The following is a 72,089-nucleotide window of genomic DNA, read 5'->3' as shown; positions in this document are numbered from 1 at the left end:
AAAAATCTTCATGCTAAGTACCAAGAACTTGAAGGTCGTCATGAATCGCTCTCAACTACTTATGAAAGGCTCTCCTATGATTATCTTCAAAGGAAACAAGAGCTTGAGAAATTGAGAGCGGCTCATGAAGATCTTCAAAAAGTGAATGAGTCACTTTGCGCTCAACAGATCAGTTCCGCTCAGGATGGATTTGAACCACCATGTCTAAAATGCATTGAGCGTGATAACGCTACATCTGTTGCTGAATGTTCCACTGTTGCTACTGTTTCATTGTCTTCACCTACTAATGTGGTTACTAACCCCTCTGCGGAGGATACCACCGCTGTTGCTGATGAAAATGCTATGTTGAAGACATTGCTTGAAACAGGGATGTACAAAAGTTTGAAGGGACATCAGACTCTCTGCGATGTCCTCAAAAACAGATTCTGAACCGAAACCCTAGGAAAGAGGGTGTTGGGTTCGAAAGGAAAATGAATGTTGATGGCTCGTACTGGAAGCCTGAGCAGTACCCTAAAACCACATGGGTTGCTGCAAAGGAACCTTCAGTAGATCCATCCACTTTATCTGGCTTTACCTGTGCTAATCCTATTATCATTGATGAATCCTTTGATGCAAACTATAAGCTGTTCAAAAATCAGAATGGTGAAGTGTTTGCCAGGTACATTGGTACTAACTGCAGGAATGGACCACCTATGAAGAAGATCTGGGTACCTAAGCGGTACATTGAGAATCTTCCTGTGAATGTCGTCATGACACCACCAAGGAAGAAGACAAAGCCCAGACCTATAGCTTCATGTGGCCCAAAGGCTTCATACAGATACAGGACTCACATGAGTCACCCTAACGCCAATGTTTTGCAGGGAAATCATGCTCAGACTTATGAATATGAGCGTGTATCTTCGAACCGCTATGTTCATAAGACTAAGAACTTTTTTGCTTATTCATATGAGTATCATTCATCTCCTGCAAGGCTATTTGCTAGGGCTTCAAAGCCAAAATTCTCAGATGCTGCACTTAGACTCATTGCTTCTAAGCCCCCACTGAAGATGTGGGTGGCAAAGAAGAACTAACTCTCTTTTGCAGAAAACGGTCTCCAGCCAGCAATCAATGGCGTCCGATACTATTGCTGGGGACCTAAAACTCATTTAGGACGCACGTTAAAATGTCATTCTATATTCTTCGCATCTGAATCTCTTATCAGTCATACTATGTCCTAACCTTGACATAAGCTGTGACTATCCCTATATGTATCAAATGCATATGCTTCACAACACTCATGTGAAGCCTATCCTCCTAACTGCATTGTAGGGTACATCACCAAAAGCTTCAGAATGGATTATGGACAGTGGATGCACAAATCATATGACTGGTGATCGAAGTCTTCTCATGGACTCAACCTTACGTCCATCCGACAAGAGTCACATTACATTTGCTGACACTGGTAAAAGCAAGGTATTGGGTCTAGGTAGAGTTGCAATCTCAAAGGATCAACACATGGATAAAGTGATGCTTGTTGAATCCCTTGGTTTCAACTTAATGTCTGTCTCAATGCTTTGTGACTTGAACATGATTGTGATATTTGGCAAATATCGTTGCCTTGTACTAATGGAATCTGACAAATCTCTAGTCTTTGAAGGGTATCAAAAAGATGATCTATACATGGTAGATTTCTCAGCAGGTCCATAGCTTGCCGTATGTCTTCTCACAAAAGCTTCAGAATGCTGGCTCTGGCATCGAAGGCTGGGACATGCTGGCATGAGGAACTTACACTCACTCGTCAAGAAGAAGCATGTCATTGGCATCGAGGATGTCAAGTTCAAGAAGGATCATCTGTGTGGTGCATGTGAAGCTGGAAAGATGACAAGGGCAAAGCACCCCTCGAAGACAATCATGACAACATCTCAACCCTTTGAGCTGTTACACATGGACTTATTTGGACCTACTCACTACTCCACCCTCACAACAACTGCCTGTCTCTATGGCTTCGTCATTGTTGATGACTACTCAAGATACACATGGGTTCATATAATTCTTTACAAGACTGAAGTGCAAGATGTCTTCAGGCGCTTCACAAATTGAGCAATGAACAATTATGGCATGAAGATCAAGCACATCAGAAGTGACAATGGCACTGAATTCAAGGACACTGGACTTGATTTGTATCTGGATACAATGGGAATCACTCATGAGTTCTCTGCTCCGTACACACCTCAGCAAAACGGCATTGTTGAGCGCAAAAACAGAACCCTCATTGAGATGGCTCGAACAATGCTAAATGAGTACAAGACACCAAGAAAGTTCTGGCCTGAAGCTATTGATACAACATGTCACATCATCAACCGTGTGTACATTCACAAGCTTCTGAACAAAACATCGTATGAGCTGCTTACTGGCAAGAAGCCGAACGTCAGTTACTTCAGAGTATTTGGAGCAAGATGCTGGATAAAGAATCCCCATCACAAGTCAAAATTTGCACCTAAGGCTCACGAAGGCTTCATGCTTGGCTATGGAAAGGATTCAAACTCCTACAGAGTCTTCAACCTTTATCTCTACAAGATCGTTGAAACTGTGGATGTGAAATTTGATGAAACCAATGGTTCACAGAGAGAGATTCTACCAAGTACACTTGATGAAGCTCCTTCAAACGAGTCTATCAAGCTGATGGGAACTGGTGAAATCATGCCCTCTGAAGCACAGCCTGAAGAGGAACTTATCATCTCTGCACCAAATCAACCTGAAGACAATGCTCAGACCGAAGACAATCCTCCCAATGATGACAATGATCAGCCAGAGCAAAATCTTCATCCTGTTCATCCTCGTGTTGCAAATGAAGTTCAAATAGAGAAGATAATTGACAGCATGCACCTGGTCCGCTCACTCGATCAAGAGCAACACAGCTAGCAAACTTCTGCGGGCACTTTTCATTTGTGTCAATATCAGAACCCAAGAAAGTTGCTAAAGCTTTTATGGAACCTGAATGGATTCAAGCCATGCAAGAAGAACTTCAACAGTTCAAACTGAATAATGTCTGGGAACTTGTCAAGCGACCTGATCCTCGCAAGCATAACATTATTGGAACAAAATGGATATATCGAAACAAGCAAGATGAGCATGGTCAAGTCGTCGGAAACAAAGCACGTCTTGTGGCTCAAGGATACACTCAAGTTGAAGGAATTGACTTCGATGAAACATTTGCTCCTGTTGCTAGGCTTGAAGCTATTCGTATACTGCTAGCCTACGCTAATCATCACAATATCTTGCTATATCAAATGGATGTAAAGAGTGCATTTCTCAATGCAAGATTGAAGAAGAAGTATATGTCGCAAAACCCCCTGGCTTTGAAGATCCAAAACATCCTGATATGGTGTACAAGCTAAACAAAGCATTGTATGGACTCAAACAAGCCCCTCGTGCCTGGTATGATACAATCAAAGACTTCCTGAAGAGCAAAGGCTTCAAACCTGGATCCCTCGATCCCACTCTCTTCACGAAGACATATGATGGTGAACTGTTTGTGTACCAAATATATGTGGATGACATAATCTTCGGATGCACCAACCAGAAGTATAGTGATGAGTTTGGGTACATGATGCAAGAGGAATATCAAATGTCCATGATGGGTGAGCTGAAGTTCTTCCTTGGTCTTCAAATTCGTCACCAAAGGAATGGAATCTTCATATCTCAAGAGAAATACCTCAAAGATTGTCTGAAGAAGTTTGGAATGGAAGATTGCAAAGGCTACACGACGCCAATGCCAGCCAAACACCATCTTGGTCCCGACGACAATGGTAAAGAGTTCGATCAAAAGGTATACCACTCCATGATTGGTTCTTTGCTTTATTTATGTGCATCTAGGCCAGATATTATGCTTAGTGTTTGCATGTGTGCTCAATTCCAAGCGGCACCAAAGGAATCACATCACTTAGCTGTGAAGCGAATTCTTCGATATTTGGCTTACACCCCAACACTCGGATTATGATATCCCAAGGGCTCAAAATTTGATTTGGTTGGATTCTCGGATGCTGATTATGCTGGTGACAAGGTGGATCGCAAGTCTACATATGGCACATGTCATTTTCTTGGTCGATCACTTGTCTGTTGGTCTTCGAAGAAGCAGAACTGTGTATCTCTCTCAACTGCTGAATCTGAATACATTGCTGCTGGATCCTGTTGTGCTCAGCTTCTATGGATGAAGCAAACTCTCAAGGATTATGGCATCAACCTGAAACAAGTACCTCTCTTCTGTGACAACGAAAGTGCCATCAAAATAGCCAACAATCCAGTCCAACACTCGAAGACAAAGCACATTGAAATTCGTCATCACTTTCTCAGAGATCATGTTATGAAGAAAGATATCGATATCATTCACGTCAACACTGAAGAGCAACTGGCAGATATCTTCACAAAGCCCTTCGATGAGAAAAGGTTTTGCAAGTTACGTGTGAGCTAAATATCTTGGAATCCTCTAATGTCCTGTGATCGGGCACACATCCTAACACTTATGCATGATGATGACTTAGATGTGCAACACACAAAGTAATGTATATCTTCAATCAATGAAGATTTACACTCTAAGTGTGAATATATTAACATGGAATTTGACTTCGGAGCGCCACGATAATTGTGCGCCGTGTCTGGGTCCAATACTTCCTATACGGTGAGTAACGCCACCACCAACTTTCTTTGTTTGAAATGTTTCACTCGAGGCGTTATATTGCAATGACTTCGCATTTGGTTTGTCTTCAGTTTCAATTTGTCTTCATGATTTTTTTTGCACTATGATGATTTGATTGCTTTCTGATATATATATATACTAGTGTTCTGTCCTCTACAGCATTCACTTATAGCTATGTCTTCAAGATTGGATCTTTTGAACTAAGTGAATGTGATCGGACCCTAACCTCTCTATGCTTCCTATCTCAAAATCTATCTGTCCAAATCATATGCATTCTATTGAAACTGTCGAATGTCTTCTCTGCGTCCTAGTCAGCAGAAGGCAAAGAGACAAACATTAAATCTGTTTTAAATGGCTTATCTTTATTGTTGAAATCCGGAGAAGCCGGAACAACTCTCCGACATGTCTGGCGGGCGTGGGAACGTGGGACAACTCTGAGTATGTAGCATGCTTGCCACATGCCCCTCAGATGTGAACCGCCAGGGGCACCAGTGTAATACTTGTCCCCTGTGGTAAAGAAATCCTTCTTCCACCTCTCCACCTCCGTCAAAACCCTAGCGCCACCGCTAGCTCGCGACGACGCCGGCGACGAAGCGCTTAGCTGCCGCGACTTCTCCGACGCCGTCCTCACGCCGACCGCAGACATCGTCCTCTCCGCCGTCGCCGTAGGTCTCCTCCGTCGCCAAGTTAGGGCACGGTGGGCTGAACTGCTCGGTTCCTATTCTTCCATCTAGCAGTTCTTCGTGCGGTAATTATAACTCTATTTTTACCACCTTTTTGATCTTCAAGATTCATCCTATTTACCGAAAGTGGTTTCTGTCTATTCAACTTAGATCTATTTTGTCTGCATCTCATACTGCCTAGTCGATTCACTTAGATTTCCTGTCTAGTTTGATTCCTCACTTGTACTTATTCATGGATTGGTACAAATCTGGAACCAACTCACCTATATAAGTGACTGTCTTCGCATCATGAGGTCAATGTCTTCAAACTGATTTATCTTCAAAATCTTCTGAGAATGCATATGACCTCTTCCCCTTCCCTCGCATCTCTAATGCTGTCACAGGTACATGTCCGTGGGAGAATCCCTTGGTTCTCATAGTCTGCATTCGTTTGCAGAATACTTACAGCATCATATAAATTCTCCTGAAGCCAGTTCCTGCTTGACCAGCAAACGTAAATCTCTGAAGCCTTTGAACGTATTGAAGCCTTTCAGCTTGAAGTTCATGGCTGCAGAAAAATCAGCAAGGAAGGGTGGCAGACAGCGCAGAGAAGGAACATCCAAAGATCTGCCTGATGACTTAGCAGAACTATACAAGACAAATCCTGAAGAGAATTATCATCAGAGAAAGACGCGAATCCAATGGATTCGACGCTATTGGGCTGAGGAGTGGTTCAAGTACAAGTTTGTGACGAAGGAATATGCAGAGAAGAATGCCATCAAGAGACCTTGGGGTGATATCCTCTATCGAGGCCTTCAACCCAAGAGCCGAACTGAAGCCATTGACCAAGGCTTCTATCCTTGCATGGTTCGTGGACCACAGCCTGAGAACGCAGATCCCACCTCACTACTATGGTGTCATGACGACTCTCTCTTCAAGCGCAACTACCAGTTTGCTGTGGCTTCGGCCAAGAAGAACAAGAAGTCTTTGGGTTTGGACTTCAACCCAGGTCCCTCTGCTCCCCGTGCTGACGGCTCCCGTGATGCTAATCCCAATGTCATCGGCCCCTTCTCCAACCTTGATGGCCTCATCACCTACATCATGGTCCAAGGTGCCAGAGTAGATCATTCTGACAATGGTGATGACTCCGATGAAGCCCCTGCTCCTCCTCCAAAGCCGCAGAAGCAAAAGAAGTCAAAGGCTTCAACCTCAGTTGCACCTCCAAAGACTTCTCGTGCGAAGCCACTGGCCACTGCACCTCCTGAAGCCAGTGTGCAGTCTGAAGATCAATCCCGTGTCTCCAAGAGAACGGAGAAGAAAAAGCAACTTGTCAGACCATCTGATCAAAGAGCCTTGACTCCTACTACCATTCTGCGTGAAGAACCCATTGATCTGTCAAGTGATGAAGATCTTGCTGATGATGCCCTTGAGCAGCTGATCAAGAGCAAGGAAGAAGCAGAAATCTTCAGCAACTTGCCTCTCTTTGATGTGGCCATCATTCACAATTTCATTGATGAGTGGTTCGACACCCCCAACGTCAGCTTTGAAGATTTACAGCTCCCCATCGGCCTCAGTGTCTCCTTCAGTGGAGCCATTGCTTCTGAGCTAGCTCTGGCTCAGCGCATCGTTGAGCTCAAAAACAAGATTGATTATGAGAAGGCTCAATTCAAGAAGCATGTGGCCAAGCTAAGTGTTCAAGACGTCAGAAACTTCAAGGTCATGCTGCATGAGCTTAAAGAAGCTTTTCTCAAGAAACGCCAAGAAGCTCAGGGCTCTCGAGAGCGCATGAAGATTTTGGCTGACAAGTGTGTGCTCGCCTAGAATGAGGCTGAAAAGCGCAAGTCCCTTGGCCGTCCTGGCATTGACCCCAGGATGGCTGCAAAGAAGAAGAAGAAACACCCTGCTGATCAGCCTGAACCTTCAAGCCAAGAAGGCCCTCGCATTATCTTCCCAAGCAGCATGACTGGCTCGAAGCCAAAGGTCACCACAACCGCTTCAGAACAGAAGAAGACGAGGGTTGCCGAGGCTGAAGCCAGAAAAAGAAAGAACACTGACGCCTCTGATGCCGCTCCCTCCAAGAAGAAGTGCAAGACCAAGAAGACTAGGGCTGCTTCCACAGAGCCCTTAGTCGTTGAACCCATTTCCGTGGTTCGCCCAGCGTCAGAACATCAAGAACGACGAATGGTAGTCCATGAGCTTGCTCCCACAGAGGCTCATGAAGCTGAAGATATTCCAGCAGCAGAACCCACCGCTGCTGAAGACATTGGTCATGATGACAATGTAGCTGATGATGAAGTTCTTCCTCAGATTGAACATGACGTGGTACCATCGCCTGTTCATACGAACAGCGAACTCATCAGTATTGGTCGTCCTTTGACGCCAATTACTCAGGATGCATCGTGGGCTAATCACCCACAACACCAAGACTCCCCCAGTACTCCCCAACAACACAACAACAAGCTACACCCCCCGTGCAAGAAGAGGATGAAGACTTTCAGGCCTAGCCAACTCCATTCGTAAGGCGAAGCCAGCACTTCGCAGGCTTCGCAGAGGACAAAGGCCTCAAGTCCCTCTGTCAAGCGTTCCAGAAGGAGAAGTGCAACGTTCACCTGTTGCACGTCAAGTATTTTCTGAGCCTGCTCCAACAGTGAATGTCTCTGAGTCTGAAGCACATGCTGCTGAAGACATTCCGGCTGCATCAGCCGAGGAAAATGAAGAAGTACGTATACCTACTCCCCCAATAATTGAAGAAGAAGAAGTTCCTGATGTGAACGTGCCTGTGCCCGATCCTCCTGTTCATCACGAGGAGGTTGACAATGTTGAGGCTGCCACCACCAACGCCAATGAAGCCAGTGACGTAGTCATGGCTGACGCTAATGTGGAGCCTGCGCCAACTAGTGTGCCTGAAGCAAATGTGGCCACTGAACCTGAAACCAATGAGGATGCTGCACCTGAAGCAAATATGACAACTGCTCCCGAAGCACCTGTTGTGCAGCCTGACGCCTCAGCTGTTGCCCCTGCTCCTGTTCCGCCACCAAGGCCTCACACCATTGAGCAAGCATACAACCACGGTCAGCTTACCACTGTCCGATGGCCCATTCTGGTGCCTCCGCCCTCTGCCTCAGGACCTCAATTTGACTATCATGTTGAGCATAGGCCTCAGGTCCAGAAGCCAAAGCCCAGGTTGCCAAGGTTTCCAGGTACTGCCAACTCACCAGGGTCCTTCCATGCTAATGGCTTCAAAAGCCACAATACCTTCTTTGATAGCGCCAAGAACCCCTACTCCAAGCCAAGGATATCATCAGATCGGTTCTGGAGCTATCAGCAGAGAAGCTATTACTCCTGCGTACTATATGATCAAGGGCGCATTTTCCCTCATATTCGCCTCGACATTGAAGCTATTGCTGGACTGCCATGCTTAGAAGAAGCACTTGATTGCTTTCGTGATGCTGGTCTGCTCCACTTTGTGACAGACAAAGAACATTGGAATGAAGAGCTATTGCTTCAATTCTATGCCACTCTGCACATTCGCGGCTACTACAGGGACATCAAGACATGGGTTCTCGAGTGGATGACTGGAAATGTTCATCATGAAGCCAAAGCTATGGATATCATTGAGCTTATAGGGCTAGCCACTCCTGGAGAACTATATGAACCTGACTGTCAGCTACACCGCAATGTTGTGGAAAGCATCTTTCATAAGCCAGAACCCAATATGAGCTAGATGTTGAGCATGATGAAGCCTTTGCCATCTAACGCTGAGTATCCCACACATTTCTTTGTTGAAGACCTTGAGTATCTGCCTCGCACCATATATCATATCATCAGGCGAACTCTATGGCCAGTCAAAGGACACTCATCAGCGGCCAAGCTTGAAGGAGCTATGAAGACTTTGGTCTTCTATATTCTCAATGGCATCAGCTTCAACACTCAGGAATTCTTCATCAGGTGACTTGCTGCTTCCGGCTCTGACCTATTTGGTCTGAAGTTTTATGCTCCATGGGTCATGCGCCTCATCAAGTGACACTCATCTATCAATTATCAGCCCTCTGCTCGCAATCATATAATCTTTCTGCCAGAGGTTGATATGTCAGTTGATGCTATATACTCTGACCCTGCCAAGACGCCGCTTTATCTTCAGAATATTGAGCACCAAAGCTTCACTCAGCCTATTGAAGGTGTTCAAGCAGCGACACGAATCTATCCACTGGCTGGTAACACTCGTCTGCCTCACAGAGCGCCCACTGAAGCCACTGAAAGCACCATTGCACAAAGGCCTCGGAAGCGTTCTCGCGTTCTCAATGACCGAGAACTTCTCGTGGCCCTTCATCAGAAACAGGATAAGCATCATTTCTGGCTCAAGAGACAGATGCAAAGCCTCTTGGTGGATGTCAATCGCATTCGCAACCTTGCCACCAAGAATGCCTTTGTTGCTCATGAAACTTGCCGGCGATCATGGAAGAGTTTGACCCTGCTCAGTGTTGAAGCTGATCTTCAAGACGATGGCTTCAATGAAAGATTCCAGTTTGACTCCACTCCTCCATGGACTGATGTCTTACGTCGCACCCCATCTCTTGAAGACTCTGAATATTCTTCTTCCGCGGCAACAGTTAATGCCAGAGTGATCGATGATGAAGATGATGCTACTTCACCACCTCCTACTACTGCGCGCATCGACACTGCACCAAGTTCATCTGCACCGCCAACCAACGACAAAAACCCTGCTGCTTCACCTACTCATGATGACGAGTAGATGCTCTATGTCGTCAAACCTTTTTGGTCCTTACTGACAAAAGGGTGAGAAGCGTATGAGTTGATAGTCTTCAAGCGGGTTCATATGGGTGGTTGCATTATATTTTGCTGCGTGCTTACAACACTTGCGTTTTGAAACATTTGGTTCTTTGAATTGTAACACCTAAACTTGATGGTCGTTTGCTACTTCTGCTACTTATTTGCTCTACCATGATGCGATGATAAATTCCGCATGTGCGATGATAACTTCCGCACTTAGATCATTCTGCAGACGTCCATTTTTCATTATGAATGTCATTCTACTTGCTATATCATTTCATGCATGATGAATTATCTTCATAAGTTGAAGTGGATCTCCACAAGTACAACCTGCCATGTGCATTTGCATTCCAAAAGCAAATTACTTATATGCACATCTTCAGGGGGAGCCCTTGCAACTTATGAAGACAATTCCCTATCCCTACAATTTCACATACTTTATCCCCGTTGAAAACTTCAACCAGTTTGTCATCAATCACCAAAAAGGGGGAGATTGTAAGTGCATCTAGTGCCACCCCTAGTTGGTTTTGGAGTATTGACGACAAAGTTGGTTGAGGGACTAATGCGTTTGTGAGAATTGCAGGATAATGCAGGTAGTGTCCCTCATTGATTCGGTTTACCTACCGGAGATGACCCCTAAAAATGTATGAAGACATTGAAGACAATGGTGGTATGAGAAGATATTCATATTGAAGACTATGACATGAGAAGACATTGCGTGAAGACTATGGAGCGTGAAGACTGTGTGGTTTCGTTGTTTCATTTTCTTCTTTCTTGATTCATAGGAACCACCGTACTGTTAAGTGGGGTCCAAGTGAACTAAGTCAGAGTGACTGATGTGATGCTCAACTCAAATCCTATATCTTCGAGCGAAGACAATGAGAGCAAATCTTATCCAGAGCTAGATGAGTCAGCTTTGCTTGTAGCCCAAGTAAAGTTGCCGTGTGTGTTTGAAATCTGACCGTTGGAACACGTGTCAGTTCCTTAGTGACCCAGAGTCATTTTGGACAAATCGGGTCGGGTTGCCTAGTGGCTATAAATAGCCCACCCCCTACACCATAAACTGGTGGCTGCTCAGAGTTTGTGCACGGCTTTTGTCGTTTGAGAGCAACCCACCTCGAAGCATTTGAGAGAGAGAAATCCTTGCGAGGACAAAGCCCAAACACCCAGAGCCAAATAGTGTTAGGCATCACTGAAGTCTCTCTGTCTGTGTGACCTGAAGACTTATTACACTTGAGGACTGTGAATCCTCCAGCCGGTTAGGCGTCGCGTTCTGAGCATCCAAGAGTCATTGTGGATTGCCGGTGAACGAAGTCTGTGAAGGTTTGGAAGTCTCCCTTGAAGACTTACCAGAGTGATTGGGCGAGGACTGGGTGTCCTTAGCTCAAGGGGAATAAGGTGAAGACACGGTCTTCTGAGTTAAATCTCAGTCTCCCTAACCAGACGTACAGTTGTCACAGCAACTGGAACTGGTCCAACAAATCCTATGTCTTCAACAAGCAACTGGTTCTATCCCTTCCCAACTTTACTTTAGTTTGTCTTTGTGAAGTCATTGCCTATCTGTTTATCTGTTTGACTTCATTGCTTGACTACTATTGTTGATTGGCTTCACACTATCTTCCATCTTGATCCTTTCTACCTAACTGCTATTAGTCATGTACTTTCACATCATTACATACTTGACTATGGCTTGTTTAGGGTAGTTTATCTTCCGCTGCATATCAATTAAGTTATTTATGTTGTTTGTCTTCGAAACTTCCAAGTTTTGAAGACTTTCATAAAAATCGCCTATTCACCCCCCCCCCTCTAGTTGATACTAGCACTTTCAATAGCTAATCTGATCATAAATCCATAATTCATCGAACCTCAACAAACGAACCGCAAAAAAGTATTACATCGAATAGATATCCAAGAACATCGAGGAGAACATTGTATTGAAGATCAAAGGGAGAGAAGAAGCCATCTAGCTACTAGCTATGGACCCATAGGTCTGTGGTAAACTACTCACGTATCATTGGAAGGGCAGCAAGGTTGATGTAGAGGCCCTCCATGATCGAATCCCCCTCCGGCAGGGTGCCGGAAAAGGCCCCAAGATGGGATCTCATGGGAACAGAGGCTTGCGGCAGTGGAAAAGTATTTTGGTGGATTCCTCTGATGGTTATGGAATATTTGGGAATTTATAGTGCAAAGATTAGGGTTGGGGGACTCCCGAGGGGTCCACAAGCCAGGGGGCTCCCCCCTAGGGCGTGCCCTAAGGGCTTGTGGGCTCCTCGGGACTCCTTTGGCCCCCTCTCCAAGTCCCTCTGGATGTCTTCTGGTCCAAGAAAAATCAACACAAAAGTTTTATTCCGTTTGGACTTCGTTTGATATTCCTTTTCTGTAAAACTCAAAAACAAGGAAAAGATAAAAACTGGCACTGGCACTGCGCTCTAGGTTAATAGGTTAGTCCCAAAAATAATATAAAGTAGCATATTAATGCATATAAAACATCCAAAACATTTAATATGATAGCATGGAACAATAAAAATTTATGGATACGTTGGAGACGTATCAAGCATCCCCAAGCTTAATTTCTCCTCGTCCTCGAGTAGGTAAATGAAAAAAACAGAATTTTTAATGTGGAATGCTACCTAACATATTTATCAATTTAATATTATTTATTGTGGCATGAATATTTAGATCCATAAGATTCAAAACAAAAGTTTAATATTGACATAAAAACAATAATACTTCAAGCATACTAATAAAGCAATCATGTCTTCTCAAAACAACATGGCCAAAGAAAGTTATCCCTACAAAATCATATAGTCTGGCTATGCTCCATCTTCATCACACAAAGTATTAAATTATGCACAACCCTGATGACAAGCCAAGCAATTGTTTCATACTTTTGATGTTTTCAAACCTTTTCAACTTTCATGCAATGCATGAGCGTGATCCATGGATATAGCAATATAGGTGGAATAGAATATGGTGGTTGTGGAGAAGACAAAAAGAAGGAGAAAGTCTCACATCAACTAGGAAAATTAATGGGCTATGGAGATGTCCATCAATTGATATCCATGCAAGTGAGTAGGGATTACCATGCAACGGATGCACTAGAGCTATAAGTGTATGAAAGCTCAAAAAGAAACTAAGTGGGTGTGTGTCGGTGTCAAAACCGGCGGATCTCGGGTAGGGGGTCCCGAACTGTGCATCTAGGCGGATGGTAACAGGAGACAAGGGACACAATGTTTTTACCCAGGTTCGGGCCCTCTCGACGGAGGTAAAACCCTACGTCCTGCTTGATTAATATTGATGATATGGGCAGTACAAGAGTAGATCTACCACGAGATCAAGGAGGCTAAACCCTAGAAGCTAGCCTATGGTATGATTGTTGAGATGTATGTTGTCCTACGGACTAAAGCCCTCCGGTTTATATAGACACCGGAGAGGGCTAGGGTTACACAGAGTCGGTTACAATGGTAGGAGATCTACATATCCGTATTGCCAAGCTTGCCTTCCACGCCAAGGAAAGTACCATCCGGACACGAGCCAGAGTCTTCAATCTTGTATCTTCGTAGTCTTGGAGTCCGGCGGATATTGATAGTCCGGCTGTCCGGACACCCCCTAGTCCAGGACTCCCTCAGTAGCCCCCGAACCAGGCTTCAATGACGATAAGTCCAGCGTGTTTATAGTCTTCAGCGTTGCAAGGCGGATTCTCCCTTCAAATTCCATGTACCTGCCGAATAGTGTCCGGCTTCATCTTGAGTACTGTGTTCCTCGGCTTCTACGCCAAATAATGGCCCTCTTCCACGCATCGCACGAATGCGAAAAGCCAGGGTGTTTTTTGCATTTCACCCCCTAACTGTGCGAGTCGCCCGCCTATAAAAGAGGCAAGAATCCAGATCCAAACCGCACCGTCTTCCTCCCGCGTATACTCCATCGAAGCGCTTCTGACTTAGAGATCCATTCCACCATGAATCGTCAACGCGGCTCTTCTTCACGCGCTCCCAGCCCACCGCCGGGGAATTGGAGGAGGTGCTCTGTTTCGCACAATGAGCTAGTTAAGCTCCAAACGGAGGGGTTCCTCCCTCCGGCCTTCATGGTCCCAGTCCGGGCCGGACTGGTTACTTATCAAGGTGGGAGGCAGGCGGAGGACACTCCAAGCCCCAATAAGGGGGAGCGAGTGTGCTTTGTCCCCTATCTGATAAGGGGGCTCGGATTTCCAATACATCCGTTCCTCCGCGGGCTCCTGAAGTTCTACGGACTCCAGCTCCACCACCTCACGCCTGCCTCTGTGCTGCATATCGCGGGCTACGTAGCTCTTTGCGAGCTATTCCTGGGCGTCGAGCCCCATTTTGCATTGTGGAAGAGGTTGTTTTGCCTCGTACCCCATTCTCACCAGGGGTCCATATATCAAGTGGGCGGCGCCGAAATATGGTGCATCGCCGGGACCGGATACCTATCCGGCACTCCCAAGAAGGTGTCCGAAGACTGGCCCTCGGAGTGGTTTTATATAGGAGACGCTCCGCTGCCCGACCCAGTCCGGATCGGCCTCCTGGAGTTTGATGCTGCTCCCTTGAAGAAACGCCTTAGCTGGTGCGCCCGCGGAGCCCCCGTTTGGAGGAAGACAAGAGCGTCCATTACTTGATGGGTCGGATAAGATTAATGGCTCATTCCGGTTTGACCATGATCGGAGTCATGGCGACATGCATCAAGCGAGGGGTGTAGCCACTGCAATACAGAGGCCACCCCATGTGGGATTTCAACGGGGAAGACGATGCTACCCGGCACGGCCGCAAAGGGCCGGATTCGACCGAGGATCTGGTTAAGATCCTATCCGGCCTGTACAAGGGGGAGAAGGAGGATTTCCTTCGAACAAACCCTTTGAATGGGTTTTCCATGATCAACCCCCGAGGATGGGTAAGTGAACACCTTAAAGGGCTCAACCCATGCTTTCGAAGTTGAAGCTTCTTACATTATGTCTTCGGCGCAGGGTCTACGCCGGATTGTGGAGGACATGGTGAGTCCTGCTCCGCAACCCGAGGATCCAGAAGGATCCCTGGGTCCGGCCTCCGAAGAGGACCCGGACATCGAGGTGGAGCTGATCGACAGGGTGTATCACCAGCTCAGCATAGACAATGTTCTGGTCGCCATTACGGCAGACTACCCCGGACTAAGTCCGGCTTCCCAGGTGACCGCGACCGAAGTTCGGACACCGGTATCTCTTCCCTGTTCATTTCTGACCTTCGCGAATGATGGTATTTTGCAGGAAGTCGAGCCTGCGGCGGCCGACCAACAGAGGTCAGTCCGAACCAGCAGGCGGAAAAGGAGCGCAGTGCGGACGGAAACGTCGCCGCAAAGGTATAGTTCGTATTTGAACTTTTAGAGCAACGTTCTGAGGAAACGTCTAAGTGCTCATGATCTTTGTAGGAGAAAAAGTGCTCGCCGGACTGCGAGCGCAGGAATTGCCAATCCGACCAACACCGGCCAGGCTCCAGCGCCCGGCCTGGAGGGGGAGGCAAGCGCAAGGCGCGAGCCGGATCCTTCTCCAACGGAGGATACTGACAGACTGTCCGCCACCAAGTCTGAGGTGGAGAGCGCCATGAACCATAGGCGCCGCCGGACAGTATTTCAAGAAGCGTGCTTTCCCCTAAGGCATTGGATGCCTTTAACGCAGGGGACGCGCATCTCCGTGCTGCTCAAAATGGTTTTACCAGAGCCACGAAGCAGTATGTGAAAGACATACGGGTAAGGGAATTTTAATGGTTGTATATACCAGTAGCCACCGAGACTTAAAGTAGTTATGCTAACTGATTTAAGGATCATTGGAAATTTCAGGCACTTAACGAGAAGAACGCCCAACTGTCTCGGGAGTTGCAAGATTGCAAGGCCCAACTTGAGGCCGCACTTGCTGCCGCAGGAGGAGACGGCAAGACCCCTCCTGGTAACACATTTTTATTGATAAATATAAGCGCTGTGCGGCGTGCGAGCGAGTCTAATAATGACATTGCAGGTACTGCCAGACAAGATCCGGACAGGCAAGCATTGCTACGCCAGCTAAAGGCCGGCAAGAGTGTGCTGAATAGGGTTCAGTAGGAAAGGAACAAGCTCCAGGATGCCAACGCCAAGCTCGGAGAAGAGTTGAAAGGCGCTCAGGCAGAGCTGTCCGGCTCCGTTAAGGAGAATCAGCGGCTTCGTCGCGGCATTTATAGTAAGTGCTTGAGCGAACTCTTTTGAAAGGAAGAGTTCAGCGAGGAAGTATTTTGACATGATGTGTCTTGTAGGTATACTCACGGGTCGTCCTGCAGAGGAGATGCCCATATCAATGGGTGATCCACTTCCCGAACTGTTGCAACTACACGAACGAGTTCGGCAGGCAATGAGCGGCGTCGTTCGGGCTTTATGGCCAGCCCTCACCCTACCCGAGGGCCTCGGGGACCTTGCGGAGAAGCTGCAGGGAGTGCGGCAGCGCTTCCGTTTGTGGAAGATTTCGGCTTGCCGTCAAGGAGCCAGGGAGGCTTGGGCCATGGTGAAGACGCGGTACAAGAAGGCGGACCCCAACCACATGGCCGAAGTTGGACCGGTGGGGCCCGATGGGAAGGAGATCCCTGTGAGTTTAGTGTACAGCCAAGTAGAGTTGGCTGCTAAATTTTCCCAACGGGACTGTAAACTAGACAGCCTGTTAGACGGGATTGAGGAGGAATACAATCAATAAATTTGACAATGTATGTTATCCTTTAAAGTGACATGTGAAATGCCTTCTAGCCGGATTGTAGATCGTTTGTCTTTGCCGACCTTTTTGCTTCGACCTCGGGACCCTAGAGTCCGGAGTGTGTCCGAATACCTTTTTGGTTAGGAAACAACCGTGGTATGCATGGAGACCAGGCGTAGGGGTCATTAGTGCTTTATCAGACAAGTGCCCAACTAGTTATGTTATATTACATGGTTAGTAAGAAACATCTTCCAGGGAGAATAGTTCCGTTAAGGGTTCCTTTCGCTGGGAGGCATGCCCTAAAGTGCATGTCCGGACTGCAAAGAAAGCAGTAAAACATCTGGGGGCAAATAGATAAATAGGTAAAAAGTCATCTTTTAAGTCACCGACCGAATATTCCCTTAAGAACGCTAGCTTTCGGCTTCACCCAGTCTGAGGTACACATCCGGCTGACCCGGCAGTAACAATCGCAGAGGTGCTCCCTTTACCTCCTAGCCGAACAATCGGGAACGTAGGGGTAAGCACAGGAGCCAGGCAACCCAGCTTGGCCAAAACTTAAGTCATATCGATGCATATAATGGCGAGTAAAAGGTGCATGTGGAAGCTTGACACATGTGTTGGGTATGAAACCCGTAGAATTGAGCTTCTGTAAAAGAAGCCCCCAGGAATAATGAGTGCGGATGGCACATCATGCGTATGAAGAGAATGCAAAAATAGGCCCGGAAGGGCTTTTAAGTGAAAAGGATAAAAAGAGAAACAAAAGACAGCCGAAGTATAAAAGTTTGGACGGGGGAAGGGGATGAACTCTTAGTCCGGCGCTAGGCATAGAATCGTCGGAGGCGGGCTGCGTTCCATGGGTTCGGCTCGAGTCGGTTATCCGACGCATTTCGTAGACGGTATGCTCCGCCGGTCAGTACTTGATCGATAATGAAGGGGCCCTCCCATCTGGGCTACATCTTGAGGCTCAAAGGCCAAGGGGCTTCCGAATTCGGAAGTTCGGTTGGCTAGGCACAATCCAGCGAGTCCGGGGCGATGCATGATTTTAAGTTCAATGCTCGATCAAAGTCTGTCCCTCCGTGGGAATCCGGCATGGAGGGTTCGGGAATCCGGACATGAATTGTTTTCAACACTGGCAAAGAGTTGCCGTGTTGCTCCTCTACCACTACGACGTGGTGGGTGGCCTGGGGAGAGTTAATCTCTCTCAGATCGGTTTTAAGCCCAATCTGGTTGTAGTCCGTGGCGACTCCCAGGGCGGCGATGCGATCCAAGAGCTCGTTAACAGACGAGAGCTCTATTGGATCTAACTGTTCGGCAGCTTTAGGGCTGACGCGAAGATTGCTTTCGACGACTCGAGAAGTCATTGCTGAAGCGACGGTCGGACAGGCGGTCATGAGAAAACCACCAAGTCGGATAGTTTGGCCGGCGGCCAAGGCCCCTCCAGCGAAAACACCGTCTTTAAAGACGGGTGGAGGCATCCGCTCTATCGGTGACGACACAGAGGAACTCTCAATGAAAGCACCAATGTCGGTGTCAAAACCGGCGGATCTCGGGTAGGGGGTCCCGAACTGTGCGTCTAGGCGGATGGTAACAGGAGACAAGGGACACAATGTTTTTACCCAGGTTCGGGCCCTCTCGACGGAGGTAAAACCCTACGTCCTGCTTGATTAATATTGATGATATGGGTAGTACAAGAGTAGATCTACCACGAGATCAAGGAGGCTAAACCCTAGAAGCTAGCCTATGGTATGATTGTTGAGATGTATGTTGTCCTACAGACTAAAGCCCTCCGGTTTATATAGACACCGGAGAGGGCTAGGGTTACATAGAGTCGGTTACAATGGTAGGAGATCTACATATCCGTATTGCCAAGCTTGCCTTCCACGCCAAGGAAAGTACCATCCGGACACGAGCCGGAGTCTTCAATCTTGTATCTTCGTAGTCTTGGAGTCCGGCGGATATTGATAGTCCGGCTGTCCGGACACCCCCTAGTCCAGGACTCCCTCAGTGTGCATCCAACTTGCTTGCTCACGAAGACCTAGGGCAATTTGACGAAGCCCACCATTAGAATATACAAGCCAGGTTCTATAATGAAAATTTTCCACTAGTATATGAAAGTGAAAAAATAGGAGACTCTCTATCATGAAGATCATGGTGCTACTTTGAAGCACAAGTGTGGAAAAAGGATAGTAACATTGTCCCTTCTCTCTTTTCTCTCATTTTTTATTTGGGCTTCTTTGGCCTCTTTTATTTTCTGTGAAGTCAAGAGACTCATCCCAACTTTTGAGCGAATCATAGCTTCCATCATCATTTCCTCACATGGGGACAATGCTCTAACAATGATGATCATCACACTTTTATTTACTTACAACTCAAAAATTACAACTCGATACTAGAACAAGATATGACTCTATATGAATGCATCTGGTGGTGTAACGGGATGTGCTATGATCAAGAGTGACATGTATAAAAAGTATGAACGGTGGCCTTGCCACAAATACTATGCCAACTACATGATCATGCAAAGTAATATGAAAATGATGGTGCATGTTAGAATAAACAGAACGGTGGAAGTTGCATGGCAATATATCTCGGAATGGCTATGGAAATGCCATAATAGGTAGGTATGGTGGCTTCTTTGAGGATGGTATATGGTGGGTTTAATGCACCGGCGAAAGTTGCGCGGTACTAGAGAGGCTAGCAAAGGTGGAAGGGTGAGAGTGCATATAATCCATGGACTCAATATTAGTCATAAAGAACTCACATACTTATTGCAAAAAATTATTAGCCATCGGAAAAAAAGTACTACACGCATGCTCCTAGGGGGATAGATTGGTAGGGAAAGACCATCGCTCGTCCCCAACCGCCACTCATAAAGAAGACAGACAAAAAATAAATCATGCTCCGACTTCATCACATAACGGTTCACCATATGTGCATGCTACGGGAATCACAAACTTTAACACGAGTATTTCCACCAATCCACAATTACTCACTAGCATGACCCTAGTATCACCATCTTTATATCTCAAAACAAATGCAAGGAATCAAACTTCTCATCTATTCAATGCTCTTTATATGAAAGTTTTTATTATATCCCTCTTGGATGCCGATCATATTAGGACTAATTTCATAACCTAAGAAAATCACCATGTTTTTTACGACTCTCAAAATAATATAAGTGAAGCATGAGAGTTCAACAATTTCTATAAAATAAAGTCACCGCCGTGCTCTAAAAAGATATAAGTGAAGCACTAGAGCAAACTGCCTAGCTCAAAAGATATAAGTGAAGCACATAGAGTATTCTAATAAATTACGATTAATTCATGTCCCTCTCAAAAGGTGTGTACGGCAAGGATGATTGCGGCAAACTAAACAGCAAAGACTCATATCATTAAAGACGCTCCAAGCAAAACACATATCATGTGGTGAATAAAAATATAGCCTCAAGTAAATTTACCGATGGATTGAAGCCAAAAGAGGGGATGCCATCCGGGGCATCCCCAAGCTTAGATGATTGGTTGTCCTTGAATATTACCTTGGGGTGCCTTGGGCATCCCCAAGCTTAGGCTCTTTCCACTCCTTATTCTGTTGTCCATCAAATCTTTACCCGAAACTTGAAAACTTCACAACAGAAAACTCATACGATCCGTTAGTATAATAAAATAAATCACCACTTTTGGTACTGCTGTGAACTCATTCTTAATTTATATTGGTGTTATATCTACTGTATTCCAACTTCTCCATGGTTCATACCCCCCCCCCCCCGGATACTACCCATAGATTCATCAAAATAAGCAAACAACACATAGAAAACAGAATCTGTCAAAAACAGAACAATCTATAGTAATTTGGAAATTTCTATACTTTTGTAACTCCCAAACTCTGAAAACTTAGGACAGCCTGGGAAAGTCATATATCAATCTTGTGTAAAAAATTCAGATCTATGATTTTTTTTTAAATTCTGGCAATGAGCGCAAAAGTTTCTGTTTTTTAGCAAGATCAAATCAACTATCACCGTAGACCATCCCAAAGGTCTTACTTGGCTCAAACACTAATTAAAACACCAAAACACAATTACTACAGAGATAATAATGTGTATACTCATAAAAACAGAAAATAAAAATACTGGGTTGTCTCCCAACAAGCGCTTTTCTTTAAAGCCTTTTAGCTAGGCGTTGATAATTTTGATGATGCTCACATGAAATATAGCAATTGAAACACGAAGAGAGCATCATGTAGCATGTGAAAAACAAGTTTAAGTCTAACATACTTCCTATGCATAGGAATTTTATAAGCTAAAGATTTATCAGACAAGCAAAAACTAGCACATGCAAGGAAGAAAGAAACAATAGCAATCTCAACGTAATGAGAGGTAATTTAATAACATGAAAATTTCTACAACCATATTTTTCCTCTCTCATAATAATTACATGTAGGATCATAATCAAATTCAACAGTATAGCTATCACATAACATATTCTCTACATGATCCAAATGAGTGCAAAGTTGACACTCTTCCAAAATAGTGGGATCATCAAATAAAGTCATGACCTCTCCAAGCCCACTTTTTATCAAAAAATTCATAAGATTGATCATTCTCCAAAGTAGTGTGATCATTATTTCGTAAAGTTGACACTCTTCCAAACCCACTTTCAGTATTATTGCTAACATTATTATCAATATCATATTCATCATGAGGCTTAAATAAATTTTCAAGATCAAAAGAAGAATCACCTCAATCATGATCATTACAATAAGTAGTGGACATAGCAAAATTAGCATCCCCAAGCTTTGAGTTTTGCATACTATTAGCACAATTGTCATTAATAGAATTTATAATAACATCATTGCAATCATGCTTTTCATTCAAAGAGCTATCGTGAATCACTTCGTAAATTTCTTCTTTTAACACTTCATCATAATTTTCAGATTCACGAATTTCAAGCAAAACTTTATAAAGATAATCTATTGCACTCAACTCACTAGAAATTGGTTCATGGATATTTTAAAAAGATTAGAAACTGGATGAGGATCCATAAACTTTTTTCTTTCTGATTTTCAATAAATGCACAATTATTCTGAGCGAACAAGCAAACAAACCAAGTAAGACATAAAGGCAAATGGAAAGAAGGCAACAATTTTTTTTACTTTTCTGAGAACATTTTAGAAGTGAGGGAGAGGAAAACGAGAGGCAAATGGAAAATAATGTAGTGCAAGAGATGAGAGTTTATGATAGGTACTTGGTAGGCTTGATGTAGAACCTCCCCGGCAAAGGCACCAAGAATTCTTCCTGCTACTTCTTGAGCTTGCTTTGATTTTTCCCTTGAAGATGAAAGGGTGATGCAGCAAAGTAGAGATAAGTATTTCCCTCAGTTAAGAACCAAGGTATCAATCCAGTAGGAGGCACAAGCAAGTCTCCAATCTATGCACCTGCACAAACTAACAAACACTTGCACTTAACGCGAAAAAGGGGTTGTCAATCCCTTCACGGTGTCGAACAAGACTGGGATCTAATAGAGATAGGTATAAAAGATAAATAAAAATGCAAACTAAAGTAAATATAAATAAATTGCAGCAAGGTATTTTTGAGTTTTTTGGTTTATAGATCTGAAAATATATGATGAAAATTAGACCCGGGGGCCTTAGGTTTCACTAGAGGCTTCTCTCTTGAAGATAGCATACGGTAAACAAATTACTGTTAAGCAATTGATAGAAAAGCGCAAAGTTATGACATCTAATGCAATGATCATGAATATAGGCATCACGTCTGTGACAAGTAGACCGACTCCTGTCTGCATCTACTACTATTACTCCACACACCGACCGCTATCCAGCATGCGTCTAGAGTATTAAGTTCATCAGAACGGAGTAACGCCTTAAGTAAGATAACATGATATAGAGGGGTAAACTCAAGAAATATGATATAAACCCCATCTTTTTATCCTTGATGGCAATAATACAATACGTGCCTCGCTACCCCTTCTGTCACTAGGCGAGGACACCGCAAGATTGAACCCAAAACTAAGCACCTCCCCATTGCAAGAAAAACCAATCTAGTTGGCCAAACCGAACCGATAGTTCGAAGAGAAGTACAAAGATATATTAATCATGCATAAAAGAGTTCAGAGAAGACTCAAATAATATTCATAGATAATTTTATCATAAATCCAAAATACATCGAATATATCTCCAAGAACATCGAGGAGAACATTGTATTGAAGATCAAAGGGAGAGAAGAAGACATCTAGCTACTAGCTATGGACCCGTAGGTCTGTGGTAAACTACTCACGCATCATCGGAAGGGCAACAAGGTTGATGTAGAGGCCCTCCGTGATCGAATCCCCCTCTGGCAAGGTGCGGGAAAAGGCCCCAAGATGGGATCTCATGGAAACAGAGGCTTGCGGCGGCTGAAAAGTATTTTGGTGGATGCCTCCGATGGTTTGGGAATATTTGGAAATTTATAGTGCAAAGATTAGGGTTGGGGGACTCCCGAGAGGTCCACAAGATAGGGGCGCCCCACCCTAGGGCGTGGCCTGAGGGCTTGTGGGCTCCTCGGGACTCCTCTGGCCCCCTCTCCAAGTCCTCTAGATGTCTTCTGGTCCAAGAAAAATCATCGCGAAAGTTTTATTCCGTTTGGACTCTGTTTGATATCTTTGTTTGTAAAACTCAAAAACAAGGGCAAAATAGAAATTGGCACTAGACTCTAGGTTAATAGGTTAGTCCCAAAAATAATATAACATAGCATATTAATGCATGTAAAACATTCTAAACAGATAATATAATAGCATGGAACAATAAAAAATTATAGATATGTTGGAAACGTATCAGTGGGCGCATCTTTTCAATTGCCTTGATCTTTTCGGGGTTAGCGTCGATTCCTCGATGTTCGTAACAATGACATTAACAAGAAAATTACCTTGACTTCTGACTTCTTCACTATTTTAAGTATGCATAGATCATCTGGGTGAGTGTCAAGAACGGTCACATATCTATTAGTATAAAATAATGCTAAGCATCTTCCACAAATCGATTGAGAACTATAACTCCTCTGAAAAGATCTACCGCCTTCTAAGTAACACCTACGACACGACATATTTTGATACTTTTCAGCCTTGGGTCCACCTGAGCAAAACTTGACCGATATGCGAACGCTTACAGACTAATACTGACATGTGTCACTGGGTTGAGTTTACAAACAAGACATGATCCGGTGGTTTGAGCTCAGCATCTGGAATGTCTCGAACCTGAATACAACAGGTGATTCATTAGTCATAAATGCCGCCTCTGCCTCTCGCCCGCCTCTCCTCCCCTCCGCCTCTCCTACCAGCGCCCGGTCCCCTCCGCCTCCGCCTCTCCTCCGCCTCTCCTCTGTCTACATCCACACTTATTTCACACCTTAATAAAGCCACACAAAAAGTGTTGTTGTGTCTAGGACATGGACGATGCAGCCTAGATTCAGCAATCGCTTTTTTGTGAATTCATTTTCAATGCTGGCATGCATGGAAATGGGTTAGTGCAAGCTGCATATGTATTAGTTCAGCAGTGATACAATGTTGTATAGTTTAGATACACAAAACATGCGACTCTCAAAGCTCAAACTCACACGAGAGCGAGGGATTGTAGATGGCACCTAGTAACTACCCTCCCGGGGTAGAAAATTTGGCCTCGTTGATATATCAAGTAAAGTATCATATGTGACTGCAGGACCATCGAGTGTTGTCTATCTATAAGCAATTAAGCATATGTGAATCAATATAAGTTTCCAATAATCTACAAGCAAAAGTTGCCTAAAGTTGGCTGCAGAGGAGTATCAGTTATGTTGGTAATGTTGTGATTGTTTCATAACTATACCTAGATATATCAATTCTTAATTCTATTAGCATATCACGGACCATGTCTTATTGGAATGAAGTACTATAAAAATTGGTGCCAGGTCTTGATGTCTCTATTCTGATGCAATGCTTTACACATATCTTCTTGTCTTTCTTTACAGAGTACTAACGAAATACATTCCTCGATCATGTGAAGATTGGACCACTTCCTTCCTATTACCATGTACCTCCGCTGCAGATTCTTGTGGTACTCCCTCCGTACTTCAGTATAAAGTTTGAGTCATCTATTTTGAAACGGAGGGAGTACATACTATCGTTTATTTAGTACTCCCTCAGTTCGAAATTACTTGTCACAAAAATGAATGTATCTACAACTAAAATACATCTAGATACATTCATTTTTTGGACGAGTAATTTCAAACGGAGGGAGTATCTTACAAGTATCGTTTGTTTGCGACTGATATCAGTGACATATTATTTCCAGATTTATGATGATCTGCCCAATAGTGAAAGGTGGTCATGGCCGACATATGAAGTTCCAAATAATTTAAAAAATTAATATGTTTTGTACTTCTAGTCATATGGAATGTGCTGGTACTGACTACAGAATGCGTCAGATTTAGTTCAGACACTTCATTTTCTCATTCTCGAGTTCAGAAAGTGAGCTGCACAAGTGAGCCGCTTCACACAGCAAGAGTTCAGAAAGTGAGCTGCACAAGTGAGCCGCTTCACACAGCAAGCACCCGCGAACAGGAATACAGAAAGTGAGCTACAGAACTTGGCTTCAACTAACACCCACTGCTTAATACAAACCAGGCTCGACATACGGAAACCAACAACCAAATATTTACATGCAATAAAGCAAGAAGTAGCACCTAGAATATCTTTGGCTTTGCATGAAGATTACGAATTTAGATATCGCAAGCATGCACGTACTAGTGCACTGAAAGCAATCGCCAAAATGAACCAAACATCTTGGGGCAAAGAACTCAACCAGGGACCCCAAGAGCCATGGAGGTTGAGTTCCAGTTGCCGGTCAAGTTCCGCTTGATGCTGGTCATCATCACATTTGTCCTTCTCATGGCCTGCCTTCTTGCCGCGACCATGGGATAGCTTGCCATCGGAAAAGCCAGGCTGCATGGGCTCAATTTTGTGGCCTGCCTTCTTGCCGCGACCACGGGATAGCTTGCCATCGGAAAAGCCAGGCTGCATGGGCTCAATTTTGTGGCCTGCCTTCTTGCCACGACCATAGGATAACTTGCCGCCAGGCTGCATGTGCTCAGTTTTATGGCCTGGCTTCTTGCCACGTTCAAATATTGGTTTTGGTCTCTTTGGGGCATTTGCAGGCGTCATTGCTTCATCCATCATTGTTCCTCCCGCCATCATTGGAGGTGGCGCAATTTGCAAAACACTGAAAAAGATCGGAATAGAGTTAAAAATGATAGCTAATGATTCATTTTGACAGTATAAGTACATGATTTTTTTTTCTTTTCTAATATTGTCAAAATTGGTAGTACTTCTCTAAAGCTTCAAGGGCGTTAGTGATGTTGTTCCTCATGGCTTCAGGAGATAGTAAAGCATCACTCGGCAGCTTACGCAGTAGGCAGTTGAGATCTTCCAAAGCTCTAGAAAACAACACAACATAGTCACAAATAGAGCCAAGTCGATTAAACATACAATTGGACAAGTATCCTCATGTATATACCGTAAGCAAACATCCACAGCTCTGGAGGCAGCTTTGCCTTGACCAATAGAGGAAGCATATTCTACCACCTGCATCAAGTTTTTCTTTTTTACAATTCAGGTAGCTTGAGTGTTCGTAATTTGGACCGAGCAAACGAATTACAGGAAATATTAGATGCGCTATCAATAGCTGTGTGCATGGTTTGAAGGGAATGAATTCGAAACTTGAGGAAGAAAAGATTGATGACGAAGAAACAACACAAGGCAAAGTTGAGGACGAAGCAACAGGATGCACTCATGACGTGAAACTCTCAACACCAGAATATAACTTACTGCTCGAATATTGAAATGTAGAGACGACACTGGACACCATTGTAGTGATCTGTGATCCATGTAAATTGACCTTTCAAGTTCCAAGCATTGATCTGCAATGGGCCAAAAGATGTGAATCTCATAAGGATGTCACATTGTGTCAACAAAAGCCTCTGGTTATGACAGTTAGGGCCAGTTCTTTTGGGCGGCTTAAAAAATAAGCTGCCTCTCCCTAGCTTAAAAAAATAAGCCGCCCCTTGAAATTTGTTGAGACTTCTAAATTAGCTATCCTATAACTAGTTTAGAAGCCCCGATAAATAAGAGAGGCGTCTTATGAGAAAAGCTGGGGAGGAGGTGGCTTATTTTTTAAGCTACCGAAAGAACTGACCCTTAATTCACATGATCATATATCGGCAACAGCAAATGATGATTATAATACTCACAAAACCTCAAGGAAATGATGATAACACTAACAAAACCTCAAGGATCGTACATGCTTAACATTTCCACCATCAAAGTTAGAGATCACAAAATTTAAGGTGGAACCACACACAATTTTTGAAGATATTATACTCGAATAATTGTTTATGGTCATACAACAGAGTAAACTGAGCAGACATTTGCATCTCAGTTCCTGAAATTAATTGTAGTTAAAGACACTAAACATGCACTTGTTGAATGTTGGATGCACTTGCAGATGTGCTATATTACAACGAAGAAGACTAATAGAAAGCTATGTCTCAAGAAGAGGACTAATTCACTACCAAGTTCCATGAGCCAATCTTGAGTCCACAGCAGTTCCACAGTACATTTCTCCGCCTCCATCCTGACAACAGGCATCAAATAGCAGCAGCAGAAGTCAATAAGGTGTCATTTTAAATAAGAAAAATACTAGAACAGGTAAGGGTAGCAACATATGCATTACCTCTTAAAGTACTTGTGCACTAGATTGGTTATCTCTGCCCCTGCAATAATTTGGAAAAAGAAAAAGTTACCAGCCAAATATCAGGAAGGAAACCATATAATTCTCAAGGGTGCAGCCTGAAGCCACTCAGGACCAGAGGATCATGGCACAAAACACAGGCAGAACAGCAATAAAAGTTGTTCCCTTTCTTGCCTCATCACCGCACGGGAAGCCTCAGGGCTGACTGCTGATAAACAATGTGTGGATCTCGTTATACGACATTTTGAGGACACTTGAGGCTTAAAACAGAGCCAACAAGTTCCTTCTTTGTTGTGCAAAAGCCACTTGAAGACAAACTTGCGTTTCCGGATTTTGAAATCTTAATTAGCTTCGATGTGTGAATTCTCGAATTAGCATCAACGATTCCATGTTTTTTCGTTCTTTTTTCCAAGGGAACCATGGCATTTTTTCTGTTTGGTAAAAGAAATGAAATGAAGTAGATGGCTCATCACCACCTAAATAAATTATTATAAAGCACAACATTTGAGAAAATCCCAGAAGTATCATGAATCGATCTCGACTCAACTCTGCATATTTGCACCTAAGCACAACAAGAAACATAGTCATGGAGGGTACAGAACAGGTGGCTGTGTGTCCGTGGTAAATGCTGTCTGCCTACAGGAGTGAGGCCTTGATAGATTTGTCCATGCTTGATTACTGGGAGCACATTTTTTTAGCATGGCGGCAGCCTCAAGCCTGCTTCTAATGCATCAACATCTATGAATCAACACATGCACCCTATCTAACGTTCAAAGTTGACGAATAACTAAACGTTTAATGTCAATACTACCAATAGCGAAGCACTCTCCTAAACACACATGACCAACAGACAAATAAGAGTCAAAAGATAACATTGCTTAGTAGATTACACGACGGGAAAGAAGGGAGGATCACCTGGGGTCATGTTGAGGTACTTGGGGAAAGAGCATGGACAGTACATTGGGAGGAAGTCCATGTCTCCAGCAGAAAATGGGGCCACTGCTTGCACAACCTCATGTTTCATATCAACTGTGATGACCCAGGCCTTGTCGTCTTCATCATTCACCTTGGACATGACGTAAAGAAAATCATCATCGCACATGCTGAGGGTGGGGGTGTAGAAATTTAGTTTCTTCAGATCTAACTTTCCTGTTTCGCTGTCCCACAGCTCAGGCAATAAAGCAGAATAACTTTGGTCGACGGAGATATCATCAACTTTAACTGTGAATCGCTGACGCCAATATCCCCAAGAAAGCTTCCTATTCCATGTGGTGGCTTTCCAATCTTTATTTCCAGTGCAGCAAGGGTCATGAGATTCTATGTGGACAAACTTGATCATATTATTGCAGCAGGCCACATCTCGAAAATATTGAGGAGCGTCAGATTCTTCCTTGTCTCGGGAGAAAGGCCTTGACTCAGGAAATGGGATGTATTTGATCACAGGATATTCATCAAACACTTTGTGAACTACAAGAATACCACGCAAGAGATCAACCCAGCCCAGTGAGCTCCCAATCGTGATCTGCTTGCAGGTATCATGCCTACAAAAAAATTTGTTCTCAGACTCTGATAAAGACAGCAATGCCACCTTGCTACTCCATGCCTGTGTCTGGGACGAGAAGACATGGACATCAAACATATGATCCCCAATAGTCTTGTTCCAACGTAGGAAGACCACAGCATAGTGCTCGTTGTTAGTGCCGCCGCAGGGTAAGAGGCCAAATTGCTGGGCTTCGTATGCTGGAGCATTGTGGTCCGGGAGCAGGTGCAGTGCTGGCTCCCCGGGGCCTGCTCTGTAGACGAAATGGTGGGTGGACGTCAAATCGCCTGGGATGTTGAAGGTCACGCAGAAGAGAACAAGGGCGGCCTCCGCACAGATGACGTAGGGTTCTTCCACAAAGTCATCCTCTTTCAGGCCTGGGCAGTGGACAGAGAAGTAGGAGACACCCGGCGGCTCGACGAGCCAGAAGGACACCTCAATAGCCTGGCCATCCCTCGTCTTGGACTTGACAGTGGTTTTGTTCTGGAGGTCAGAAATACATGCTGACCAGTGGAGTAAGACCCAGTTTGGAGAGCCAGAGCGTTGGGCGGTGGAGCCGGCAGCATACGGCTCCATCAGGTTGATGGGACTGAACGATACAGTAGAGAGCGGCATGGATCTGGATGTTGAGGTCGACACAAGCAGGTCATCATCAGGAAAGCCATGTCTGTAGTCACTGTTATCGCCTGGCTTCTCACAATGTTCAATTGTTTGTTTTCCTTTTCTTTGGTGGCAGGCATCTGGAAGCTTCCTTCTTCTCGCCATCATTGTATGTGGCGCAATTTGCAAGACACTGGAAAAGACGGAAAAGGTAATAAGAATAGCTACATGACTTAATTTTTAAATGTAAGTAAAGAAAGGGTTTTATCTGCAAGTACGTGTTTAAAGCTCCAAGGGTGGTACTGATTTTGCTCCTCAAGGCTTCAGCGGATAATACTGGATCACTCGGTGACTTGCGCAGTTGGAAATTGAAATCTTCCAAAGCTCTAGGAAACAACAGAATTGTAGTCAAAAATAGAGCTAGGTTAATTCCAGAGACAATTGCATAAGTCTTTCATGTATATACCGTAAGCAAACATTCACAGCTTCGGAGGCAGCTTTGCCTCGACCATTACAAGAAGCATATTCTACTACCTGCATTAAGAATTGTTTGATTCAGGTAAGTTCATAATTTGGGATCCAGCTAATGAATTATGGAAATTAAATATGGTATCCATGGATGGCTTTGTTCATGGTTTGAAGAGAAACAATTCAAAGCTCGAGGAAGCAAAGCCCAACAACTTCTAAAAGAAACAAAACAAGGCAAATTTGATGACAAAAGTTTAGCAAATAGAACATGATGCACTCATATCGTGAAAGTCTGGAAACTAGAACAGTAACTTACTGATTGAATATTGAAACGTAGAGATGATACTGGGCAACAGTCTAGTAATATGCAATCGGTGTAACATGACCCCTCAAATTCCAACCATTCATCTGCAATGGACCATAAAGACGTGAATCTCAGAAGAATGCTGTATCAGTGTCAACAAAAACCTCTGATCATGACAATCAATTTGTAAGTTCATACACATCAGCGGCAGCTAAAAAATAAGAGTGCTTTAATAATACCTCAAGGACTGTACATGCTTAACATTCACACCGAGAAAGGACAGATCACAAAATTTAAGGGAGAAACCACATAATTATCCAATATAGTATTATCCTTGCCTTGATCAGGTGTTTAGGGCCTTACAGCAGAGTAAAGTCAGGAGACATTTTTCATATGGTGGTCAGGAAATTAATTATAGGTTCCAGAGACCAAACATGCAATTGGTCAATGCTGGCTGCACATCCGCATTTGCACATATGATATATTACACCAAAGCTAATAGGAAGCTAGTATCTCAAGAAGTGGACATCCATTACCAAGTTCCCTGAGCCAGTCTTGAGTCCACAGAATTTCCAGAGCACATTTCGCTGCATCCATCCTGACAATAGGCATCCAACAGCAGCAGCAGTAAAAATCAACAAGATGTCATGTAAATACGAAGTAACAAATCCTGGAACAGGTAAATCTAGCAATATATGAATTACCCCTTGAAATACTTGCGCACTGGATTGGCCACATCAAGCCCTGCAATAATAATTTGGATAAAGGAAAAGTTATAAAGAAAAGTTCAGGAAAAAAATACTCGGATAACTTCTTAAGATAGGATCGTAGTCCAATCATAAACACACAAACAAACATGAACTGACTTCTATGGGGTAGAGCCTTGGGGGGATAAAATTTGGTCCCTTCTTGTTCCGAATTTCATCAACACACTATAAGCCACTAAGATTTTGGTGTTTCATTGTGCAAAAGCATTTGACGAGGACAAACTTGTGTGTTTGAATACTGGATACTTCAGTTAGCTTTGATGAGTGAATTTGAATTAGCGTTGTATTTTTTGTTTGGTTAAAGGAATTTTTTGTTCATCACCACCTCAATTCTCGGGTGTGATCTTTCCACAAAATATTAGGAATCCACCTCATGATTCAGCTTAGTGTATCTCCACCAAACCACAAGGAGAGTTAAGACTCATGGAGGGTACAGAACTGGTGGTTGTGTGTTTATGATGGCACATGCCGTCTACCTACAGGTGTGAGGCCTTTAAAGATGAGTTTATTCATAGTTGATTACTGGCAGCACGCTTTTTGAGCATGGACTGCTGCCTCGTGCCTGCTTATAACGCATCAACATGTATGAAGTTTTCTTGAAAAATAGTGTCTTTGAGCCCGACTTTAAATCAAAGGACAAAAAGGGGCTGGGCACCCAGCTGCACGAAACAACTCTACACTGTGGCCGCCGGGGTTGAAGCCGGGTGGGTGAGTTGCCCACCAGCAGAGCTCACCAAAAGAGCGAGCTCAGTTTCTTTTACCCAAGTTATTAATTTTCAAAGTCTAACGAACAGCTAAAAGGTAATGAAAACGAAAAATTTCAACCAAGAGTGCAAAAGATAAATAATGCGAGGCAAAAGAAGGAAGAATCACCAGGGGTTATGTTGAGGTGCTTGGGAAACGCGCATGGATAGTACACTGGCATGAGGTTGCCTTGTTTAGCAGGAAACGGGGCCACTGCTACCACAGCCTCAAGCTTCATGTCCACTGCGATGACCCAGGCCTTGTGGTCTTCATCATTCACTTTGCACGTAATGTAGAGAAAATCATCTTCATACATGCTCAGGGTGGGGGTATGTGTAATCAGTTTCCTCAGATCCACTTTTTGTGTCTCGTGGTCCCGCAGCTCAGGCAATAAAGCATCATAACTTGGGTGAACCAAGATATCAGCAACTTCAACTGTGAGGCGTGGGCGCCATTCGTTCCAGAAAATGTTCATGTTCCATGTGGAGGCTTTCCAACCTTTATCTCTGCTGCACCCACGGTCATGAAATTCGATGTCGACAAACTTGATCAAATTATGGCAGCAGGCAACATCGCGAAAACGTTGGGCAGTGTATCCTTCATTGACTGTGATGCAAGGCCTTGACACAGGAAATGAGATGTATTCGATCATAGGATATTTATCGGACGGGTTGCGAAGAAGAAGAATACCACGCAAAAGATCAACCCAACCCAGTGAGCTGCTCCCAACCACGATCTGCTTGCAGGACACGTGGGAGGCCAAAAGCTCTAACACAGAATCCGATAATAACCCCAGAAAGGCCAGCTTAGTGCTCCACGCCTGATCCTTGGACGAGAAGAGGTCGACAACAAAATGCCAAGTCCCATATTTGGTAAAGTGCCGATTTAGGAATACCACGGCATAGTGCTCGTCGTGGAACGGCAAGAGACCAAATTCCAGGGCTGCAGCTGAAGACACTGCAAAGTTGGGATTGGGGTCCGGAAGCAGGTGCAGTGCTGGCTCCCCGGGGCCGGCTCTGTAGACAAAGTGGTGGGTGGACGTCCAATTACCAGGGATGTTGAGGGTTACGCGGAAGAGAACGAGGGCCGCCTCCGCGCAGATGACGCAGGGCTCGCTGGCGAAGTCATCCTCATTCAGGCAGGGGCAGTGGACGGAGAAGTAGGAGACACCCGGCGGATGGACGAGCCAGAAGGACACCTCGACGGCCTGGCCATCCCTCGTCTTGGACTTGACGGTGGTTGAGTTCTGGAGGTCGGAGAAACGCGCCGACCTGTGGAGTAAGACCCAGTCGGGAGAGCCGGAGCGTCGGGAGGTGGAGCCGGCAGCGTATGGCTCCATCAGGTTGATGGGGTGGAACAATACAGTAGAGAGCGCCATGGATCTGGATATATTGGGGTCGGGATTTGGGAATTAGGTCGCTCTTCTATCTAAACGCCGAATTGCAGGTTGGTGGCGGCGCGACTTGGGGAACTCGGGAGGCGCGACGGCTGGTTCATCGGTGGAGGCCGCCGGATTTTGGGTAGATGCACTCCGATTGTTGGGGGTGGGGGGTGGGGGGCGGCGGCGGGTTGAGATGTTGTAGCACTCCGGTGTCCGTCGAGAGTAGCAAAGGGAGATCAGGATTTAGGGTTGGAGGTTCTAGGAGCGTCTCTATGAGGCCCATTTTAGGGGGTGTCCGCCGCGTCGCCTGCAGCTCTAGCACATGGGCTGGCCCATAAACGAGCGACAACTTTCGTTTTTACACGTCGGTCACAAAAAACACGTGGGTCACAAAACTCCTTCCAAAAAAAAAAAACTCCTTCACCGTGGGAGAGGATTTAGGGCAAGCACAAATTGTGGCCATTGATCTGCATCGAGATTCGCAAATTTCTATATGTATCTCGTGTATTGCCGGTGTATATCAGTTAGGGATGAAAACGGAGATAGAAGTAGGTGCTACCACATTTGTTTTTATATATATTTTGCAAAGAAGAAATAAATACAAAAAACATCGGAAATGAATGCAAAAATAGATACTTCTAGAAACGGACACGGACCGAATCAAAGCGGACAGGAAACAGAAATGTGTGTTGATCAGAACTTAAAACCCCCTTCAGGGCCGGCCTCGAGGGGGTGTGGCAGGGGGGCGGCCGCCCAGGGCCCCCGAAATCTAGGGGCCCCCTCCAGGGTTCGCAAGGAGCCCATGGCCCAGACCATGAGGAGGCATCGACCTAGACGCACACGCATGAAGAAATCCATGTTTTCCTTCTTCCCATCGCGAGTTCGCCGCTTCGCGACGATCCTATTCCCGAGGGCCCCGATCGCGAGTCTCGACGCTGATGTAGATCGCTCTCCTCATGCGGCCGGCTAGTCTTCCTCCAGGTCCCCGGTCCCGTTGTGTTATCCTCCGTTCGTGAGATGCCTCTCATGTGCAAGACGAAGCCACCCCACTTATAAGGTCATCCCTAACCTCTTTCTAGTTGGTCATGTTCATATGGCGCAGCAGCAGTCAGACCTTAGAAGGTCTCGCATATGATGCAGTACAAAATTTTAATTTCGTGTGTCCGTTGCTCTAAATCTTACTGCAATCTGGACTTTGTCGACACAACACCAATCGTCTTATCTATTAAAAAAGTTGCCTGCTATGTGTTCGATTGTCGTTCCTTGCATTCTCTCTCCAAATCATATGACTGCAAATTTAACTTAAAAATTGGAAGAAGGTCTCAGCTATACACACATAACTTCAATCCAACACATGGTTATATAATAAAGCCACTCAGACTCCCGTAGCAAAACCTTTCATCTTGATGTTTACCCTCTATCAGGTATTTGATTTGTCTAATTAAGTAAAGGAATACACTATTTATAATTTTCATTTTATTTTGGAACAAGAGACAATAATAAGTTAGATAAAGGAATGAATCTAAAAAATGAGATTATTATTTTGATCTTTATAGTAGGGGCCCCGGGTTGCAATTTCGCCCTGGGCCCCCAAAATATCAGGACCGGCCGTGACCCCCTTGAATCATAAAGAAATACACATAAAAAACAAACAAATTTAATGAATTGTTAACATGGCTACAACATAATATGGTCGTGTTAGCAACTCGCTACTAGGGAAAAGCCTAGTAGTAGCGCGGTGAGCTGCTAGGTAGCTTGGCAGTAGCGTTCGTCCATCCATATAAGAACGCTACTGCTATATTTTTCATATATTTTTTTCTGCTACGTATTTGCGGTGCTTTTTTCTAGTTTTTATACAATATTCTAATCATATCATAAACATGCAATATGCTCATCATATCATACATATAATAGTCTCATCGTATCATCCAACACAAATCATATCGTCTCATCATAATCACGACAGAGATAAATACACCGAAGGTCTTAGAACTTGCGCACGATAATTAATTTGGTGCACAAACTTGTAAAATACGTGATTCTAATCATCAAACTTGTGTGGATGTGCAAATACGATCACATTTCACGTACATGGACGTATCGGCTGCCTGCATGTCACACCAACATGGCAAGGGCCCGCTGTCAGATAGCGGTGCATGTGATTTTTTTTAGGAAGACCCTTGGATTTTTTTTTTAACTGTCGTTTCGCTGGGTTCCACTCATCAATGTACTGTGTAAATAAAAAGAGAAAAATTTACTATAGGTCACAAAACTTGAGCTGGCTGACACTTAAGTACCACTACTTCAAAAAACCCGAAATACAGTCCATGTACTTGCGCAGGGGTTCACTTTGGTCCGTATATACGAATTGAGCTACGTATTTGCTGACTTGGCCGAGTCAACCGTTGACAGTTGTGCTTTGACCGCCACTTGTGCAGCACCTGTCCACTTGTGCGTTAATAGTAGATGGCTGGAGGTTTTTTTTGCAAATGCTCCTTCTCCTCCCAGGTAACCCCTGCCCGCCCGCCCCTCTCTCACGCGCCGTTCCTCCGCACGGCCCCGCATTCCCCTGCTCCGCCCCTCTCCCAGGTAATCCCAGAGAAACAAATGAGACGACGACCATGGCTCCTCTCCAAGCTCTCTCCTCCGCCCTCGTCCTGCTGCTCCTCGCGCAGCACGCGCACACGGTGAGGGCGAGCACGCTGGAGGACACGTGCAGCCTCGTCGGCACCGGCGGGGCGCAGGACTACGACTTCTGCGTCAAGACGCTGGGGGCGGACCCGGCGAGCGCGACGGCCGACGAGCTCGGCCTGGCCGTCATCGCGTTGAGGATGGCCATGGTGACCGCCAAGGACACCGGCGACCGCATCGCCCGGCTGCAGGCCGCCGAGACGTCGCCCCGGCGGCGGCTGGCCCTGGATGAGTGCGCAAGGATTACGCCTGGACCGTGCGCCGGCTGGGGCGCGCCACCAAGGACTTCGCCGCGGGCGGACGAGGACAGGCTGACGGAGTCGGAGGCGACCACCTTGCTGGGGGACGTTCGTGACACGCCGGCGCGCTGCGACAAGGCGTTCGTCCTCTGGGCCGGCGAGAGGTCGCCGCTGACCGACGCGGGCTGCGAGCTCGACGACGTGATGGTGCTGGCGTTTAATATCTTGTGGCATAGCTTAAACCACGGGGCAAAATGAGCAAGTAGCACCAGGCCTTCTTCTACCTCCGGAAGAAAAATTATCATCTTTCCGGACAGTAAAATTTGTAATGTGCAACAAATATAATAGTAACTTGCAAAATTTCCAATGGAGAACGATGTGGTGTAATCTGTTGGGGAACGTTGCAGAAAATTAAAATTTTTCCTACGGCTTCACCAAGATCCATCTATGAGTTCATCTAAGCAACGAGTCATGGGAGAGAGTTTGCATCTACATACCACTTGTAGATCGCGTGCGGAAGCTTGCAAGGTGATGATGTAGTCGTACTCGAACGTGATTCAGATCACCGATGCCAAGTGCTGAACGGACAGCACCTCCGCGTTCAACACACGTACGGCACGAGCGACGTCTCCTCCTTCTTGATCCAGCAAGGGGGAAGGAGAGGTTGAGGAAGACAGCTCCACCGGCAGCACGACGGCGTGGTGATGGTGGAGAAGCAGTACTCCGACAGGGCTTCGCCGAGCACACAACGGAGGAGGAGAGGTGTTGGGGAGGGAGAAGGAGGCAACCAAAGGCCAAGGACTCAAGGTATGAAGTCCCTCCTCTCCCCCACTATATATAGGAGGGCCAAGGGGGGGGGGGGGTGGCCGGCCCTAGGAGATCCAATCTCCTAGGGGGGCGGCGGCCAAGGGGGGTTTCCCTCCCCCCCAAGGCACCTAGGAGGTGCCTTCCCCTCCTAGGACTCTTCCCCCTTGAACCCTAGGCGCATGGGCCTATGTGGGGCTGGTGCCCTTGGCCCATGCAGGCCAAGGCGCACCCCCTACAGCCCATGTGGCCCCCCCGGGGCAGGTGGCCCCACCCGGTGGGCCCCCGGGACCCCTCCGGTGGTCCCGGTACAATACCGATAACCCCGAAACTTGTCCCGATGCCCGAAACAGGACTTCCCGTATATAAATCTTTACCTCCGGACCATTCCGGAACTCCTCGTGACGTCCGGGATCTCATCTGGGACTCCGAACAACATTCGGTAGTCACATACTTGACTTCCTACTAACCCTAGCGTCACCGAACCTTAAGTGTGTAGACCCTACGGGTTCGGGAGACACGCAGACATGACCGAGACGACTCTCGGGCAATAACCAACAGCGGGGTCTGGATATCCATGTTGGCTCCCACATGCTCCTCGATGATTTCATCGGTTGAACCACGATGTCGAGGATTCGATCAAACCCTGTATACAATTCCCTTTGTCAATCGGTACGTTACTTGCCCGAGACTCGATCGTCGGTATCCCAATACCTTGTTCAGTCTCGTTACCCGGCAAGTCACTTTACTCGTACCGTAATGCATGATCCCGTGGCCAACACCTTGGTCACATTGAGCTCATTATGATGATGCATTACCGAGTGGGCCCAGAGATACCTCTCCGTCATACGGAGTGACAAATCCCAGTCTCGATCCGTGTCAACCCAACAGATACTTTCGGAGATACCTGTAATGCACCTTTATAGTCACCCAGTTACGTTGTGACGTTTGATACACCCAAGGCACTCCTACGGTAACCGGGAGTTACACGATCTCATGGTCGAAGGAATAGATACTTGACATTGGCAAAGCTTCTAGCAAACGAACTATACGATCTTTTATGCTATGCTTATGATTGGGTCTTGTCCATCACATCATTCTCCTAATGATGTGATCCCGTTATTAATGACATCCAATGTCCATAGTCAGGAAACCATGACTATCTATTGATCACAACGAGCCAGTCAACTAGAGGCTCACTAGGGACTTATTGGGTCTAAGTGTTCACACGTGTATTACGATTTCCGGATAATACAGTTATAGCATGAACAAAAGACAATTATCATGAACATTGAAATATAATAATCCTTTTATTATTGCCTCTAGGGCATATTTCCAACAGTCTCCCACTTGCACTAGAGTCACCAATCTAGTTACATTGTGATGAATCGAACACCCATAGAGTTCTGGTGTTGATCATGTTTTGCACGCGAGAGAGGTTTAGTCAACGGATCTGCGACATTCAGATCCGTGTGCACTTTGCAAATCTCTATGTCTCCATCTTGAACATTTTCACGGATGGAGTTGAAACGACGCTTGATGTGCCTGGTCTTCTTGTGAAACCTGGGCTCCTTGGCAAGGGCAATAGCTCCAGTGTTGTCACAGAAGAGTTTGATCGGCCCCGACGCATTGGGTATGACTCCTAGGTCGGTGATGAACTCCTTCATCCAAATCGCTTCATGCGCTGCCTCCGAGGCTGCCATGTACTCCGCTTCACACGTAGATCCCGCCACGACGCTCTGCTTGCAGCTGCACCAGCTTACTGCTCCACCATTCAACATATACACGTATCCGGTTTGTGACTTAGAGTCATCCAGATCTGAGTCGAAGCTAGCGTCGACGTAACCCTTTACGACGAGCTCTTCGTCTCCTCCATAAACGAGAAACATGTCCTTTGTCCTTTTCAGGTACTTCAGGATATTCTTGACCGTTGTCCAGTGTTCCTTGCCGGGGTTACTTTGGTATCTTGCAACCAAACTTACGGCAAGGTTTACATCGGGTCTGGTACACAGCATGGCATACATAATAGATCCTATGGCTGAAGCATAGGGGATGACACTCATCTCTTCTTTATCTTTTGCCGTGGTCGGTGACTGAGCCGAGCTCAATCTCACACCTTGTAACATAGGCAAGAACCCCTTCTTGGACTGATCCATTTTGAACCTCTTCAAAATCTTATCAAGGTATGTGCTTTGTGAAAGACCTATGAGGCGTCTCGATCTATCTCTATAGATCTTGATGCCTAATATATAAGCAGCTTCTCCAAGGTCCTTCATTGAAAAACACTTGTTCAAGTAGGCCTTAATGCTGTCCAGGAGTTTCGTATCATTTCCCATCAAGAGTATGTCATCTACATATAATAGGAGAAATGCTACAGAGCTCCCACTCACTTTCTTGTAAACGCAGGCTTCTCCATAAGTCTGCGTAAACCTAAACGCTTTGATCATTTCATCAAAGCGAATGTTCCAACTCCGAGATGCTTGCACCAGTCCATAAATGGATCGCTGGAGCTTGCATACTTTGTTAGCGTTCTGAGGAACGACAAAACCTTCCGGCTGCATCATATACAGCTCTTCCTTAAGATGTCCATTAAGGAATGCCGTTTTGACGTCCATCTGCCATATCTCATAATCATAGTATGCGGCAATTGCTAACATGATTCGGACGGACTTAAGCTTCGCTACGGGAGAGAATGTCTCGTCGTAGTCAATCCCTTGAACTTGTCGATAACCCTTAGCGACAAGTCGAGCTTTATAGATGGTAACATTACCATCCGCGTCCGTCTTCTTCTTAAAAATCCATTTATTTTCTATCGCTCGCCGATCATCGGGCAAGTCTGTCAAAGTCCATACTTTGTTTTCATACATGGATTCTATCTCGGATTTCATGGCCTCAAGCCATTTGTTGGAATCCGGGCCCGCCATTGCTTCTTCATAGTTCGAAGGTTCATTGTTGTCTAGCAACATGATTTCTATGACAGGGTTGCCGTACCACTCTGGTGCGGAACGTGTCCTTGTGGACCTTCGAAGTTCAGTAGCAACTAGATCTGAAGTACCTTGATCATCATCAACGTTTTCCTCTTCAGTTGGTGTGGGCATCACAGGAACGGTTTCCTGCGCTGCACCACTTTCCCGTTCGAGAGGTAGTACTTCATCGAGTTCTACTTTCCTCCCACTTACTTCTTTCGAGAGAAACTCTTTCTCCAGAAAGCATCCGTTCTTGGCAACAAAGATCTTGCCTTCGGATCTTAAGTAGAAGGTATACCCGACAGTTTCCTTAGGGTATCCTATGAATACGCATTTTTCCGACTTGGGTTCGAGCTTTTCAGGTTGAAGTTTCTTGACATAAGCATCGCATCCCCAAACTTTTAGAAACGACAGCTTAGGTTTCTTCCCAAACCATAATTCATACGGTGTCGTCTCAACGGATTTAGACGGTGCCCTATTTAAAGTGAATGTAGCTGTCTCTAGAGCGTATCCCCAAAATGATAGCGGTAAATCGGTAAGAGACATCATAGACCGCACCATATCCAATAGAGTGCGATTACGACGTTCGGACACACCGTTTCGCTGAGGTGTTCCAGGCGGCATGAGTTGTGAAACGATTCCACATTTTCTTAAGTGTGTACCAAATTCGTGACTTAAGTATTCGCCCCCACGATCTGATCGTAGGAACTTTATCTTACGGTCACGTTGATTCTCTACCTCACTCTGAAATTCCTTGAACTTTTCAAAGGTCTCAGACTTGTGTTTCATTAAGTAGACATACCCATATCTACTCAAGTCGTCAGTGAGAGTGAGAACATAACGATATCCTCCGCGAGCCTCAACGCTCATTGGACCGCACACATCGGTATGTATGATTTCCAACAAGTTGGTTGCTCGCTCCATTGTTCCGGAGAACGGAGTCTTGGTCATTTTGCCTAAGAGGCAAGGTTCGCATGTGTCAAATGATTCATAATCAAGAGACTCTAAAAGTCCATCAGCATGGAGCTTCTTCATGCGCTTGACACCAATGTGACCAAGGCGGCAGTGCCACAAGTATGTGGGACTATCGTTATCAACTTTACATCTTTTGGCATCCACACTATGAACATGTGTAATATTACGCTCGAGATTCATCAAGAATAAACCATTGACCATGGGAGCATGACCATAAAACATATCTCTCATATAAATCGAACAACCATTATTCTCAGACTTAAATGAGTAGCCATCTCGTATTAAACGAGATCCAGATACAATGTTCATGCTCAAACTTGGCACTAAATAACAATTATTGAGGTTTAAAACTAATCCCGTAGGTAAATGTAGAGGCAGCGTGCCGACGGCGATCACATCGACCCTGGAACCATTCCCGACGCGCATCGTCACCTCGTCCTTCGCCAGTCTCCGTTTATTCCGCAGCTCCTGCTGTGAGTTACATATGTGAGCAACGGCACCGGTATCAAATACCCAGGAGTTACTTCGAGTACTGATAAGGTACACATCAATTACATGTATATCAAATATACCTTTGGTGTTGCCGGCCTTCTTATCCGTTAAGTATTTGGGGCAGTTCCGCTTCCAGTGCCCCTTCCCCTTGCAATAAAAGCACTCAGTCTCAGGCTTGGGTCCATTCTTTGACTTCTTCCCGGCAACAGGCTTACCGGGCGCGGCAACACCTTTGCCGTCCTTCTTGAAGTTCTTCTTACCCTTGCCCTTCTTGAACTTAGTGGTCTTATTGACCATTAACACTTGATGTTCTTTCTTGATTTCAGCCTCTGCTGACTTCAGCATCGAGAACACTTCAGGAATGGTCTTTACCATCCCCTGCATGTTGTAGTTCATCACAAAGCTCTTGTAGCTTGGTGGGAGCGACTGGAGGATTCTGTCAATGACCGCCTCATCTGGGAGGTTAATGTTCAACTGGGTCATACGTGCGTGCAACCCAGACATCTTCAGGATGTGTTCACTGACAGAACTGTTCTCCTCCATCTTACAACTGTAGAACTTGTCGGAGACATCATATCTCTCGACCCGGGCATGAGCTTGGAAAACTAGTTTCAGCTCTTCGAACATCTCATATGCTCCGTGATGCTCAAAACGCTTTTGGAGCCCCGGTTCTAAGCTGTAAAGCATGCCGCACTGAACGAGGGAGTAATCATCAGCACGAGTTTGCCAAGCGTTCATAACGTCTTGGTTCTCTGGGACGGGAGCGGCACCTAGCGGTCCTTCTAGGACATATTGCTTCCTGGCAGCTATGAGGATGATCCTCAGGTTCCGGACCCAGTCCGTATAGTTGCTGCCATCATCTTTCAGCTTGGTTTTCTCTAGGAACGCGTTGAAGTTCATGTTGACATTAGCGTTGGCCATTGATCTACAAGACATATTTGCAAAGGTTTTAGACTAAGTTCATGATAATAAAGTTCTTAATCAAAATTATGAACTCCCACTTAGATTAGACATCCCTCTAGTCATCTAAGTGTTACACGATCCGAGTCGACTAGCCCGTGTCCGATCATCACGTGAGACGGACTAGTTATCGTCGGTGAACATCTTCATGTTGATCGTATCTTCCATACGACTCGTGTTCGACCTTTCGGTCTCCGTGTTCCGAGGCCATGTCTGCACATGCTAGGCTCGTCAAGTTAACCCTAAGTGTTTTCGCTGTGTAAAACTGTCTTACACCCGTTGTATGTGAACGTAAGGATCCATCACACCCGATCATCACGTGGTGCTTAGAAACGACGAACTGTAGCAACGGTGCACAGTTAGAGGAGAACACTTCTTGAAATTTTGTAAGGGATCATCTTATTTACTACCGTCGTCCTAAGTAAACAAGATGCATAAACATAATAAACATCACATGCAATTATATGGTTGTGACATGATATGGCCAATATCATCAAGCTCCATTGATCTTCATCTTCGGGGCTCCATGATCATCTTGTCACCGGCTTGACACCATGATCTCCATCATCATGATCTCCATCATCGTGTCTTCATGAAGTTGTCACGCCAACGACTACTTCTACTTCTATGACTAACGCGTTTAGTAATGAAGTAAAGTAGTTTACATGGCGTTCTTCAATGACACGCAGGTCATACAAAAAATAAAGACAACTCCTATGGCTCCTGCCGGTTGTCATACTCATCGACATGCAAGTCGTGAATCCTATTACAAGAACATGATCTCATACATCACAATTCAACATTCATCACAACTTCTGGCCATATCATATCACATGATCAATCGCTGCAAAAACAAGTTAGACGTCCTCTAGTTGTTGTTGCATCTTTTACGTGGCTGCGGTTGGGTTCTAGCAAGAACGTTTTCTTACCTACGAATCACCACAACGTGATTTTGTCAACTTCTATTTACCCTTCATAAGGGCCCTGTTCATCGATTCCGCTCCAACTAAAGTGGGAGAGACAGACACCCGCCAGCCACCTTATGCAACTAGTGCATGTCAGTCGGTGGAACCGGTCTCACGTAAGCGTACGTGTAAGGTTGGTCCGGGCCGCTTCATCCCACAATACCGTTGAGCAAGAAAAGACTAGTAGAGGCAAGTAAGATGACAAGATCAACGCCCACAACAAATTGTGTTCTACTCGTGCATTAGAGAACTACGCATAGACCTAGCTCTGATACCACTGTTGGGGAACGTTGCAGAAAATTAAAATTTTTCCTACGGCTTCACCAAGATCCATCTATGAGTTCATCTAAGCAACGAGTCATGGGAGAGAGTTTGCATCTACATACCACTTGTAGATCGCGTGCGGAAGCTTGCAAGGTGATGATGTAGTCGTACTCGAACGTGATTCAGATCACCGATGCCAAGTGCTGAACGGACAGCACCTCCGCGTTCAACACACGTACGGCACGAGCGACGTCTCCTCCTTCTTGATCCAGCAAGGGGGAAGGAGAGGTTGAGGAAGACAGCTCCACCGGCAGCACGACGGCGTGGTGATGGTGGAGAAGCAGTACTCCGACAGGGCTTCGCCGAGCACACAACGGAGGAGGAGAGGTGTTGGGGAGGGAGAAGGAGGCAACCAAAGGCCAAGGACTCAAGGTATGAAGTCCCTCCTCTCCCCCACTATATATAGGAGGGCCAAGGGGGGGGTGGCCGGCCCTAGGAGATCCAATCTCCTAGGGGGGCGGCGGCCAAGGGGGGTTTCCCTCCCCCCCAAGGCACCTAGGAGGTGCCTTCCCCTCCTAGGACTCTTCCCCCTTGAACCCTAGGCGCATGGGCCTATGTGGGGCTGGTGCCCTTGGCCCATGCAGGCCAAGGCGCACCCCCTACAGCCCATGTGGCCCCCCCGGGGCAGGTGGCCCCACCCGGTGGGCCCCCGGGACCCCTCCGGTGGTCCCGGTACAATACCGATAACCCCGAAACTTGTCCCGATGCCCGAAACAGGACTTCCCATATATAAATCTTTACCTTCGGACCATTCCGGAACTCCTCGTGACGTCCGGGATCTCATCCGGGACTCCGAACAACATTCGGTAGTCACATACTTGACTTCCTACTAACCCTAGCGTCACCGAACCTTAAGTGTGTAGACCCTACGGGTTCGGGAGACACGCAGACATGACCGAGACGACTCTCGGGCAATAACCAACAGCGGGGTCTGGATATCCATGTTGGCTCCCACATGCTCCTCGATGATTTCATCGGTTGAACCACGATGTCGAGGATTCGATCAAACCCTGTATACAATTCCCTTTGTCAATCGGTACGTTACTTGCCCGAGACTCGATCGTCGATATCCCAATACCTTGTTCAGTCTCGTTACCCGGCAAGTCACTTTACTCGTACCGTAATGCATGATCCCGTGGCCAACACCTTGATCACATTGAGCTCATTATGATGATGCATTACCAAGTGGGCCCAGAAATACCTCTCCGTCATACGGAGTGACAAATCCCAGTCTCGATCCGTGTCAACCCAACAGATACTTTCGGAGATACCTGTAATGCACCTTTATAGTCACCCAGTTACGTTGTGACGTTTGATACACCCAAGGCACTCCTACGGTAACCGGGAGTTACACGATCTCATGGTCGAAGGAATAGATACTTGACATTGGCAAAGCTTCTAGCAAACGAACTATACGATCTTTTATGCTATGCTTATGATTGGGTCTTGTCCATCACATCATTCTCCTAATGATGTGATCCCGTTATCAATGACATCCAATGTCCATAGTCAGGAAACCATGACTATCTATTGATCACAACGAGCCAGTCAACTAGAGGCTCACTAGGGACTTATTGGGTCTAAGTGTTCACACGTGTATTACGATTTCCGGATAATACAGTTATAGCATGAACAAAAGACAATTATCATGAACATTGAAATATAATAATCCTTTTATTATTGCCTCTAGGGCATATTTCCAACATAATCAGTATTTATTTATTTCAAAAATGAAGCTGAAGATTTCTCTCTGATTCACAAGAGTTCAGATCATGCGAGGAAGGTTACCGTTCGATTCGCAAAAATGGCAATCCTACTCTTACTCTAGACCTTTCACTTTCAGTTGATCTCAACCAAAATTCGGCTCGCAGTGGAAGGCTAGGCCTAGGCGTGCAGCAAAGTGTGAAGCTAGGCGCGGAGAGTAAACTGGTCCCTTGGCCCGGCCTCTGCATGTGAATGATCTTTAATTCTTTATGCGTGAGCGGAGTCGCCGGAGTGAACTGGATTCGAATCGAGCGAGAGAAGCGAACGAAGGCACGCAAATACAGCAGCAACGGGGAAACAGGTAGAACACCATGAATCATGACGACTAAACCATCGAAATCGAGAACCCAACCAGCCATCGGCACATACAGTGCTTCTTCTTCCCATGCACGCACTCCCTAAGTTACATCATGGACCTTCAGACGTGCGGGCACGCCAATTCAGTTCGGATACAACGCGCGCACACACACACTTCACCCTAACACGAACACGATCGACGACGACGGTAGCTACACCGGCTGGTTGGCTGGCTGATGGATCATCTAGTTGTTGGACACGGCGGCCCACGCAAAGTTGCAGTGCAGAGTAGCCATGCTCACGAACGCCAGCACCTGCGCGGGGACGAGGATCCCCGTTGCCAGGTCCACGGAGCAGCCGGACGTGTACCGGAGGCTGTAGTGGGAGGCGGCGAAGGCGAAGAGGCAGGAGGCGGCGCAGAGGGCGACGGCGAGGAGGAGCGTCGCGCGCAGCGCCGCCCGGCGCCTCCGGCCCGCGACGGACGCCAGACCCTCGGCCTTGGCGCCTGCGGCGAGCGCGGCGGCCTCGGCGCGGCCGACCGCCATCCACACCGAGAGGAGCAGAGCGCCGGCGGGGAGGGCGGGGAGGGCGAGGAGGCGGTGGGCGAGGACGGCGCGCTCGTGGACGCTCCTCCCGTAGGGGTTGGCGTCGTCGGGCGGGGGCACGCGGACGGAGCTGCCGAGGCGGAGCAGGGGAATGCGGGGCCGTGCGGAGGAACGACGCGTGAGAGAGGGGCGGGCGGGCGGGGGTTACCTGGGAGGAGAAGGTGCTGCACAAGTGGCGGTCAAAGCACAGCTATCAACGGTTGACTCGGCCAAGTCAGCAAATACGTAGCTCAATTCGTATATACGGACCAAAGTGAACCCCCTTCACAAGTACATAGACTGTATTTCGGGTATTTTGAAGTAGTGGTACTTAAGTGTTAGCCAGCTCAAGTACATGGACCTACAGTGAATTTTTCTCAAATAAAAAAATAGGACGGGTTAGAGTTAGACCCGGTGGCCTGATGCACTAGTGCGGGTGTCCTGACCACCACACCTGACAATGCTTCATGCCCAATAGTGAACTACTAAGATATACTAGATGATACTCCGCACGTTGTTGCGGTAAGTGTAGCATGGGACATGTTAGACAAATGAAATATAAATAATTTGGCATTGGAGATTTGCTTCAAAGGTGGTAATGATTCTTCTTAGTTGCCCACATCGTAGCTCATTGTTTATCTTCATTGGGCAAACACAACAAACAATCACCTCCATTAATAGAAACAGAGTGTTGGCACTTGAAATGTGAAAAAAAAATAGTGTGTAAGAGTTGATGAGACTCAGAACAGAACATGCCAATTCAATTTGTACCATAATTTCTGCATTTAAAAAGTAAAGCCTGCTACAGCTAGTGAAGGCAATGTTGTACAACAATTAGCATGAAAAATAAGTTTCATGATGAAATAAAATGGTGATACAATTTTGACTTAATAAGGCAAGACCAGTCAAGGGAGAAAGCTTTTAAACTTACCACGGTGATGTACTTTTGGTCAATAATTGAACATGACAGTCCATAACCATATTATGCATTTAATATTCTACTTAGTTAATATTTCAAGTCTGTAATAGTCATGGTTTGGCAAGTCAGGATAACTTGTTACAAAACAACAACATGTATGTAGACCGAACAAACATAACAATGAAGAGAGAATGGTGTAGTAAATCTTACTGATTCCGCAAAGCTGAACATAATTACATTAAAAGTGTAAAATGGAAGCAAATCATCGGAATCATAGACAATTTTTAAGGATAATTAAAGGAGGGTATGTTCTTACTTCTATAGATAGGGAAATTCGCAGTCGAGAGCACAACCACCAAAGTTCATCATAGATAAAAATATAAAACTCACAAGGAAAAATATTTAAGATAGAGGTTAGCAAACATAAGAAGTGATGAGCCCTAATGTTTATCCAATGGAATTTTGGCAACTTTCAAACAATATGTATCTTGTTTCGTAGTAATATTTTGGAAGACTAATGAGAATTGGATGGAAAAATAGGCTGACCTTCCTTCAACTATTTTTGTATCATCTTCCTTCAACTGTTCCGACCTATACTTGTCAACACTCTCGGGTGTGCATATATGTGGAAGTAACTCACAACAGTAAACATGAGAATGATTGGAAGAGAATTAATCCATACAAAAGCTTTTTTACCCCGTGATCTAGACAAAAGTAACCTGCAAAATCAATGTATTCTGATTATTCCGAAATATGTTCAGAACACATTAGTAATTAAAAATAGAAGATAGCATCATCTGAGCTATCAAATGCTTAATACAGAAACGACAAATTGTGTGGCTGGTTTGGATCCAGGGCTTCAAAGCTTGTTTGGATTTGAAGCCATTCAGTAAGCAGGATGGGTACTAAAGCTTTAGAGATACCAAAATAATTAGTTGAAAATGCATGTTCCTGCTGTAGAAACATTAACAAAAAAATGATTTGCAGAATAAAAAATATGTCTAGAAACTACAAACGTTCTGGGAATAGAGGCTGCCATGGAAAGCGTGGAACAGATAAAACTACAAATGCACAAATGTAGGCAAAATCAGTTCAGTATGGAAGAACAATATAATGGCACGGGGTATTTAATCTTGGTAGGGTGAGATGATTTATCTTATGGGCCGTCGAGATGGATCCCAAATCAACGGTTTCTTACTTGTAAGAATGTGAGCATGAAATCAGGTATACAATTTTAATCAGTTTTAACAGAATAACCTCACCTTAGTCTCTTGCTGTGGGGAGCAGTGAGACCAGCCGTGAATCACTCAGGTAGATTTTATATCTACACCACACTGTATATGCAAGGTCAAGTTACCTATGTGGGTGAAACTAATTCAAGTACTTTATGAGTCAAGCAGAGCCCGAGAATAAAGAACAACTATTCTTACCCTGCCACTGCAAGGCACGCTGAACGACTCGTTGGGCTCCACGCTCAAGCAAACGAAGGAGGGGCTGTACGACGAGTAGCAGCAAGATCCATGGAGGAGATGTGACGGGCGCGGGGTGGGTGTGGAGGGCATCCGCTCCCGGCCGAAGCTGATGCTGGCCGTCGGAAGTGGATGGCCGGATGAAACCGATGCGTGGCACCGAGGAGAGCTGGCGCTGTCCAGGCGCTGCTCCGTGGTCAGGCGAAACCGATGCCAAGCAACTGGGAGGCGTTGTGGGTGCCGGCGACGCGCAGCAGGCTGCAGGCGTGCAGCGGCGCCATCCATGCGTGTTGTGATGAGGTTGTGCGCACCGGAGCTCGAAGGGACCTGTATATCCAAACAGCCGTGTTAGATGCCGATTAAAATAGGAGGATCAGTTAAAGATGTGATGGAGAGGTGATGGTAATACGAATCGATACTCGACTGCTCGTCTGTTACAGAAGGCTGAATAGTAGTAAATGACTCGTCGCTTCGGTGACCAGGGCATAGCCACGAGCAAAAGAAACGAACCGGCATAAAAATACACCAGCGAAGCGATGCGTTGCGGAAGGTAGTAGCGTGCGGCCGCTGTGGAATCCTATGTAGTCTGCAGAAAAAACGTGGAATGGCTGAGAAGATAGGAAAAAAAACTTAATGACGTGGCAGATTAGCTGAGGTGGATGGCTGCATGTTGCTTGCTGATGTGGATAGGCTGCATGTCAAGAGAAATAGGTTAGTGGGGATGAACTATTTAGGTATTATAGATTATAGATACCAGGATAAAAATACATATTAAAGATGCACTCTTTTTAGCAACCAAAGATGCATTTTATAATTCTAAAAAAAGATGCTTTCTATAAACGAATAGAAGAAGAGCCAGGGTAACCACCAGACAAGACGACGGTTGATGCCTTACATGAGACAAGTTTACTTTTTAAACAAGGGTGGGCGGATTTTTTCAATCCATTCAAAACAATCGTTGATTTGTCCGAAAAATTTACATACCTTCATTCTGATCTATATTTTAATTTATCTAAATTTTCAAATTTTAAATTTTGGAATTCATACAAAACTTCATTGATTTGTCCGAAAGAATTTACGCATGTTCACACTGCACTATATTTTCTTTTATCTAGATTTTTAAATTCAAAATTACTCAAAAATTTATGTACATTCATTATGCACTATATTTCCTTTTATCTGTATTCATAAATTTAAAATTATTCAAATTTAGAAAAAAAATCATTGATTTTTCCAAAAGAATTTACTACATTCGTCTGCCTATATTTCCTTTTATGTAGATTTTATAATTTATAAATATTCGAATTCAAACAAATTTTGCTGATTTGTCTGAAAGAATTTATCAAACTTTGCCATTTCAATGGTGAGTGAGTTTTTTTGGATGGTACGGATTTCTTTCTAACTACATGAACATTTTTGTCGATTGTATACTTTTTTTAATGTCACAAACTTTTTCTGAAATGCCTGAAAATTTAGAATGCAACATACGTGTTTCTAATTACACGACATGTTTTTATAATGTTTATGCAATTTTTAAAATTTTGCATGCATTGATTTTTTAAATGCCACAAACATCAGAATGTAAATTCTTTTCTTACATAGAACAAAAGAAATGGCAACATAAAGAATGTTTATCCGTATATGATATCGGGTCACCTTAGAGCAACTCTAGCAGACCCCGGATCCCGCCGGCCAGCAAAACGCGTTTGCAGTTCGCGCAAAATCGCTTTTGCGGGCCGGCGCGGGCTGTCAGAGATGCAGACCCCCCCCCCCCCGCCCCAAACGGACCCGTAAAAAATTATATTCGCGGAATATGCCTTTTTACGGGTCGGCTATGCGGGTTCTGCTCGGGCACCAGCGCGACGACCCGCAAAAGGAAAAACTGCAAATCTCGCATTTGACATATGGTTTCACAAACAAGTTCAAATTCAGACGACATAAACAGTTTGCGCGCAAATAAAAGTGAAGTTCATTACGCAAAAGAGGGCATGCAAAGGTTTGCGCCCATGTCCGGCATCATCTTGGGGGTCAATCTTCACTCCGTGCCATGGAGTCCATCTTGAAGTTCATCGGTGCCACCGAATCCACCTCCGTCGCTTGTTCCAACTCCCGCATCGAAATCATCCACATTGCCACCATATGGAGCAGAGAAAACATCACCGGAACTGGAACACGGACCGGCCGAGGCGACCATTCTTCTCTTCAAGATCTCTCTCCTTGCCATATCATGCCATGTTTTGGTGACGTCGTCCATGTCATTGCGGTTCATTGACATGATCTTGTTCTCTTCGGCAAGCAACAATGACATCGATTTGTTTTCAGAGGCGCGTGCTTTTATCTCCTCAATGGCAGCTTTGCGGAGCCCCTGTTCCTTGAGCATTTGCCATTTTTCTTGCTTCTCTTTTGCCTTCTTCTCGGCCAACTCTTTCTTGATCTCCAACGACTTCAACAACATCAATGGCATCAATCTTCTCCCTCAAGCTCGATGCTTCTTGCTCTCTCTTCATCTTCTCTTTAGTCTTCTTGTCGCCATCGGGCTTGTGCAAATTTCTTGGGCCATCATCATCCTCATCTTCATCCATGTTTGTAAGTGAGCCTCTCTTTGGTGGGGATTCTTTGTCGATCAACTTCCACTTCTCGCACTTTTGGAGCAACTCCCAACAATGCTCCAATTTGAAGAAACTGCCTTCTGAAGCTTCCATGTCCTTGTATCTATGTTGAGCTATCTTGTCCTACACAATGTGAACAAAGTGATGCAATCATTTCTCATGATACATTATGATGATGCACAACTTGAACAAAGGCAAAACAAACTCACATAGTCAGACTCCACGGTGCCACTTGGAGGTGTATTGCGTACTTGCTCCAAGCAAGCTGCCCAACTGCTGCACATAGGCTTGATATTCTCCCAACGACCTTGAAGCGACCGAAATGTGCGTGGAGTCGTATTGGGATACTTTTTCATAATGCGGAAGTATTGATCTTCTATCCTTTGCCAATATCTCTTGGCGGTTTGAGAAGTACCCGTGCATGCATCAAGAGACACCACACTCCATGCTTGGATCAAAGCTTGATCTTCCAAGATCGTGTAGTTCTTCGATCTTTGACTTTTTCCAGTTTTTGCTTGCGATTCCTCAAACTCTTCCGCTTTGATCTCCTCCAATTCGTCCGCACAACCATGATCATCCACGCCGCCCTCCGTTTCATTGTAGTCGAATGGTTCGAAAGGGGCTTGATTAATGTCAATCACGTTCTTGTCCAACAAGTTCACGAACTCGGTTATTGCATTGTTCGAACCACCGCTATAGTGAACGATAACAAATCACGAGCTATCGAGAATAATGGCAAAAAATGAAAGGGAATCACCAAGACCAAAGAGGCATACCTTCCGGCCATTTCGTCGAACACCTTGCTCGCGGGGGAAGCAGCACCGTTGAACAGCATCATCGGAGCACCTCCTTGCGGGGGGGTGGAGTGAGAGGTTGAAGAAGGTGGCTTGCTTGAAGCCGGAACCTTCCTCCGCTTTACGCCCGCGGCCTTGCCGGCCTTCTCCGCCGCCGGCCGAGATCGCACTGCGGCATTGGCGCCCGGAGCACGGGCCATCGCGGCGGGGGCAGCCGAATTCCCGCCCTGCATGACTACGTTGCCCTGCCGCTTGCAGGAAGGCGCAGCGTGTGCTTGGGCGACGGCGGTGGGGGCAACATGGCCGGCGACGAGATCCGCCCGAGGGGAAGGAGCATGCGCGATCTCGACGGTGACGGGGGACAGCATGGGGTCGTCCATGGCGGCGAGGATTGGCCGGGGAGGAGGAACCAGAGCTTGCGGAGGGGGATAATGGTGGCGGAGGGTGCGGGGAGCGGGAAAGGGCGTGCGGAAATGTCCGTCCCGCCAAACACTACAAAAAAAGACACATCCATGCCATTTTGGGCCAAACGAAACTTTTTCTGTCATACATATGACACTTCTATGACGATAATTGTGACAAAACCCGGTATCATCATAGGTGTGGTGGGCTCCTACTTCTATGACAAAAAATCATGACAGAAAATGGGCTTTTCGTCCTGGGCGGGCCGGAGACGCAGCTGCATGACATTCTTTGGGCCGTCCATGACAGAAAAAACCGTGGTAAAAGCGAGGGCGAGGAAAATTTCGGGGAGTTCCCAGTTACAGTGGGAGGTCGAGGGCTGAGCGACGCGCGTTTCTCTCGTACACGTACGCGTGTGTGTGCGAGGCATTGGCTCTAACTGAACCCGAGCGAGGCGTTGGGCTCTAACTGAACCCGAGCGATTGCACTGTAGGCTATGCGTTACTGAACCCGAGCGATTGATCGATGACTGTTAACTGAACCCGATCGAGCGATTCCTTCGCTACTGCTGCTAATTGAAGCCGATCGATGCTGCCTCTCTGGATGAACAGTGAGTGTTGCGGGGGGAGGGGGGGTTGGATGAACAGTGAGCGGTGGCGTTGCCTCTGGATGAACAGGACCCCATGGTGTGGAGGGCTGGATGAACAGTACACGGTGGAGGGGTGCCCGTGGAGGGGTGGTTGAACAGTAGCCGGTGGAGTAGCGCGCGGTGGAGGCTGGATGAGTAGGAGCCCGTGGAGGCTCGAGGAGGTCGACGGTAGCCCGTGGATGCTGGAGGAGGTCGACGGTGGAGATGAACAGTATCCCGTGGAGTCCCGTTTTGCGGTACGCCACACCCCTCCCGATGAATAGGACCCCCGTTTTGACCGTAGCGCTCCAACACAAGTCCGTTTCATCCGTTTTACGGTACGCCACACCCCTCCCGATCAATAGGACCCCCGTTTCGACCGTAGGAGGTCCGTTTCGTCCGTTTTGCGGTACGCCACACCCCTCCCGATCAACAGGACCCCCGTTTTGACAGTAGGAGGTCTGTTTCCTCCGTTTTGGGTACGCTAGACCCCTCCCGGTGAACAGGATCCTGTTTCGAACGTGGCTGGTCGAACACAAGGCCGTTTCCTCCGTTTTGCGGTACGCCAGGCCTCGTTTCCATCGCCTGTTCCGTCCAAGCCCTCCCGATGAACACGACGATGCATTCTGTTTCGACCCAGCCGGTTGGCTCCCACGCGTTCTGTTGCCTCCCGATGAACACGACGCATTCCGTTGCCTCCCCATGAACATGACGCATTCCGTTGCCTCCCCATGAACACGACGACGATGCTGTTTCTCCGTTCCGACCCAGCCATGTACACGAGCCCTGGCCGTACGTATGCGGGAGTAGGCGTTCGAGACCCCGCCCGTATGTACACATACGTGGCTATATTTTCTTTCTTGCACACTGGCCGCTGTACATATGTGTACATGCTACATGCGCGCCTCTACTACGACACGTGAGCGCCTCTACATCGACCAGTATATATGTACGTACACTTTCGCGACCAGAATGACAGTGCTACATATGCTTCGACTAGGTGGGTCCCGACTGTCAGGCACTTCCTTGCGTGCGAAGATGTAGCTGGTGGGTCCCAGCAGTAAGGGGTCCGAATCATTTTTTTTGCTCGAACGCACTTCCTTGCGCGCGAAGGTGTAGCTGGTGGGTCCCAGCAGTATGGGGGGAAACGTTTTTTCGCGAAATACGGTGGCCCGTCCGGTGGGTCCTCGCTGTCAGGTGGAGGAATAATTATTTTGCGCGTAATAAGGAGGCACTTCCTTGCGGCTGCCGTGGACCCAACTGTCAGCCTCGCCATGTACAGTACTCTTCCGATGGAAGTCGGTCATTGACCACATTGACCACGCCGCGCCGAGAGCACCACGATGGTGGATGACGGCGAGGCGAGGCCTAGGAAGGGGACGACGCGGAGCCAGGGAAGACGCAGCAATGGATGCCCACGCGAAGAGGAGTACGAGGGTTCACCGGTTCGGCTGCGGTGTTAGGCTGCCGTCGCCGCAGAATAACAGGGGTGTGTGGGTGAGTAGAGGGATGGCCTGGTCAGCGGTGGGAGTAGTAGGGGGCGGTGAGGCCTCCGTCGCATCGCAGTCGGCCACGGGAGGCAGGAGCACGAGGCACGACCGGCGCTGGTTTGGGCGGCTGGAGCAAGAAGACCAGAGGTTGAAGAAGCACTACGACCGTTGGATGGACATCGTACGGTCACTGGAGCTAGAATCGTGCATATTGATTAAGTTAACAAATCCCTCCATCCCCGTCAACTTAGTAGGCCCACAAGTCAGCCTGCCACTATACTGGATCCCAGCTAACAGGGGGAGTATTCATTTTTTTGTGCATAATAAGGAGGCACTTCCTTGCATGCGAAGATATAGCTGGTGGGTCCGAGCTGTCAGTGGCGGTAATGTTTTTTTTTGCGAAATACAGAGGCCCCTTCGGCGGGTCCCAGATGTCAGGCGGAGGAATCATTATTTTGCGCGTAATAAGGAGGCATTTCCTTGCGTGCGGCCATGGACCCAGCTGTCAGCCTCTCCACGTATAGTCCCCTTCAGATGCATGTCGGTCATTGGCCATGTTGACCACGCCGCACCGAGAGCACCAGGGCGGTGGACGACGGCGAGGCCTAGGAAGGGAACGACACGAAGGCAGGGAAGACTCGGCAGTTGTTTCGCACACGGAGGGGAGTACGACTGTACGAGGGTTTACTGGTTCGCCTGCCGTCACCGGAGAATAACAGTAGGTGTGGGTGAGTAGAGGGATGGCTAGGCCAGCGATGGGAGTACGGTGGGGCGGTGAGGCCTGCGCGGCAGCATAGCCGGCCGCGGGAAGGAGGGAGCAGGCAGTCCCGCCGGCGCTTGTCTGAGCGGCTGGAGCAGGAAGAGCAAAGATTGAAAAAGCACGACAACCGTTGGATGGACATCTAACAGTCACTGCTTGTGCGTCAACCTTTTCTTAGGAAAGCCTCAAATTTGTGGAAAGCAGCATACAACCCATCTGCCATTATTTCTAATAATTTACAGCCCATTTGGTAATTCTTAAGGTTTTTTTTGGAGCCCATATTCTTTTTGTTAGCATTACAGCCCATATTGTGGCCACGGTTAAAAAATTATATGAAATTTTGCATATTTCGGTGCGGTCCGAACTGTTTTTAATCCCGAAATTTCGACTCACATTCAAACTGATTTAAAAAAATGTATATCAATATAAAATCGAACAAATTCTCCATGCATAAAAATTAATGTAATTTAAAATCTCGAAATGAAAAAAAGATATTTGAAACTAATTGCAGGTTTGATGTGTTTTAAAAATTTACAACCCATTTCTCATTACTGATGGGCCATTTTCTCAGCCAGCCGAATGAAAGCTCTCCTTGTCTTGAAAGATTTGCAGCCCAACAGGCCTGACAAAGCGACTTACTTGGCAAATTACAAAAAAACTAGGCTGTGGCCGTGGACCCAGCTGTCAGCCTCTCCACGTACAGTACTCTTCCGATGGAAGTTGTTCCTTGACCACGTTGACCACGCCGCGCGGCACAGCGGTGGACGACGGCAAGGCCTAGGAAGGGGACGACGCGGAGCCAGGGAAGACGCGGCAGTGGAAGCCCGCACGGAGAGGAGTACGAGGGTTCACTGGTTCGGCTACGGTGTGAGGCTGCCGTCGCCACAGGGCCTGGCCAGCGGTGGGAATAGTAGGGGGCGGTGAGGCCTTCGCGGTAGCACAGCCGGCCATGGGAGGCAGGAGCATGCGGCACGACCGGCGCTGCTTTGGGCGGCTGGAGCAAGAAGACCAGAGGTTGAAGAAGCACTACGGCCGTTGGATGGACATCGTACGGTCACTGGAGCTAGAATCGTTCATATTGACTAAGTTGACAAAGCCCTTCGTTCCCGTCAACTTAGTAGGCCCACAAGTCAGCCTCCCACCAAGGTGGGTCCCAGCTAGCCGGGGGAGTATTCATTTTTTTGTGCATAATAAGGAGGCACTTCCGGTGGGTCCGAGCTGACAGCGGGGGGAACGTTTTTTCGCGAAATACGGTGGCCCATCCGGTGGGTCCCAGCTGTCAGGGGGAAATGTTTTTTTTTCGCAACATACCGGTGGCCCGTCCGGTGGGTCCCCGCTATCAGGTAGAGGAATAATTATTTTTCCATGTAATAAGGAGGCACTTCCTTGCGGCTGTCGTGGTGGACCCAGCTGCCAGCCTCTCCACGTGTAGTCCACCTCAGATGGATGTCGTTCATTGACCACGTTGACCAGGCCGCGCCGAGAGCACCAGGGCGGTGGACGATGGCGAGGCCTAGGAAGGGAACGACACGGAGCCAGGGAATACTCGGCAGTTGTTTCCCACGCGGAGGAGTACGAGGGTTTACCGGTTCGTCTGCCGTCCTCGGAGAATAACATCATGTGTGGGTGAGTAGAGGGACGGCTAGGCCAGCGATGGGAGTACGGTGGGGCCATGAGGCCTGCGCGGCAGCATAGCCGGCCGCGGGAGGATGAGCAGGCAGTCCCTCCAGCGCTTGTTTGAGCGGCTGGAGCATGAAGAGCAGAGATTGAAGAAGCACGACAGTCGTTGGATGGACATCCAGCAGTCACTGCTCTCGTGTGTTGACTAAGTTGATAGGGCGTTGCGTGTGCATCAACCTTTTTTTCATGAAAGCATACGCGTCAACCTGTAGTAGGCGCACAAGTCAGCCTCAAATCTGTGGAAAACAGCATACAACCCATCTGCCATTATTTCTAATAATGTACAACCCATTTGCTAATTCTTAAGAATTTTTTTGGAGCCCATCTTCTTTTTGTTAGCATTACACCCCATATTGTGGCCACGGTTAAAAAGTATACAAAATTTTGCATATTTCGGTGCGGTCAACTGTTTTTAATCCAGAAATATCGATTCACATTCAAACTATTTTGAAAAATAATTTATATAAATATAAAATCCAACTAATTGTCCACGCATAAAAATCAATGGAATTTAAAATCTTGTAATGAAAAAAATTGAAACTAATTCCCGGTTTGATGTGTTTTAAAAATGTACAACCCATTTCTAGGCAAACCGAATGAAACTCTCCTCGTCTGGAAAGATTTGTAGCCCAGCAGGGCCGATAAAGCAAGTAGGCCTTGTTTGGGTATTTCTTAAAAAAAATAGAACTGGGCTAGCCATTTTCAGCAAGAAAAAAACACAACTGGGCTCATGATGTGGTAAACATAAATAAAACCCCGGCTAGACGGGCCACAGCCCCGTTGTTACCCTGATCCGTCGCTGAAACTAGTATAAATAACAACTGCTTGTTCCTCAAAAAAACTGCGCGACCTGCTGGGTCCCTGGTGTCAGCCGCTCGTAGTGTAATTCTCTCGTTTATTGACTACGTTGACAATGGCGTGAGCCCCAGATGTCCAACTATTAGGAGGAAGCATATTTTTGGGCTTGTAATATAGATGCACTTGCTTGTGTACCGCCATGACGCTGGTGGGTCCCTACTGTCATCCTCTCCACGTACAGTCATCTCCTTGTTCCTCTCGGTTGTTGACGACGTTGACAAGGGAGGGACTAGCCAATGTTGGAGGGTACGTACGGTAGGGCGGCGGAGGCGCAGCCAGCCATGGGAGGTGGGAGCAGGCGGAGCCGACGGGGTGGTTTGGTTTGGGAGGCTCAACAGATGTTGGATGTCAATCCAACGGCTGGTAGGCAGAATCGTTTGTTGACTGGCTAGTAAGTCGACACCACCTTGGATAGGCTATTTCCTGGCGGGTCCCAAATGTCATAATCCAAATCTGTCACGGTCATGCAGCCTTTCCTATGAAATTTACAGCCCATTTGATGTGCTAGTTCGAAATAAGTTTGTGGGAGCTGGTGGGGGCTAATCACTTGGCTTCTGTAGTGCACAGTGAGCTCAAGCAGCCGGCGAGAGTGATGTTATTTCCCTTGGTTGGGATTTGTTACAATATTTCACTCTAAATTAAACGAATGGCAAGTCATTTGCCTTGTTTCAAAGAAAATATGACAGTCACAGCTGAGTTGAAAAGGGCAGGAACATCTAACTCCAGCTTACAAACTGTACAAAAGCACGAGGGTTAATTGTTCATCAGGTTTACAAAAAAACCCAGGTTGAAAAGGGCAACAACATCTAACTCCAGCACTGTTTTCGGCAGTCATAGTCAAATGGATCGGTCAGGTCCATAGAATGAACATCCTGGGTCGTAAAATTTACTGGATTATGACCACAATATGTTGTAAATAGAAGCCCGACACGTTCAGAAGCTCTTTTGCCCACCTGAAACTCCTTTTTTTGCTCTTCGACATACCCATCCGTCAAACATGCTGCTGATAAACTTAAGCCTGATGGACAATAGTAATCTCGCATTCAGCAGGAAAAATGTGACAAATCTAGTGTTTGCACGGTTGGCTACATATCATTGTAGCGTTATTGTCTTCAATCGAATCTCATGAGAAGTGAGAAAATCCCGATGCTTATGAATCCACCGATTGGTTATAACTTTCTTACCCCGTCCTGTTGCCTAAATAGACATGAAGATTGAAAACAGTTAAGGTCTAAAAGAAGAGTGTCGAAAGAGCAACAACTGAACGGTTAATTCTAGTGCACTATATGCGGGCTTCCAATGTGCGTGAAATTATCACCTTTATATACAACTTCTCCAGACATGGAAAGCATTGCAGCAAGCCAATAATCTTGTTCAGATCAAAGCTATTCATTTGGATATATAAGATCTTGACAGAATCCAGCACCATTGATAGGCCATCCATGGAGAAACTCTTCATTGAGCATAGAACATAATATTAGTACAAAATGTGTACTCCAAGATGATATATAACTTATGCGTAGAAATTTAAAATGCGGCTTATGGTTACAGGTGTAGATGATAATATAAAGTACCTAAAGAACTGTGGAGCCAAACACCATATTGAAATGAGCACAGAGATCATGTATTACACCCAAGGTCTCCAGTTTAGGCGCAGAGAGGACGGTTATTTGCAACGGTGAATAACTAGAATCAAGGATCAACCTTTGAAGTGAAGGGGCATCTTGGATGATGAGCTGCCTTCCGTCAAAAGAAATTCCAATTCTTACAAGGTTAGGCGACTTTATTTGGAAACAACCGATTCTAACTGTGAAAACAAACACCAAGCACTCCAGCGCAGGGCAACTGGAGTGGATGATGCTGTGCAATGAGGCCTCCGATATACGAACCCGCACAAGTGAAACTTTCTGGAGAAATGGGAGTTGAAGGTTTAGTACCAGATTGTATGGTAGGTAGCACAACGCAAAGGTGGCGGTGTGGAGAGAGGAGGAAAACCGCGAGATGGACATCAGTGCTGAGGGCACAAGTTCATGGCGTTCGGTATGTGGTATGTGATTTCCAGGGGAATAGTAGAACTCAAGCAGCTGTAGTTCTGTGAATTCAGGGGATTTCAGCCAGGCGTCCACCGTGCAGGGCATGGTATGCTTGCTCAGGTAGCATGACGGGATGCAGAGGCTTTGAACAGAGCCCTGGTGGGAGGAGATGATGGCTCTGGGGATTTCAAAATCATTGAAGAGAGATAGCTGATGACAGTCGAGATTGAGGGGCACGACACGCCATAGAGGGCGCCACCGAATTGAGAGGACTTGGGTGCGGCAAGAATCTTTGGTGGGGAGAAGCGAGATGATCTCCCCAAGGACGGCGTCCGGGAGATCGCTGATGCGGTCCACCCGAGATTCTACGGGTTCCTGGGATCCGATGGGGGCGGGGTCGCCGCTTCTCCCCGCGCTGCCGGGTGCGGGATCTACAACAGGCGTCGCCGCTGGCGGGAGCCTCATCTTCTTGGCGCTGGGGTCAGCCGACTCCATTTTCCTCGAGGCGTCGCGTCGCGCTCACGGATTTGAGCAGAGTAACGAATGACGAGCCTAGTTGTAGTGCGAGCGAAGAAGAAGGGGAGCTGGGGGTTTTCTGTAGGAGTGAGGAACAAGGGGAGCTGGGGTTTTCTGTAGGAGTGAGGTGAGGAATTTGGGGGTATGAGTGGAGCGAGCTGACATGAGGTGGGTGGGAGCGAGGAGGAAGAAGAGCACCCAGGTTTTGGGGGGGGGGTGCTGGGTGTGGGTAGCGCCTCTCATTCAGTAAATACATGGGCTTTCGAATTGATTTTACTATTTACTAGTGTGGATGGGCTGTTTTGTCTTGGGCCCAGAGAAACAATTACTACTAGTATAGTGGAGACACTCTACAGCTACCCAGAAAAACAATTACTACTAGTACAGTGGAGACACTCTACCGCTTCTGGCTCCTCCTAGGTCATTGAAACATCTTCCTCTACTGAATGCCTTTATACTTTTGTTCACCGACATGCGGGCCATGCAGCGCGCAGGCCCAAATGCCATCCACCAAATTAGAAGGCGGTATGTAGGCAGAGAGTCACCCCAGTCGTAGCGCGGCAGTAACGAGCCATCGTATCACAAAACCCCACCTCCCCGCAGTCTAAGTTTGATGGACGAAGCAACCATCATTTCACTCTTCGCTGAATCCCCTTCTCCCTCACCGTCTTCAAGAAAGGCAACACTCGCATCTGCCACTGTTCTTCTCTCCCAACGAAGGGAAGGTAAGCGGATCCATGATGTTGGTATATTTTCGTTCAGAGAAAAAAAAGAACTTTTGCAAAGCAGTAATCGATCCTCACTCTCTTTTTTGTTTCATTGTCATTGCGATTGTGTTTTCCTTTCAGTGGTCTCCTAGTATTCGTCAGTCTCATGATGGACCAAGGAGAACCAGGCAAAGATCTGTCGATATTGGAGCAGACGCGGGAGGCTGATCCCCACGAGACAGAGAGCTCCAAGAAGATGGAGGCAGCCACCGAGCCGACCCCAGATACGCTCACGGCCACTACTGAGATGGTCAACGCCCCGTTTGAGGTTACAGCCCCCGTGGCACTGGAGGAGCAGTTTTCCCCCTTCGAGGATGTTTCCCCCCCTCCCGCTGAGCTGCCCAAGGTGATTTTATTCTTTGCCGATCTCGATTGTGGTTTTTCATCTAAGTATGTGGTGATTAATAGTGCAAAACTTTATTAGCTTTGATGCCATGCTATACATAGTGCTTTAAATAACTTGTGTTCCTTATACTGAAAAGTAATTCAGAATTTGTTTCTGTTTCAGTTAGAGCCTTGATGCAGACAAGGATTGTGTGGTTGTACATGTCACTCGCTATGAGGCGGATGACCTGAATATACGCACTGGGAAAACAGAGTTCTTAGGCTGTTGGATCCTGGAAGCCATTTGCGGTTATACCAATGAAGAGTTGTATTCCAGCCTCACTGTTGTCAGGCGTGTTGTCCAGGGTGTACTGAAGCACAAGAAGTTCAAAGCTACTCCTTCGTTTGTGAGGCATACTGTTCTTGTCAAGCTTACGCAGGAAGATGACGTGGCATGCCTCCACAAACAAGTTTATCAGTGGCAAGGCCACAAGGTTGTCTTCATGAAGGTTCACAGGATTGAGCTGCTGCGGGACGTCCTCGATGATGTTCATGGCAAGGTCCGTCTTGTGTCCAGCCCAAATTAGATCGAGGCATGAAATAGTTGCCCCAGCTAGTGTTTAATAGTAGTTTGGATTGTGTCTAATTATCCGAACCTTGCCTGTTATCGACCCCTCTGGGGTTAGTACTCTGTTTGAATCCGTCTATGGGAACTGCTGCTACTTTTGTGTGCCCGTGAATCATGTGAGAACCATCGTAATTGTTGCCGAAACAGATGCGTCCTCACTAGTTTTTTCATGAATATGGCATGGTAAGACATAAGTTGTCATGGTTTATCATACGAGCAGTGTGTGTTTTGATGAAATAGAGCACTCGTTCGAGAACTGTGCGCCGACGTATACATAAGTACTTGTAAACACTGTTGGTGCTACCCCACTTGTAAGCAGTTGTGCAAAACATGGCACATTAGCTCAGCTCGCTTCAACACTAGGCTATCGACCAGCTAACAATCAACAATCTGTTGTCTGACATATAAGCAACTATGTATCTTGTTACAGTGGTTCATGCAGTTAATTGAGGCCACAATGTAATAAATTCCAAACATTCACACGCTAGTCCAGCGCTCATGTGGAACACTCACATTAAACTCGTCTTCATAAAAAACTTGAAAAGCATAAGTTAAGCAATTTTATGCATCTCAATTATTCATAGAACATAACAAACATATACTAGTTCACAGCAAAAGACAAAGTTGTGAGAAGGTTTACAAATCAAGAAAAACAAGCGAGGCTTCTCTGACCAAAGGGCCTCCCGGCAGGCTTAAATTTCCTGGAGTTCACTCTGGTTTTTTCTTGTTGCCACCATCCATGGTTAGGTTCTCTCATTCCAGAATAACCAATTATAATTGTGGTCTCAGCTGGAATGCTGAACTGAACCATGCAATGTATTGACCAGGTGAAATTCTTGTGCATTCCACTAAATTTAAGCACCGCTATTTGCAGAAATAAGCAGACCACAATGCCTCTTGTCCGCGCACCTGTCCAAAAAACCGCGGTGCAGCCGTGCCAGCTAGTCCTCGGTCCATGGATGAACTGGTAGAAAGTGCATTCCGGACTAGGATGCAGTTGTTTTCGCTCGTCCCTGCACTACAATCAGGAAGTAAAACGTACGAATTAGCTTCTTTTAGATTGCGTTGGTCATTCTACCTTAGTTACTACCAATGTAGGGATACCTTGAAGATGGGAGGTTAGACGACGGCAACGAGGGATAGCCATCTCATTTTGCATAGTTGTACTAAAACTGAGGTGTGTGCTTTTGATTGCGCGGATAGAAACGATACGGAGACAGACATCCCGAAACAATATGGAGACAGACATCCCTGTTTGCGCAAATACGAAATACGGTTATTTAAACAATGACAGATATTACTACTTTCCCCCGTTTCCTCTTAGAACCAAGTCCTAGGTTCATGCTACAGCTTTCCCACTTTCTTCCCTGTTTGAACCAACGCTTAGAGTCGACTATATGAACTAGCTTTACTTCTAATAATAGTAGAAGTCTAGGTGGCTTTGGAACAGCGGACGGAAGTAGAAAAGGATCCACATGAAGGGAGCTGGGGCAGTAGAGCAAGGCAGGTTTCGAAGGAATATATACCTGAGGGTCGTCGGCATGTGGCAAAGACGGCGTCGGGAGGCCGCATCTTGGCCACAATACCGCAGGGAGGAAGAAGGGGTCGGAGGCCCTCCCGAGCCGGCGCTCTCTCGGAGAGAACGACACGGCCGCTGATCGGGATGCGCGGGCAGCCGTTGGTCTCCTCCCTCGCCGCCGACGACAGCGTGAATGATGCACCTACACCCCTGCCCCGGTCGAGGTTGTCCGGCCGGATTTGTGACCAGCCGTGAGCTGAGAGAGAGTGTGGCCACCTATGTCTTGCTTAGATCTGGAGAGCATGAGAGAGTGAACGAGAGGAACCCTAGTAAAGCAAGCGCCAAGGCTCCTGCTTTTATATATAGTGGAGTGATTTTGTTGTACCAGCTTCAAAAAATGCGCTCCTACGTGTACCCGCGAGTGGGTGTGAGAGAACTAGTGCGTGCGTGCACCGCTTCTCTTCGTGAGAGTACAATATACAATGCCCAAAGAACATTCGCCGCAAGAGTAATAGTATAAGTGTGTGACATGTGAGCTAAAATAAAATGTGCGCGACATCTTTTGTTTTTTAGAAGTTCTGAGGGTAGGGTGTGAAGAGCACATATGTGCATGACGTCTACCTGCAGATAGACGGTGGGTGCGACGTGCGAGTCTGCGAGAGGACTCGGGAGAGTCGTGACTCGTGAGGGTGCGTGTGCGTGAGAGAGAGGGGGGCACGTATCAATGCAATGCATGTGTCTGTAAATCATTATCCGACAAACGTTCGCCACAAGCCTTTTCCTGACGAACGCTGTAAGAACCGTTAGATCGGCATCCGACAGTGTCAGTTTTGCCATGTCATTTAACTGAACAGCCACTCCTCCTACACACAAATCTTCTACGTGAGTGTTAGCAACTACCGTATGCTCCCTCCGTTCCGAAATGCAGTGCATATAGATTTATTGAAAATTCGAACCTCGCAAACTTTTACCGAGTTTTCGTGTACCAAATTGCACATGTAGAATACCCCATATATATCATTTCATTCATCTTCGAGAGGTAACTATAAAGATTGGTGAGGAGTCTACAAAGAAAGACCATCGTATCACCCGCAGCAATTTCAACCATTCTTTAGTGTCGAGGAATATCATAGGAACTCTATATGATATGATTTTTATAGGATTTTTCCTTTAGAGCCAATTGGTTCATAGGAATAGATTCATATACTCCACATTTCAAAGGAAATAAACATGATATCATTTCTATAGCTTTAGAGCCACTTGGTTCATATGAATGGATTCCTATACTCCCTTAATTTCAAAGGAAAATAAACATTAGCGTATATTCAACAGAAAAGTTCCTATGATATGAACCAAATTACATCTCTTTTCTAATCCCTCCTCATAGAAATTGAGATACATGTCATCTCTAGATTCAATAGAAAAGTTCTTATGATGTGAACCAAATGACATCTCTTTTCCAATCCCTACTCATAGGAATTGAGATGCTCCATGTCATCTCTTTCCCTACAACTTCCATGTATACATCTTCTATTCCTAAATAGATAGTACAACCCACTAGTAGCTTTTTCCCAAAACATGCAACTATGGCACAAGAACTATATAGTGTGCCAATAACTTTGAAAGATGGTCGCTGGATGAAGCTAATCCGAAAGTGCAGAGATAGGCAAATCCGAGCACTACTGGCTGTTGGATATCATCAACATTCCACCAGATCTGCCACGTGTACAATTTAGAAGACTCCATGGTTGAACTTAAGCATAATGCACAAACCTCAAAACACAAGCACTTCTCCTTTGTTCTAGAATCTTCTGTATCATAATTGATTATTTTTTCTAAATGAATTGCCATTATTTGTTTTTTACTTTATGATTTACAATGCACAACCCCATGAATCTTAACATTTTTATAAAACTAATTGATTTTGAATGAGATGAACTATAAGAACTAAACGAACATCTACATCATGCATATATGACTCAAAGCTTTACATGCTATAGTGTGTATTTATTCATAATTTGGTTTCGAAATCTCATGCGTTCAATACATGTGTACCTTACTAGTTTTGAGTAGAGTAGCAAATTTCACGCGGCCCCGGGTATATCAAAATGCAGGGCCCATGCATTGCCTTTCGGTCGAACCTACGTCCACAATTTTTTGTACGTACTATATCTCCACTGGTCCCCGAACCCAAAATGGTGCCTCATTCCCGCAAAACCAAGCGACCCACACATATTTAAGGCGTCGACTCGAACCCGTTTACTATGATGTGGCCCCGCATGCTGTAGTACTCCTACAAACCCTACTGCCGCACTCATCATCGGTTTTCTTCAAGAGGATGAGGGAGAAGCCGATTTGTAGTGGAGGCGCTTTCAAAAAAAAAGGATCTGTAGTGGAGACCCCTACCCTAGGGTGCCCTAGGTAGCTACCGCACGCATCATTGTTTTCTCTTTTCTTTATGCTCTTGCGCCCTAGAGTGAAATGATGGTTGCTTCGTCCGTCCAGCTTAATGCGGGAAAGGTGGGGCTTTGTGATTTGACCCCTCATTGCTCATTTTCTACTATTGCGGCGCTACGACCGGGGTGCCTCCAATTCCAACCGCCGCTCCGAACTATAATTTGGTGCATCGCACGTTGAACAAGACGGTGGATGAGCCACATGTCGGCCAAAGGGGTCCTGTTAAGTGTGTCGCCATGTCGTGTGTGGACTGACCCTGCTTGAGTTGCTACGCCAACACGACAGGAGCAACCTACCACTTGGTTTTGCTCCTTGGTGAATCCCGACTATATTGATCTAAAAAGATACATGCTGAACTACCCTCTCCGTCTCGATTTTTTATTTTTAGGCATCTCAGTTTATAGGGCCTGCACGTAGTTCTAGGTCATCCATTTGACTAACTAAATATGAGTTACTATGTCACAAAAAGTATATCATTGGATCTTAAGCAGATGTAGTTGTATTTAAAAGTCGAGGGTGGGGCTTTTCCTGCGCGGTAGGCGGCGGGGCAGTTCCGCCTAGTCGGTTCGACAGAGACACGAGAAGACGAGGGAGTAGGCTGCTGCAAACGTAGGGCTGTGTGATTTGACAGCGAGTTACTGCTAGACAGGTGGGCCCCCGTGATTTCACTTGCCATGATCATTTTAACTGCGGCGCTACGACCGGCGTGAGTCTCATGATTCCTGACCACCTCCATACAGGTGCCTCTCCCAATGCTCCACCATGTAGTAGAGGTTGGCTTTTGCATGAGAGCCCACTAGTCCACTTTTTCCTTGCCTCTCTTTCCTCCACATATGCAAAAATGCCATGTAAAGCGCACTATTGTACTTACTTGCTCCTACAGGTGCTAAGCTTGCCACATAGGCATAAAGTTTGATGTGGCAAGTTAATCAAGAAGAGAGAGACTTGAGGGAGTTCTGGACTAGTGGGTGTCCGGACAGCGGGACTATCATCATCCGCCGGACTCCAAGACTACGAAGATACAAGATTGAAGACTCCGTCCCGTGTCCGGATGGGACTTTCCTTGGCGTGGAAGGCAAGCTTGGCGATACGGATATGTAGATCTCCTACCATTGTAACCGACTCTGTGTAACCTAGCCCTCTCCGGTGTCTATATAAACCGGAGGGCTTTAGTCCGTAGGACATAACCTCCATTACAACATTCATACCATAGGCTAGCTTTTAGGGTTTAGCCTCCTTGATCTCGTGGTAGATCTACTCTTGTACTACCCATATCATCAATATTAATCAAGCAGGACGTAGGGTTTTACCTCCATCAAGAGGGCCCGAACCTGGGTAAAACATCGTGTCCCTTGTCTCCTGTTACCATCCGCCTAGACGCACAGTTCGGGACCCCCTACCCGAGATCCGCCGGTTTTGACACCGACATTGGTGATTTCATTGAGAGTTCCTCTGTGCCGTCACCGATAGGCTCGATGGCTTCTCCAATCAACAACTCCATCCAGGGTGAGACTTTTCTCCCCGGACAGATCTTCGTATTCGGCGGCTTCGCACTGCGGGCCAACTCACTAGGCCATCTGGAGCAGATCTAAAGCTACGCCCCTGGCCACCAGGTCAGGTTCGGAAGCCTAAACTTCACGGTCGACATCCGCGGGGACTTGATCTTCGACGGACTCGAGCCTCAGCCGAGTGTGCCGCGCTGTCACGATGGGCATGATTTAGCTCTGCCGCCGGACAGTGCCTTGGTGGCCGCACACGAATCCGCTCTGGCCCTCAGTCCGGAGCCGATCGCCCAGATCGAGGACCGGTGGCTGGACACCGCCTCGGGGGCTGCACCTTCCACGGCGATGGAGTCGAACACTAACCTTGTCCCTTGTAAAGCTCGTGACTCCGAGGTGCCAGACTCCTTGCCGGACTCCGAACCTCCTTCGCCCCTGCCAATCGAATCTGATTGGGCGCCGATCATGGAGTTCACGGCCGCGGACATCTTCCAACACTCGCCCTTTGGCGACATCCTAAATTTGCTAAAGCATCTCTCGCTATCCGGAGAGCCCTGGCCGGATTATGGCCAGGATGGTTGGGATATGGACGACGAAGAAATTCAGAGCCCACCCACCACCCACTTTGTAGCCACTGTCGACGATCTAACCGACATGCTAGACTACGACTCCGAAGACATCGACGGTATGGACGACGATGCCGGAGACGAACAGGAACCAGCACCTACAGGGCACTGGAAGACCACCTCGTCATATGACATATACATGGTGGACACCCCAAAAGATGGGGACGACGAAGAAGCAGCGGAGGCAGATTCCTTAAAGAAACAACCCAAGCGCCGGCGTCAGCGGCGCCGCTCTAAATCCCTCCACAACAAGAATGGAGATTCCGGCACTGGAGATAATAACACTCCAGACAATGCCGAAGACAATCCCCTCCAGCAAGATTCAGCGCAGGAGGACGCAGAAGCAAGCCCTCGCGAGAGAGCGGCAGACGAAGAGGTCGAGGATGATAATTACATGCCTCCCTTCGGAGACGAAGCAAGCCTCGGCGATGACGAATTCGTCGTGCCTGAGGATCCCGTCCAACAAGAGCGTTTTAAACGCAGGCTTATCGCCACGGCAAATAGCCTAAAGAAAAAGCAGCAGCAGCTTCAAGCTGATCAAGACCTGCTGGCCGACAGATGGACTGAGGTCCTCGCGACCGAAGAGTATGAACTCGAACGTCCCTCCAAAAGTTACCCAAAACGCAAGTTGCTCCCCCGATTAGAGGAAGAAGCATACATACCTTCATCACCAGCGCACGATACGGCCGACCGACCACCCCGTGGTCGCGACAGAGAGGCATTCAGGCCCTCCACCAAGACCATACCCCGGCATCGCTCCAAAAGTACGAAGCCAAGAGGGAACGCGCCGGACTTGCGAGATATATTGGAGGACAAAGCAAGGCAATCTAGATCCATCTACGGATCACGTGGGCGCTCCGCGACCCACGACGAATACCGTCGCGCCGGATACAACAACTCCGGCCGGGCCGAACACAGCAGACAACGCTCACTCGAGCTACATCATGACATTGCTCAATATAGAGGCGCCGCACACCCGCTATGCTTCACTGACGAAGTAATGGATCATCAAATCCCTGAAGGGTTTAAACCCGTAAACATTGAATCCTACGATGGCACAATAGACCCCGCGGTTTGGATTGAAGATTATCTCCTTCACATCCATATGGCCCGCGGCGACGATCTCCACGCCATCAAATACCTCCCACTCAAGCTTAAAGGACCAGCTCGGCATTGGCTTAACAGCTTGCCCGCAGAGTCAATCGGGTGTTGGGAAGACCTGGAAGCCGCCTTCCTCGACAACTTCCAGGGCACATATGTGCGACCACCAGACGCCGATGACCTAAGCCACATAATTCAGCAGCCAGACGAATTGGCCAGACAGTTCTGGACACGGTTCTTGACAAAGAAAAACCAAATCGTCGACTGTCCGGATGCAGAGGCCCTCGCAGCCTTCAAACATAACATCCGCGACGAGTGGCTGGCCCGGCACCTGGGACAAGAAAAGCCGAAATCCATGGCAGCCCTCACATCATTAATGACCCGCTTTTGCGCGGGAGAGGATAGCTGGCTAGCTCACAGCAACAACCTCAGCAAAAATTCTGGCAGTCCGGATACTAAGGACCACAATGGCAGGTCGCGTCAAAGCAAAAATAAACGCCGTATTAACGGCGACGACAAGGAGGATACGGCAGTCAATGCTGGATTCCGAGGCTCTAAACCCGGTCAGCGGAAGAAGCCATTCAAAAGAACCACTTCGGGTCCGTCCAATTTGGACCGAATACTCGACCGCTTATGCCAGATACATGGCACCCCCGAAAAGCCAGCTAATCACACCAACAGAGACTGTTGGGTATTCAAGCAGGCAGGCAAGTTAATTGCCGAAAACAATGACAAGGGGCTGCATAGGGACGACGAGGAAGAGACCCGGCCGCCGAAGAGTAGAGGACAGAAGGGTTTCCCCCCACAAGTGCGGACAGTCAACATGATATACGCAACCCATATACCCAAGAGGGAGCGGAAGCGTGCACTAAGGGACGTATATGCGATGGAGCCAGTCGCCCCTGTAACGCCCTCAATGCGGCTATATCTCCCACATGTCGAAGCACGACTTAGAGGCATAACCGCATTGAAAGCAATGTCGCAAGTGAGGTAATCTTCACACAACCCAAGTATTACATAAGGGAAAGAGATACATAGTTGGCTTACAATCGCCACTTCACACAAATACATGAATAAAGCATTACATCATCCAGATACAATCAAGGTCCGACTACGGAACCAAAATAAAAGAAGAACCCCAAAAGCGACAAAGGTCCCCGATCGACCCCAACTGGGCTCCACTACGGATCAACTAGAACGAAACAAAACACAAAGGGCAAGATCTTCATCGAGCTCCTCCTTGAGCTTGATTGCGTCACCTGCTCGGTAACATAGGCACCTGCAAACTGGTTTTGGAAGTATCTGGTGAGCCACGAGGACTCAGCAATCCCATTACCATGGGTATCAAGACTAGCAAAGCTTAATGGGAAAGGAAGGGGTAAAGTGGTGAGGTTGCAGCAGCGACTAAGCATGATATGGTGGCTAACCAACGCAATTAAGAGCGAGAAGAGAACAAGCGAAACGGTCGTGAAGCTAGCAATGATCAAGAGGTGATCCTGAACACCTACTTACGTCAAACATAACCCAGAAACCGTGTTCACTTCCCGGACTCCGCCGAGAAGAGACCATCACGGCTACACACGCGGTTGATGCGTTTTAATTCGGATCTGGTGTCAAGTTATCTACAACCGGACATTAACAAATTCCCATCTGCCACATAACCGCGGGCACGGCTCTCGAATGTTTATACCCTGCAGGGTTGTCCCAACTTAGCCCATGACAAGCTCTCGCGATCATCGAAGGAATAGACCTTCACCCGAGACACTCCGATCAGACTCGGTATCCCGGTACATCAAGACATTTCGACAATGGTAAAACAAGACCAGCAAAGCCGCCCGATGCGCCGACAATCCCGATAGGAGCTGCACATATCTCGTTCTCAGGGCAACACCGGATAAGTCAGCTACGAGTAAAACCAGCCCTCGAGTTGCCCAGAGGTGGCCCCGCAGGCTGCTCGGTTCGGACCAACACTTAGACAAGCACTGGCCCGGGGGGGGGCTATAATAAAGATGACCCTTGGTTAATTACTCCCAAGGGAAAAGGTAGGTGGTGGTGAGGCAAATGGTAAAACCAAGGTTGGGCCTTGCTGGACAAGTTTTATTCAAAGCGAACTGTCAGGGGGGTCCCATAAATCACCCGACCGCGTTAGGAACGCAAAATCCGGGAACATAACACCGGTATGACGGAAACTAGGGCGGCAAGAGTGGAACAAAACACCAGGCATAAGGCCGAGCCTTCCACCCTTTACCAAGTATATAGATGCATTAATAATATAAGAGATATTGTGATATCCCAACAAAAACCCTGTCCACCATGGAGAAATCTTCAACTTCACCTGCAACTAGCAACGCTATAAGAGGGGCTGAGCAAAGCGGTAACATAGCCAAACAACGGTTTGCATAGGAATGGTGTCAAAGGTTAGAGGTTCATGGCAATTGGGATGGCTTGATAAACAGGTAATAGGTAGCGCAGCATAGCGATAGAACGAAGCAACTAGCATAGCAATGATAGTAGTGAGATCCAGGGTAGCGGTCATCTTGCCTGAAATCC

General features: G+C 46.6%; 1 protein-coding gene and 1 pseudogene across 1 annotated transcript; one reads left to right on the top strand and one right to left on the bottom strand.

Moving 5' to 3' along the window:
• Positions 1–25,275: 25,275 nt before the first annotated feature.
• On the bottom strand, positions 25,276–33,612 carry LOC123143592 (uncharacterized). The gene is made up of 13 exons (XM_044562532.1): positions 32,148–33,612; positions 31,212–31,251; positions 31,044–31,105; positions 30,520–30,611; positions 30,202–30,269; positions 30,014–30,121; positions 28,511–29,928; positions 27,578–27,617; positions 27,417–27,478; positions 26,674–26,765; positions 26,363–26,430; positions 26,175–26,282; positions 25,276–26,068 (listed from the first exon to the last, which is right to left on the bottom strand). Exons 1-13 carry the CDS (start codon positions 33,394–33,396, stop codon positions 25,561–25,563), a joined length of 3,915 nt encoding a protein of 1,304 aa, XP_044418467.1. The 5' UTR covers positions 33,397–33,612; the 3' UTR covers positions 25,276–25,560.
• A 2,408-nt stretch (positions 33,613–36,020) lies between these two features.
• LOC123080828 (putative invertase inhibitor) lies at positions 36,021–36,583 on the top strand (annotated as a pseudogene).
• The last annotated feature ends 35,506 nt before the right edge of the window (positions 36,584–72,089 follow it).

The sequence above is a fragment of the Triticum aestivum genome, chromosome 1B (genome assembly GCF_018294505.1).
Source record: "Triticum aestivum cultivar Chinese Spring chromosome 1B, IWGSC CS RefSeq v2.1, whole genome shotgun sequence".
Lineage (NCBI taxonomy): Eukaryota > Viridiplantae > Streptophyta > Magnoliopsida > Poales > Poaceae > Triticum > Triticum aestivum.
The sequence above is the reverse complement of the archived record's forward strand: the minus strand, read 5'-3'. Positions and strand labels throughout refer to the sequence as shown.

Coding starts and splice junctions, on each gene's coding strand:
- LOC123143592 (XM_044562532.1), bottom strand. CDS start 33,396: ATGGCGCTCTCTACTGTATTGTTCCACCCCATCAACCTGATGGAGCCA. Junction 31,252..32,147: donor GCACCTCAACATAACCCCTG/GTGATTCTTCCT, acceptor TTATTATTGCAG/GGCTTGATGTGGCCAATCCA. Junction 27,479..27,577: donor GTGCACAAGTACTTTAAGAG/GTAATGCATATG, acceptor GCCTGTTGTCAG/GATGGAGGCGGAGAAATGTA.